The sequence below is a fragment of the Manihot esculenta genome, chromosome 13 (assembly GCF_001659605.2).
Source record: "Manihot esculenta cultivar AM560-2 chromosome 13, M.esculenta_v8, whole genome shotgun sequence".
NCBI classification, from domain to species: domain Eukaryota; kingdom Viridiplantae; phylum Streptophyta; class Magnoliopsida; order Malpighiales; family Euphorbiaceae; genus Manihot; species Manihot esculenta.
In genome coordinates, this window is record NC_035173.2 from 29,780,679 (window position 1) to 29,841,626 (window position 60,948).

The following is a 60,948-nucleotide window of genomic DNA, read 5'->3' on the forward strand; positions in this document are numbered from 1 at the left end:
ACATGCACATTTATTTTTAACTATCTATTAATCACATAAGTTTTAAGCATTTTAATGTAATACAACAATTGTCTAAAATAAGTTATGAACTGTTACTATAAAAAAATCTGATAACAAAGATCTGATTAGATAATATGCAGTCCTACCTATGGAAAAAAAGACAATGACATTGTAATTCTCGATTTTTTGCTGAAACTCGCATTCTCTTCAGCATGGCAAGACTTCACGAAAAGTTACTATTAGAGAATATAATCCAGCAAATTACCATTATACTTATAATCGCGAAATTGCATATTCACTAATCGGTGCCAGTCGAATTTTCAAGAGATTTAATAATCGATTCCACCTTCTTACAATATAAAAATTAATAAACATAGAGATCAAGATACGCATTATGACATAACTATTCTTGAGTTCAAAATATTTCATTATACTTGCAATTTTCTTCAGTTTTCTGATTTGAGTATCGAAGTGGTTGTCATAGGTACTAATCACCTCACTTTATTTTTCATGCAGATTGATAAATAGCAACACAACTTTATTTCAGCCGCATCACATCTTATTCAATATAAGAGTATATTAAGAATGATAAGATGATTTAATATTTTATAATTAAATTTATTATGTATATATATATATATATATATATATATATATATATCATTTATCATGGGTATAATATTACTGCTCGATATTAGTACTAGACCACTGTGATTTTTTATAAATAATTAAAAAATAAATTAATTTAATTCGAATGATTTTTGAATTCGATTCATAATCTCATGCACCACAAACTAGAACATTATATAATTAAGCCTCACTCTCTCATAAAAAAAAAAAAATTGTTATTGGGTGCATGGTACAACAAACAAAAGAGGTAGATAGAGTTATATGAAAATAGTTATTCTTTTTATGTAAAAAAGAAAATATTAATTAGTTATTTTTATAAAAAAAAAATCTAATTAGTTATACTTATAGGTAAATTATACTTTAATATTTGAGTTTAAACATAATTAACAGATTAATCATTTTATTTTTAAAATTAAATACTTAAATCCCTAATCACTTTGTTTAAATTAGAAATTTCTCTATTTATTTTTTACCGTTAAAAATGTAAAAATATCTTTATTACTCTTTTTAAATGGATAAACTACACTTGAATTCTTAAAATTTAATATAATTAATAGATTGTTTCTTATAATTTTAAAATCGTACATTTAAATTTATCTATAATTAGTCTATCCTCACCTATTATAATTTAAAGATTTTTATCATTCATTTTTTATTTGAAAAAATGCTTAAATCCTTATTAACTTTTATTTATAATATTTCACTTAACTAATTTTTAACCCTTTTTGTTAGATAAATTTTTATTTATTAAAATATTTCAATACTTATAACTAAAAAATTTTCAAAAAATACTTACAACTTCAGCTATTTATAAGGTATCAAGTAATCTTTTAAGTATGCTGTAAACTTTTATAAAGAATATTTTAAGAAAAAATTATACTTTCAGAAAAAGTTTATCTATCTACTAACTTTAAACTAATGTTTATAATAGATGGAAAAATTATAATTTTAAACAGATTAAATATAAAGGGATTTGAGGATTTAGTTTTAAAAATATAAAAACTGATCCATTAATTATACTAAAACTTAGGGATGAAAGTTTAGTTTACACAAAATAAAATTCTTCACCTATATTGAAAAGAATTCAAGTGTTCATGACGAAATTTTAGGTATTTGAAATATTTATTTTCTATTTGAACGGTTGACTAACTAAATTATAGAATAACATTCAATTTAGACGGATTAATTATATAAAAATTTAAGTATTTAATTTTAAAAATATTGATATCGATCCATTAATTACGTTAAAATTCAAAAATTAAAATATAATTTAAATATTTACATAATTTTTATTATCTTGTTGTACTACAACATAAGCAACCCAAGTAACACAATTGCCGCATCTAATAAAATTATATAATAAGAACCGTTATATCATGTGAGATTGTTTATATGGTATAATTTTTGAAATAACAAGAAAACTTTATTAATTTATAGAGAACAAAGAAACAATGTGAGGAGGAGGGATATCAATCCAAACTCCTTGACCTGACTCAGAATGAGCCGATATTGCTAGAATATGGGCGACATTATTCGCAGATCTATGAACAAAAACACACTTTGCTTCCTTATAACTAAATAGAAACAGTTTACAATCTTGAACTAAAAGGACAAAAGACGATAAATCATCCAATAAAGCACAATTAACTGACATCACAAGTATCTGAGCATCCAAATAATAAGTTATTTTTTTAAAAAAGATAACAAGTGATATTTTTTAAATAAATGAGAAGTGACATATGGAGCTATTAATTATATAATTTAAATTATTGTTACTAATATTTATTCATAATAAATATTTTAAAATTATTAATAAAAGTACATTTAAGAATTTTTGTTTTCAAATTTTTATGCTCATGATGAATCATATATAAAATTTGATGTAAATATTTAATTTAAAAAGTGTTAGATATGTGGGTTGAGTAAATAGACAAATTAACCATTAACCTATTAAATTATTATCATATAAATAAATAAAACATTAATGAAAATTTTGAATAGTAATTATATTAATAAAAGAATTTAATAGTATTTAAAGAGAGAATAAAATTAAAATATAAAAAATAATTATAATTAAAATATTAAATTAAAAAAGTTTAAATGTAAATTACCCTGCAAAAAACCTCTCGTTCAAATCAGTAGGGATCTAAGAGTTCAGTAGTACCATAAAGAAGGATTTGCTTTCACCACAAAGAACAATGGGTTATGAAGTTTGTAATAAGATTCCTGTTTTGGCATCTTGTGAGTTGAATAAGAATGCGTTGCCTTGAAGAACATTCCTCCCGATTTTGTGCTGAAGCTATCATAATTGAAGGAAATGGACTTCGCCTGGAGCCTGGAGCCTGGAGGAGTAGTAATAGCAATGAAAAGGGCGATATGATGAGGAAGAAGAAGCATTTCTTGAGCTTGAAGATATGACGGGAGCTTAAGCTAGAGCGAGCCATGAATGAAATGAAACTCACAGGGAAGAAGATATTCTGGGTTTTTTCATTATAAATTTAAGCCTCTTAATGAATTTTTTTTTTTTAAATATCTTTCACACTTTTTTGGCCTTTAAAATCCTTGAAAAAATTAATTAATAGAAAATATTTTTATGGTTGAAAAGAAAATTTATTTTATTTTAAAAAAATAACTTATTTTTTTAAATAAAAAATTGAAGATATAAAAATTTGAATTTTAAATCTTCTAAATAAGTAATATATTTTTATTCATTGAACACTAATACATTTTATTCATTGAATTAAGTCAGAACAATTTTATTAATATTTCTATATATAAATTTATTATTTTTTAAATTAAAATTAAATAATAAAAAATATTTTTTTAAAAAAATATTTTTTTATAAAAAAATAATTTTTTAAAAAAATATTTTTTATAAAAATATTTTCTGCATATAAATTATTTTTCAAAAACAAACTAAAAAGCAAGTTTTGTTTATTTACAAAAAATAATTTATATTGAAAAATATTTTTATAAAAAATATATTACATAAAATTGTTTTCTATAAAATAACCTTTTCATTATTTAATTTTAATTTAAAAAATAAAATATATTAACAAATTTATATATAAAAATCTTAATAAAAATCTCACAATATAAAAATCGATTTTTTTTAAAAAATTTTTTTAAAATGACTTAAATTTTTTTTAATAACAAAAATAATTTTTATTGATTAAATTTTTTAAATCATCTAAATAATAAAAATATAAAAAAAAATTTCAATAAATATTTTCCACCAAATAACCGGAGGTCAAATATATATATATTTTTAAATTAAATAGTCATATAAACTTTTAAATTTTTCTTAGTCTTAAATAACTTACAGATAAGCTTTTTAAATTTTAAATTTTTCTTAATCGAAACATTTATTTTTAAACCAAATAAAATAACTTGACAGATAAGCTTTTCTAACTTTTGAAAATAGATCAAATCGGCCTCTTACTTCTGATTTTATTTATTTTTTTTGTTTTACAATTTTTTTTGTCAACTTCTAAAAATGATCGTTGATAAACTGAGATCCAGTGAAATCACCAGATATTAACACCCGATCTGTGGTTTGATTTGATAGGCAAATCAACGAACTACGATTGGTTCGGTAAGAATGAATGCCTTTGAAATTTTATATGGATTTCTCCATACTTAATCTCAAGGAAGGGGCCTTACAAAATATGGAAAAATGATCAGAAGTCTATCGAATATGTCCTATGGAGACTCTCCGACATTCAAGTCAAATCTAGAACTTTTAGAAAGATGGAAGGAGAAATAAAAATAGAGTAGTGATAAGAAAGACAAGTTTTGGAGAAAAGAGAGAAGAGGTGCCCGAGAATGTGAGTAACTAGAATATGAGTGTCCCTCTTTTGGATTAGATTAGTGATATATATACCTCTAATCGTTCAGATACTCCTTGTGTCATGTCCCATCGGACTAGATGGGGATGCTCTCTTGCAGGTGTGTCAAGCTGCTCATTAATGATGGGCGATCGGATAATAAATACGGAGTCTGCTAGTTCATACCCTGTATATTGTATGCGCCACGTCAATTTATTTTACCGCACGCACATTTATGATCCCAGTGATGTACTGAGGAGACGACTAGTGCGTGAGAGGTTGGCATCCTACCCTAGTCTCATTAGGTCGTACTCGGTTCACCTAGTCTGTATCGAGATGAGATCCCCTCGGTTACTAAGGGTAGTACAGTCCATATTTAATTCTCATTTGTAGTACGAGCTTGGAAGAGATCTGCCCGTCCGTTCTGAGTTTTGGTAAAGTCAGGGATGCTGGTGGTTTAATTTTCCTAGGTCGGACTTTTTATTGCCCAGTCGGAATAGATGAAAAGATTCACACATATCTTCTAAATCTCATGTACACGTGTCGTGATCTTAAAGGGTCCTGTTATTTATATGTTATCAATAGTTGTCATCTTATGTCGCCCTCTCACATTCACAATAATATCAGTGATGGTAAAGAAGCGATAACACTGACTCTAAATCTACGTAATTCACCCAATCCTCAAGAAAGATTAGCAATAATGATCAAAACTAAAATCTAAATAATATATTATAGAATATGTGATAACATATAAAAAATAGAGCTCGTTAAGACCAAGACACGTGTACACGAAATTTGAAAGGGACATGCAAACCTTTCCATCCAGTCCGACCGGATAGCAGAAAGCTCAACTTATAAAATGCGAATATCAGACCACTAGCATTCCTGACTTTACTAATGCTCGGAATGAACAGGCCGACCACTTTAAAACCCATATCACAAATAGAAATTAAACATGGAGACTACCAACCTCAGTAAAGGCCAAACAGGGCGAGCACAATTTGATACAATTTGGAGATAAGTACAAACCTTGACCGACCTCTTCAAAGCCCAGATTGGATGGGCAAATCTCTTCAAAGCTCGTACTACAATAAGGCAATTGAACACAGGCACAACTGACCTTAGTGACTGGAAGGAACCTGCCTTTATATAGGTCGAGTGAGCTGGGCATGACCTGATAAGACTAGGGTAAGGTACCGACCTCCAATACGGTGGCCGGCCCCTCTAGCCCCTTCCGAAGTCTTTAATGCACATGCTATGCATTTGGCTAACGTGACATACATGATAGACATAGTATGGGCTAAACCTACTCTGTATTTATGAGCTGCCTGATACACTTACCAAAGGGTGTCATGTCCAATCTAATGGGACTTGGTGCTAGAGGTCATCAAAATGATCAGGGTATATGTACCCCAGAACCAACCCAAAATAGGGGGTGAATCTCTCTCTGAATCTCTCACTCTCTCTCACACATTCACAGAAGAACTCTCAGAATACATGCCATGTAATACCCGGCTAGACTCCGGCATCGGAATTCCTATCGTCCGGCGGAATCTCGAATGTCGAAACTCTCTAGAAGGGTAAGAATATGTTTTTCTAAAATGTTCTTACATGTTTTCAAGGTTTTAAGTATGAAAGAAATTGAGTTTTGAAAGAAAAACACCATGGAGGAAAATCCAGGTTCAGCAGCCGAACCTCATGTTCAGCCGCCGAACTTGGTGGAGTTTTGGAGTCACCTTTGGCTTCTGAAGGTGGTCTGGCCAGCCACCCATAAAAGGCCCCATGTCCAAAAATGGGCGAGTTTTCTCCTCCATTTTCGGGCAGAGGTGAATTCATACCCTTCCATGGTTGGTTTTGAGGTTTTCCTTTAATCCTTTCAAGTTTTTAACAAGTTTTATCTTGGTTTTGAAGATTTTAAGTTCAAAATCGAAGTTGAAAAGCTTGGAGACCCCAGAGCTCAAATCCTCTCAATCTCCAAGTTTGGGTCACGCCTTCTCTCGATCTTCAAGAGGTAAGCGTCGATCCTCATCGTCTTTGATGTTTTAAACAAGTTTTATGAAGGTTTATGGGGTAGAAATGCATGTTTAAGCTAGTTGTAAAAAAAATGTTAGGGTTTATGTAGATTTGAGGATAAATGTATGTAATGTGATGTTATGTTGTTGTTTGTTGGGGTTTAGGCTAGTTTTATGCCCCTATATGCTTGAGAATGAGTTTATGCATGTTGTAGAATAGCTAAATGTATGTTTGGAAGGTTTAGGGAGGCATTTGTGCATGTGAGGGCTGAGTTCTGCCATTTCTAGAAGAACTTAGGTTCGGCAGTCGAAGGCATGTTCGGTCGTCGAACCTGCCTGTGGTGGCATGTTTGGCCGCCTAAGCTTGCACCCGAAAGTTTGGACTTTCGGCTCTGGAGGGCAGTTTCGGCCACCGAAGGTGCCGCCAAACATGCATGAGTTTCGGATCTAGAAGGAACCTTTGGCTGCTGAAGGTGCCACTGAAGGTGCATGGCTTTCGGCTCTGGAGAGACTTTCGGCCGCCGAACCTGCCGCCGAAAGTGTCCTATTCAGCCTTCCTTTGCATGTTTTCTATGAATATTTTGTGATGTTTTAGGGGGTTTTTGGGGAGATGTTTAGAGTTATGTTAGTGTATGTTTGGTCCCTCATTTGAGTCCACTTGTGTAGGTTTGGACCCGAGGAACCGAGGACCCCAGCAGTGAGGTAGCTGCTTTAGAGTCAGTTAAGAGTTAGCCAGAGGTGAGTAGAACTAACTAATCTCTTATTTCAAGAAATTAAATGTTTTAAGCATGATTCATGCATCATGATATATAATAGGTTGATTGCATTAGAACTCACGAATATGACACATTGCATTATTCATTGTGGGTGTGGATGGACAACAGGACGACTCACTAGCCCTCCAGATTTTTATTGTATGTAACAGAATTCCTGAGGAGCCCCACCGAGGGCCGGGCACAGAGCTTATTGTATGTAACAGAAGTCCTGAGGAGCTCCTTCGAGGGCCGGGCATAGAGTGGAGGGAATTTTGGGTCAGTCCATCCGTGATGTGAATTAATTGTGTTGTGACGCATTCCATGAAGCATGTTTTATATAATGTTTTATTGTTCTGCTCACTGGACTTTTTAGCTCACTCCCTCCCTTAACCCCCAGGCTTGCTGGTCAGAGTCGGATCAGGAAGTGAGCAAGGGTAAAGAGGTAGTTAATGTAATAGTTTAGGGTGGACATGATTTGTAAATGTTATAAAGTGTAATGTAATGTAAAGATATGAGTATAGTATTGTGCTTGGCCCTATGGTCTGTTGTAATCCCTTTTATACATGATCTGTTTTTATTAAGGTTTTAATGATATTGATGTTGAACCAAGCTCGTCTTAAGAGATGTTGACCCAACTAGAGCATTTGATGATGGCTCTAGTATGGGGTTTATATGTTACGGGTATTCTGTATGTGAGACAGGCTTGGTATATGGAAAAGTTTAAATTTTTTTATGTAAATGTTTGATCATGTATGGGATTTTATCAGGTATACAGGTTGCAGGTTAGGCTTGCTACGGATCCCGGCGACCTTAAGTCGATCTGGATTCTAGCGCCGGTAGCGGTCCGGTTTCTGGGTCGTTACAGAGTGGTATCAGAGCCCTAGGTTCACATGATCGGACCTAGAGAGTGTCGGGCTCATAGAGGTCATAGAAGGGCAAGCACACTAGGAAAAATCATGTCCACTAGGATAGGATGTAGAGTCCTGTCTAAATGATGATGTGAAATGCCATGATTTTATACATGCGCATTAATGACATGCTATGTATGTGTGGGTTCATGTGTTTCCACATGAACCATATGATGCTAATGTTTATGTGTATATGTTGTGTTTTAGAAAACAGAATGAGAGGCACTCGTCGATCTGCACGATTGACTGGAGTACCACCAGAGAATGAAGGCATGGATGCCCGTCCCCCTGCATTGCCAAGGGCAATGTCTTGTAGATCAGGAAGAGAAAGAACATCAAGGGACCCTAGAAGGTCTTTTGATGTAAGCAGCAGGAGAGGAACAGATTAAGGTAGGAGGTCTTCAGATGTGAGGGAAGCTATGGAAGAGGATCAGAGAAGGGATGGGGATCTGGATGTAAGCATGTTTGAGGAGGGTACAGGGGAGTCACAGGGAGGCGCTCAGGCCTCGGGGTTTGGTTATCCACCCCAATATCCATCCTTTCCACAGGGCCCAGGGTATCCGATGGGGGGTACATCGGATTACTCCGGTTTTAACCCATACCCTTCCTACATGCCTTATCCACCCTTTTACCCACTATACCCACAGTACCCAATGTATCCACCCTCACCTTTCTATCCAAATACAGTAAACCCTACCTTAGAAAATGCTGCACGTCCTCCTCCACCCACAGAACCAGTAGCCCCAGAAATCCAAACACCTAAGCCTAGCTCATCTGGGGGGAGTAAGGTAAAAATGACAAACTACCTAAAGCTAGATGCTCTCAAGTATGAATCAGGTGATGATCCGTTTGAGTACCTTAGAACGGTCAAAATGATAACAGATGAGTTAGGGGCGAATGATAGTAGAGCCATTAAGATGGCACGGTTCACACTGAAGTGTAAGAAGGCAAAAGAATGGTTCAAGAACTATATGGACCTGAGGGTAGATAGTCTATCCTGGGAGGAATTTGCAAATGAATTTACAGGATGGGCTTTCCCTGATAGCTCCAGTGAGTTGAAGATGATTGAATTTGAGCAGTTGAGGCAGACAAAGGAGATGAGTGTGGATGAATATACAGACAAGTTTTTGGAGCTGTTGCCGTTTGTGGGGCAAGCCTACGATACAGATCAGAAGAAAGCAAAGAGGTATACCATGAGGCTCCACTCTAGGTACTCCTCTTTGATCCTTGCAGCAGAAAGGGAGAGCTTCCATTCCATTATTGATGCAGCACGAAAAATGGAGGCTAGTGCCATTATTGATGGGTCATTTAAGCAGACAGGGGCACAGTCTTCGGGTTCCAAAACCCCAAGCAGAGAAAAGCTAGATCCCTCTTCTATGAGTGCAGCAGCTTCAGGCAGTAAAAAGTGGGACAGAGGCTCTAAGAAGCTGAAGAAGAATAAGTTCTGGAACCGGTTGAAGTCCGGTCTGGGTTTAGGTGGTGGCTCGAGCTCAGGTGCAGAGGGTTCAGAGTGCATGAGGTGTGGGAAGCCGCACAAGGGAGTTTGTCGGTTTGGGACATTAGCATGCTACAGATGTGGTCAGGAGGGACACATAGCACGGGAGTGTCCTAGAGTAGCGGTTATGGCGCAGTCCCAGCAGACAGCTTCTGGCAGTGTGGCCCAACCAGTAGCTCCAGCCATGACTCAGGGCAATGGCAGAGGCAGAGGGAGAGGGGTAGCCTCTTCCTCAGTAGGTTCCCGGGGTGAAGGTCCATCAGCTCCAGCTCGGATCTTCACTATGACACAGCAGGAGGCAATCACGTCAAACACCGTGGTGTCAGGTAATCTCATCATTGGTTGTTCAGATGTGTATGCATTAATGAACCCTGGTGCATCTCACTCGTTTGTTGCTCCGAGAGCTGTAGAGAGGTTGGGTTTGTTAGTCTCTGGGTTAGAGTGTCCCCTCTGAGTCAGTGGACCCAAGTGTGATCCATCAGTGGCAGAGTCAGTCTGCCGGTATAGTCCTGTGTTTGTTGAGGATAGATGCCTTCCAGCCGACCTTGTGGTTCTAGACTTGACAGATTTTGACGTCATTCTGGGGATGGATTGGCTGTCTACACATGGTGCTACCTTGGACTGCAGAGACAAGGTAGTCAGGTTCAGAGGTCAGGATGGGTCAGAGGTCGTCTTTAAAGGAGACAGGAGGGGTACGCCTAGACGTCTGATCTCAGCCCTACAGGCTCGTAGGTTGCTCAGGAAGGGTTGTCAGGGGTTTCTAGCTCATGTAAGAGAGTTAGATAGTCAGGTCAGGGAGCCCGCCTCGGTGCCCGTGGTTAGAGAGTTTCAGGATGTCTTCCCAGACGAGCTTTCAGGACTACCACCTGCTAGGGAGATAGAGTTTGAGATAGAATTGATGCCTGGAACCAGACCAATCTCTATCCCTCCCTACAGGATGGCGCCAGCAGAGTTGAAGGAGCTAAAGGAGCAGTTGCAAGAGCTGGTAGACAAGGGTTTCATCCGACCAAGTACCTCACCTTGGGGTGCTCCAGTGCTGTTTGTGAGAAAGAAGGATGGATCCCTCAGACTTTGTATCGACTACAGACAGTTGAACAAAGTCACTACCAAGAACAAGTACCCTCTACCTAGGATCGACGATCTATTCAACCAGCTAGCAGGAGCAGGTTATTTCTCCAAGATAGATCTGAGGTCCGGGTATCACCAGTTAAGAATAAGAGAAGAAGATGTGCCGAAGACGGCGTTCAGGACCATATATGGGCACTATGAGTTCCTAGTAATGCCGTTCGGGCTAACCAATGCCCCTGCAACATTCATGGACCTCATGAACAGAGTTTTCAGTCAGTATCTGAATCACTTTGTTATTGTCTTCATCAATGATATCTTAGTGTATTCCAGAAACGCAGAGGAGCATGCCCATCATCTGAGGACAGTTTTGCAGACCTTGAGGGAACATGGCTTGTATGCCAAGTTCTCCAAATGTGAATTCTGGTTGAGGAGCATTTCATTCTTGGGGCATGTAGTGTCAGAACAGGGGATTGAAGTGGACCCCAAGAAGGTGGAAGCGGTAGCTAACTGGCCTAGACCCACTACAGTGACAGAGATCAAAAGCTTCTTGGGTTTGGCAGGATACTACAGGAGGTTCGTACAGGACTTCTCAAAAATCGCCGCTCCTATGACCAGAGTAACTGAGAAGAATCAGAGGTTTGTGTGGTCTGATCAATGTGAAGAAAGCTTCAAAGAGCTGAAGAAAAGGTTGACGTTAGCACCGGTGTTAGCTCTGCCTACCAGTAATGAAGACTTCACAGTGTTCTGTGATGCGTCCCGTGTGGGACTGGGTTGTGTGTTAATGCAGAATGAGAGGGTGATTGCTTATGCTTCTAGACAGCTGAAGAAGCATGAGTTGAATTATCCTACACATGACTTAGAGATGGCAGCAGTGATCTTTGCACTCAAGATGTGAAGGCATTACCTCTATGGGGTAAAATGTGAGATCTTCACTGATCATAAAAGTTTGCAATACATCTTGAGTCAGAGAGAGTTGAACCTGAGGCAGAGAAGATGGGTAGAACTGCTTAGTGACTATGATTGCAAGATCCAGTACCATCCGGGTAAGGCAAATGTTGTGGCAGATGCCCTTAGCCGAAAATCACTTGGCAGTCTATCCCATATTACAGCAGAGAGAAGACCGGTGGTGAGAGAGTTTTACAAGCTCATTGATGAAGGGTTGCAGTTAGAGTTGTTTGGTACAGGTGCTTTGATAGCTCAGATGAAAGTGACGCCTGTGTTTCTGGAGCAGGTGGCCTAGAAACAGCATGAGGACCCAAAGTTAGTGAAAATTGCCAGGACTGTTCAGTCAGGCAAGAATGATGAGTTCATATTTGACAGCAAAGGGATCCTCCGCTATGGAAACAGGTTGTGTGTACCAGATGACGTGGGTCTGAAGGGAGACATTATGAGGGAAGCTCATAATGCCAGATACAGCATTCACCCTGGAGCCACCAAAATGTACCAGGATCTAAAAAGAGTCTATTGGTGGCTAGCTATAAAAAGAGAGGTGGCACAGTTCATGTCCGCCTGCGAGGTATGTCAAAGGGTGAAGCTGGAACATCAGAAGCCGGCTGGAATGCTTAACCCACTGCCGATTCTAGAATGGAAATGGGAGAATATAGCTATGGATTTCGTGGTGGGGTTACCGGCAACGTCCAACAGACTAGACTCCATATGGTTGGTTGTGGACAGACTGACCAAATCTGCTCACTTCATCCCTGTCAGGAGCAACTATTCTATGGACAAATTGGCACAAGTATATGTGGAAGAGGTAGTAAGGTTGCATGGGGCTCCAGTATCAATAGTGTTAGATAGGGGACCCCAGTTCACCTCCAGGTTTTGGCGGAGTCTGCAGAATGCTATGGGTACCAGGCTAGACTTCAGCACTGCTTTCCATCCTCAAACGGACGGACAGTCAGAGAGGACCATCCAGACAGTAGAGGCTATGCTCAGAATGCGTGTGCTAGATTTTGGCGGTTCTTGGAGGCAGCATCTACCTTTGGTGGACTTTGCCTACAATAACAGCTATCATGCTAGCATTGGGATGGCTCCATATGAAACTTTATATGGAAGGAAGTGCAGGTCACCTGTTTGCTAGAAAGAAGTGGGAGAGCGGGTTTTAGCAGGCCCACAATTGGTTGAGATCACCAGCAGGGTGGTACCTATTATCAGAGAAAGAATCAGAACTGCTGTTAGTCGGCAGAAGAGCTATGCAGATGTCCGCAGAAGACATGTAGAGTTTCAGAAGGGAGATATGGTGTTGCTCAAGGTGTCTCCTATGAAAGGGGTGGTTTGTTTTGGGAAGAAAGGTAAGCTAGCTCCACGGTACATCGGACCCTTTGAGATCTTGCAAAAGATCGGGAATGTATCGTACAAGTTGGACTTACCTACTTCCATGGAGAGAATCCATCCGGTTTTCCATGTTTCCATGTTACGGAAGTTCGTGTCAGATCCGAGTAAGGTTCTTAGTGAACCAGATGTAGAGATCCTAGGAGATCTCACCTATGTTGAACAGCCAGTGCGGATCCTAGACACGCAGATCAGAAAGCTAAGGAACAAGGAAATCTCGATGGCGAAAGTCCTTTGAAACCATCATAATATAGAAGAATGTACCTGGGAGACACGGGAGTCTATTGTAACGCCCCGAAAATCCGGACCGCTACCGGCGCTAGGATCCGGGTCGACTTAAGGCCGCCGGGACCCGTAGCAAGCCTGACATATAACCTGTAAACCTGTATAATCCCATACATGATCAACAACATGCATAAAAATTTAAAACTTTTCTTCATACATACTCTCATCAACTAACTCAACCTGTGCATACTCTGAACATATACATAACATAGTCCCTCTGTGGGATCTCATCAAGCCTCAAAGGCAAAACATCCTGTGTTGAGTTAGTTTACATAAACATCATAACATAAGATCATGTATATACAAAAGGGATTAACAATATATTATGGTCAAGCACAACTCTATCCTCAATGACCTCATTACATAACATCCTGAATATTCTTACATTTCATCATAATACAATTGTCATGTCCACACACTAACTATTACATACATATGACTTTTTTTCTTCTTGCCTTCTCTATCTATCCCGTACCTGCAAACCTGGGGTTAGGGGAGAGGGGTGAGCTAGATGCCCAGTGAGTAGAACTGTAAAAAGAATATTTAAAACATGCTATCATGAAATGCGTCACTGCACAAACAATTCACACCACGGATGGACTGATTCAAAAATCCCTCAACTCCATGCCCGGCCCTATTATGGGCACCACAGGACTTCGTATTGCCCGGCCCTATTATGGGCACCACAGGACTTCGTACTCGGAGTTATTGCCCGGCCCTATTATGGGCACCACAGGTCTTCGTATTGCCCGGCCCTATTATGGGCACCACAGGTCTTCGTATATAGAAGGCTAATGAATCATCCTAATGTCCATCCACTATCATCTATCACAATCAATACAATGCGGCATAGTCGTGAATTCTAATGCAACAACCTATAATATGATCATGATGCATGAAGCATGATAAAAGCATTTCATTTCTTAATTTAAAAGGTTAAGTTTAGTTCCACTCACCTCTGGCAGACTCTGACAACTCTGTAGCAGCTGGCTCACTGCTGGGGTCCTTGGTTCCTCGGGTCCGAACCTACACAGGTGGACTCCAATGAGGGACCAAACATACATAAACATAACTCTAATACATTCCCCAAAAACCCCCTAAAACATCCTGAAAATATCACATAGAGACATGCATGAAGTGGCTGAACAGGGCACTTTCGGCGGCACATTCGGCGGCCGAAAGTCCCAGACAGAGACGAAACTCAGGCAGGTTCGGCGGCACCTTCGGCGGCCGAAAGTCCCAGACAGAGACGAAAGTCTCTTTTTGGGGGCACCTTCGGCAGCCGAATGCTGCCTCCACAAGAGGGGTTCGGCGGCCGAAACTTCTTTCGGCAGCCGAACCTGGTTTCTGCCAAACGGGCAGAAACTTGGTTCACATGAACCTCCTGCCTCCCAAATCCACAAATCAAGCATATACTCTAACCAAATCATGCATACAAGTTCCTAGGGGCCTCAAACATGCACATACCCCATCTACAACACTTCAAACATACTTAAAACATGCCACATTGTTCATAAATCACATAAAACCTAACATTTGCTTAAAAACTCATACAACCCTATACATGCCATTCTACCCCATAAAATCACTTAAAACTTACTTAAAACACATAAGGAGCTTAAGATCGGCTCTTACCTCTTGAAGATCGAGGGTTGAGGAGATCTAAGCTTGGAGATGGGAGAAGTTCCAACTTTTGGTCTCCAAGCTCCAAAACTCGTTCTAAGCTCAAAGATCTTCAAAACCAAAGTTATAAACTTGTAAAGATCATGGAAAAAGGAAGGAAAAACTCAAGTTTGGAAAAGGATGGCGGAATGCTCACCTTGGCCGAAATGGGGAGAAAAAGCTCGCCCATTTTCGGCTAAGGGACCCTTTTATAGGTGGCTGGCCAGGCCACGTTCGGGGGCCGAATGTGCCTCCGCATCCATGCAAATGTTCGGCGGCCGAACTTGAGGTTCGGCGGCCGAACCTTGACTTCCCTCACTCATGCTTTCGGGGGCCTAACGTGCCTCCAAAACGCATGCATGTTCGGCGGCCGAATTTCACTTTCGGCGGCCGAACGTGGGTTTTCCTCCAAAGACTTTTCATGCAAAACTCATTTAGTTTCATACTTTAAAACCATTAAAAACATGAAAACATTTTATGAAAGCATGGTTCTACCCTTCTAGAGATCTCCGACATCCGAGATTCCACCGGACGGTAGGAATTCCGATACCGGAGTCTAGCCGGGTATCACATTCTCCCCCCCTTAAGAACATTCGTCCCCGAATGTTCCTCACTAGCACACATAGCATGGCAAAGAACATAACACACATACAAGGCACATAAACACATAGGGATCTAACCTTAAAAGAGATGAGGGTACTGCTGGAGCATAGACTCCCGTGTCTCCCAAGTGCATTCCTCTAAATTGTGGTGGTTCCACAGGACTTTCACCATCGGGATTTCCTTGTTTCTTAACTTTCTGATCTGGGTGTCTATGATCCGTACTGGCTGTTCAACATAGGTGAGATCCTCTTGGACCTCCACATCAGGCTCACTAAGAACCTTGCTCGGATCTGACACAAACTTCCTCAACATTGAAACATGGAAAACCGGATGGATTCTTTCCATCGAAGCAGGTAAATCCAGCTTGTACGACACATTCCCAATCTTTTGTAAGATTTCAAAGGGTCCGATGTATCGTGGGGCTAGTTTACCTTTCTTCCAGAAGCGAACCACTCCCTTCATTGGAGACACCTTAAGCAATACCAGATCCCCCTCCTGAAACTCTAGTTGTCTTCTGCGGACGTCTGCATAGCTCTTTTGTCTGCTTGCAGCAGTCTTGATTCTTTCTCTGATTATGGGTACCACCCTGCTGGTGATCTCTACTAACTCAGGCCCTGCCAAGGCCTTTTCTCCAACTTCCTCCCAGCAAACAGGTGATCTGCACTTCCTTCCATATAAAGCTTCATATGGAGCCATCCCGATGCTAGCATGATGGCTGTTGTTGTAGGCAAACTCCACCAAAGGTAGATGCTGCCTCCAAGAACCGCCAAAGTCCAGCACACACATTCTCAACATATCTTCTATGGTCTGGATGGTCCTCTCTGACTGTCCGTCTGTCTGTGGATGGAAGGCAGTGCTAAAATCCAATCTAGTACCCATGGCATTCTGCAGACTCCGCCAAAACCTGGAGGTGAACTGGGGCCCTCTATCTGACACGATGGAAACAGGAACCCCATGCAGTCTGACTATCTCATCAACGTACACCTGCGCCAACTTGTCCACAGAATAGCCACTCCTGACAGGGATGAAGTGAGCAGATTTGGTGAGTCTGTCCACAATCACCCATATGGAGTTCAATCTGTTGGACGTCGCCGGTAACCCCACTACGAAGTCCATAGCTATATTCTCCCATTTCCACTCTGGAATGGGTAGCGGGTTAAGCATTCCAGCCGGCTTCTGATGTTCCAGCTTCACCCTCTGACATACTTCGCAGGCTGACACAAACTGTGCCACTTCTCTCTTCATAGCTGGCCACCAATAAACTTTCTTCAGATCTTGATACATCTTGGTGGCTCCGGGGTGAACGCTGTATTTTGCATTATGAGCCTCTCTCATAATGTCTCCTTTTAGCCCAATGTCATCTGGTACACATAGTCTGCTCCCAAAGCGGAGGATTCCCTTACTGTCGAATCTGTACTCACTATCATTGCCTGACTGAACAGTCCTGGCAATTTTCACTAACTCCGGGTCCTCATGCTGTTTCTGAGCCACCTGCTCCAGAAACGCGGGTGCTACTCTCATCTGGGCCACTAAGGCACCTGTACTAGACAACTCCAACTGTAGACCTTCCTCAATAAGCTTGTAGAACTCTTTCACCACTGGTCTCCTCTCTGCCGTGATGTGGGATAGACTGCCTAGTGACTTCCGGCTTAGGGCGTCTGCCACAACATTCGCCTTACCCGGATGATACTGAATCTTGCAATCATAGTCACTCAGCAGCTCCACCCACCTCCTCTGCCTCAGATTCAGATCCCTCTGACTCAAGATGTACTGCAGGCTCTTATGATCTGTGAAGATCTCACATTTTACCCCATAGAGGTAGTGCCTCCACATCTTGAGTGCAAAGATTACTGCTGCCATCTCAAGGTCATGTGTGGGGTAATTCAACTCATGCTTCTTTAGCTGCCTAGAAGCATAAGCAATCACCTTCTCATTCTGCATAAGCACACAACCCAGTCCCACACGGGACGCATCACAAAAGACTGTAAAGTCCTCTCCACTAGATGGCAGAGCTAAAACTGGTGCTGAAGTCAACCTCTTCTTGAGCTCTTCAAAACTCTCCTCGCACTGGTCGGTCCACAGAAATTTCTGATTCTTCCTGGTTAGTCTGGTTAGAGGAGCTGCTATCTTTGAGAAGTCCTGAACGAACCTCCTGTAGTAACCTGCCAAACCCAAGAAACTCCTGATCTCTGTCACTGAAGTGGGTCTAGGCCAGTTAGCCACAGTTTCTGTCTTCTTGGGATCTACCTCTATACCATTCTCTGACACTACATGCCCCAAGAACGAAATGCTCCTCAGCCAGAACTCACATTTAGAGAACTTGGCATACAAGCCATGTTCCCTCAAAGTCTGTAAGACCAACCGCAGATGATGGGCATGCTCCTCTGCATTCCTGGAATACACTAAGATATCATCTATGAAGACAATAACAAAGTGATCCAGGTACTGGCTAAATACTCTGTTCATGAGATCCATGAATGCTGCAGGGGCGTTAGTTAACCCGAACGGCATTACAAGGAACTCAAAATGCCCATATCTGGTCCTGAAAGCCGTCTTTGGCACATCCTCATCTCTGATCCTTAGCTGATGGTACCCCGATCTTAGATCTATTTTGGAGAAACAACCCGCTCCGGCTAGCTGGTCGAATAGATCATCGATCCTAGGCAAAGGGTACCTATTCTTGGTAGTGACTTTGTTCAACTGCCTGTAGTCGATACAAAGCCTAAGGGATCCATCCTTCTTCCTCACAAACAAGACCGGAGCACCCCAAGGTGAGGTACTCTGTCGGATGAAACCCTTTTCTACCAGCTCTTGCAATTGCTCTTTCAACTCCTTCAACTCGGCTGGAGCCATCCTGTAGGGAGGGATAGAGATCGGTCTAGTTCCAGGCACCAACTCTATCTCGAACTCTATCTCCCTAGCAGGTGGTAAACCTGGAAGCTCATCCGGAAAAACATCCTGAAATTCTCTGACAACTGGCACCGAGGCCGGCTCCCTGACCTGACTGTCTAGCTCTCTCACATGAGCTAAGTACCCCTGACATCCCTTCCTAAGCAACCTACGAGCCTGAAGAGCTGATATCAGACCTCTAGGTGTGCCCCTCTTGTCTCCTCTGAAGACGACCTCTGACCCGTTCTGATCTCTGAACCTGACTACCTTGTCCCTGCAGTCCAAGGTAGCACCATGGGTAGATAGCCAATCCATCCCTAGAATGACGTCAAAGTCTGTCAAATCTAGAACCACAAGGTCGGCGGAGAGGCATCTTCCCTCAACAAAAACTGGACTGTACTGACAGACTGACACTGCCACTGACGGGTCACACTTGGGTCCACTGACCCATAGGGGACACTCTAACCCAGAGACTATCAGACCCAACCTCTCAACGGCTCTCGGAGCAATAAATGAATGAGATGCACCTGGGTCCATTAATGCATACACATCAGAAAACCCAATGACGAGATTACCTGACACCACGGTGTTGGATGTGTTAGCCTCCTGCTGAGTCATGGTGAAGATCCTGGCTGGAGCTGATGGACCTTCACCTCGGGAACCAGAAGAAGAGGCTGCCCCTCTCCCTCTACCTCTGCCACTGCCCTGAGTTGTGGCGGGAACTGCTGGCTGTGCCACACTACCAGAAGCTGTCTGCTGGGGCTGGCCCATAAAAGGCGCTCTAGGACAATCCCGAGCTATGTGTCCCTCCTGTCCACATCTGAAACATGCATTAGTCCCAACTCGACACACTCCCCTGTGTGGTCTTCCACATCTCTGGCATTCTGTACCATCTGAGCCTGAGCTCGAGCCACCGCCAAATCCCAGACCGGATTTCAACTTGTTCCAAAACTTATTCTTCTTCGGCTTCTTGATGGTGCTATCCCACCTCTTCTTACCTGAGCTCTGAGAAGAGAAACCTGGTCCTCCTCTACTTGGGGTCTTAACCCCTGAAGACTGGGTCACTGACTGCTTCACTGACCCCTCAACTATAGCACTTGCCTCCATTCTTCGGGCCATATCCACCACAGTGTGGAAACTTTCTCTCTCAGCTGACTGAACCAACGAGGAGTACCTGGAATGCAGCTTCATAACATATTTCTTGGCTTTCTTCGTATCTGAATCTAGAGCTTGCCCTGAAAAAGGCAATAGCTCCAAGAATTTATCCGTGAACTCCTCTACACTCATGTGCTCTGACTGCCTCAGTTGCTCAAACTCAATCATTTTCAGTTCTCTAGAACTGTCTGGAAAAGCCCATCCAGCGAACTCATTCGCAAATTCTTCCCATGTTATACCGTCTAGCCTCGGGTCCACATAACACTTGAACCATTCCCGTGCCTTCTTGCACTTTAAAGTGAACCCTGCCATCTGAATGGCCCTGCTGTCACTTGCCCCTAGCTCATCAGTTATTGTCTTCACTACTCTCAGATACTCAAAGGGGTCATCCCCTGACTTGTATTTGGGAGCATCTAGCTTGAGGTAATCTGTCATCTTTACCTTGCTCCTATCGACTGAGCTAGGTCTAGGAGGTTGAGTAACTGGGGCTGCTGGTTCTGTAGGTGGTGGAGGTGGAGGTGCAGCATTCCCCGAGGTGGGGTTTGCCGGGTTTGGATAGAAGGGTGAGGGTGGATAAGCTGGGTACTGTGTATAGGGTGGATAGAAAGGTGGATAGGGCATGTAGGTAGGGTAGGGGTTAAAGCTGGAGTAATCCGATGTACCTCCCATCGGATACCCTGAACCCTGTGGGAAGGGTGGATAATGGGGTGGAAAACCATATCCCGAGGCCTGAACGCCTCCCTGAGACTCCCCTGTCCCTTCTTCCTGCATACTCACATCCAGGTTCCCATCCCTCCTCTGATCCTCTTCCATAACCTCCCTCACATCTGAAGAACTTCCTCCTCTATCAGTCCCCCTTCTGCTAGCATCAAAAGACCTTCTAGGGTCCCTTGACACTCTTTCTCTGTTGGCTCTACAAGACATTGCCCTAGGCAATGTAGGAGGACGGGCGCTCGTGCCCTCATCCTCAGGTGGCACTCCAGTCAATCGTGCAGATCGACGAGTTCCTCTCATCCTGTTTTCTGAAAAACAGTACACAGCAAGCAAGCATTAGCATCATATGGTTCATGTGGGCACACATGAACCCTCATCACATAAACATATCATAGCATATCATAGTATCAATGCACATGTATATAATCATGGCATTTCACATCATCATGTAAGACAGGACTCCACATCCTATCCTAGTGGACATGACCTTTCCTATTGTGCTTGACCTTCTATAACCTCTATGAGCCCGACACTCTAGGTCCGACCATATGAACCTAGGGCTCTGATACCACTCTATAACGCCCCGAAAATCCGGACCGCTACCGGCGCTAGGATCCGGGTCGACTTAAGGCCGCCGGGACCCGTAGCAAGCCTAACATATAACCTGTAAACCTGTATAATCCCATACATGATCAACAACATGCATAAAAATTTAAAACTTTTCTTCATACATACTCTCATCAACTAACTCAACCTGTGCATACTCTGAACATATACATAACATAGTCCCTCTGTGGGATCTCATCAAGCCTCAAAGGCAAAACATCCTGTGTTGAGTTAGTTTACATAAACATCATAACATAAGATCATGTATATACAAAAGGGATTAACAATATATTATGGTCAAGCACAACTCTATCCTCAATGACCTCATTACATAACATCCTGAATATTCTTACATTTCATCATAATACAATTGTCATGTCCACACACTAACTATTACATACATATGACTTTTTTTCTTCTTGCCTTCTCTATCTATCCCGTACCTGCAAACCTGGGGTTAGGGGAGAGGGGTGAGCTAGATGCCCAGTGAGTAGAACTGTAAAAAGAATATTTAAAACATGCTATCATGAAATGCGTCACTGCACAAACAATTCACACCACGGATGGACTGATTCAAAAATCCCTCAACTCCATGCCCGGCCCTATTATGGGCACCACAGGACTTCGTATTGCCCGGCCCTATTATGGGCACCACAGGACTTCGTACTCGGAGTTATTGCCCGGCCCTATTATGGGCACCACAGGTCTTCGTATTGCCCGACCCTATTATGGGCACCACAGGTCTTCGTATATAGAAGGCTAATGAATCATCCTAATGTCCACCCACTATCATCTATCACAATCAATACAATGCGGCATAGTCGTGAATTCTAATGCAACAACCTATAATATGATCATGATGCATGAAGCATGATAAAAGCATTTCATTTCTTAATTTAAAAGGTTAAGTTTAGTTCCACTCACCTCTGGCAGACTCTGACAACTCTGTAGCAGCTGGCTCACTGCTGGGGTCCTTGGTTCCTCGGGTCCGAACCTACACAGGTGGACTCCAATGAGGGACCAAACATACATAAACATAACTCTAATACATTCCCCAAAAACCCCCTAAAACATCCTGAAAATATCACATAGAGACATGCATGAAGTGGCTGAACAGGGCACTTTCGGCGGCACCTTCGGCGGCCGAAAGTCCCAGACAGAGACGAAACTCAGGCAGGTTCGGCGGCACCTTCGGCGGCCGAAAGTCCCAGACAGAGACGAAAGTCTCTTTTCGGGGGCACCTTCGGCAGCCGAATGCTGCCTCCACAAGAGGGGTTCGGCGGCCGAAACTTCTTTCGGCAGCCGAACCTGGTTTCTGCCAAACGGGCAGAAACTTGGTTCACATGAACCTCCTGCCTCCCAAATCCACAAATCAAGCATATACTCTAACCAAATCATGCATACAAGTTTCTAGGGGCCTCAAACATGCACATACCCCATCTACAACACTTCAAACATACTTAAAACATGCCACATTGTTCATAAATCACATAAAACCTAACATTTGCTTAAAAACTCATACAACCCTATACATGCCATTCTACCCCATAAAATCACTTAAAACTTACTTAAAACACATAAGGAGCTTAAGATCGGCTCTTACCTCTTGAAGATCGAGGGTTGAGGAGATCTAAACTTGGAGATGGGAGAAGTTCCAACTTTTGGTCTCCAAGCTCCAAAACTCGTTCTAAGCTCAAAGATCTTCAAAACCAAAGTTATAAACTTGTAAAGATCATGGAAAAAGGAAGGAAAAACTCAAGTTTGGGAAAGGATGGCGGAATGCTCACCTTGGTTGAAATGGGGAGAAAAAGCTCGCCCATTTTCGGCTAAGGGACCCTTTTATAGGTGGCTGGCCAGGCCACGTTCGGGGGCCGAATGTGCCTCCGCATCCATGCAAATGTTCGGCGGCCGAACTTGAGGTTCGGTGGCCGAACCTTGACTTCCCTCACTCATGCTTTCGGGGGCCTAACGTGCCTCCAAAACGCATGCATGTTCGGCGGCCGAATTTCACTTTCGGCGGCCGAACCTGGGTTTTCCTCCAAAGACTTTTCATGCAAAACTCATTTAGTTTCATACTTTAAAACCATTAAAAACATGAAAACATTTTATGAAAGCATGGTTCTACCCTTCTAGAGATCTCCGACATCCGAGATTCCACCGGACGGTAGGAATTCTGATACCGGAGTCTAGCCGGGTATCACATCTATGCTCCAGTAATACCCCTATCTCTTTTAAGGTATGTGTTTTAGGTTTATGTGCTTCTTGACGCTATATGTTATGTATATGCTTGTTTGTTGAACATTTGGGGACGAATGTTCTTAAAGGGGGAAGAATGTAATACCCGGCTAGACTCCGACATCAAAATTCCTACCGTCCGGCGGAATCTCGGATGTCGGAACTCTCTAGAAGGGTAAGAATATGTTTTTCTAAAATGTTCTTACATGTTTTCAAGGTTTTAAGTATGAAATAAATTGAGTTTTGAAAGAAAAACACCATGGAGGAAAATCCAGGTTCGGCCGCCGAACTTGGTGGAGTTTTGGAGTCACCTTTGGCTTCCGAAGGTGGTCTGGCCAGCCACCTATAAAAGGCCCCATGTTCAAAAATGGGCGAGTTTTCTCTTCCATTTACGGGCAAAGGTGAATTCATGCCCTTCCATGGTTGGTTTTGAGGTTTTCCTTTAATCCTTTCAAGTTTTTAACAAGTTTTATCTTGGTTTTGAAGATTTTAAGTTCAAAATCGAAGTTGAAAAGCTTGGAGACCCCAGAGCTCAAATCCTCTCAATCTCCAAGTTTGGGTCACGCCTTCTCTCGATCTTCAAGAGGTAAGCGTCGATCCTCATAGTCTTTGATGTTTTAAACAAGTTTTATGAAGGTTTATGGGGTAGAAATGCATGTTTAAGCTAGTTGTAAAAAAATATTAGGGTTTATGTAGATTTAAGGATAAATGTATGTAATGTGATGTTATGTTGTTGTTTGTTGGGGTTTAGGCTAGTTTTATGCCCCTATATGCTTGAGAATGAGTTTATGCATGTTGTAGAATAGCTAAATGTATGTTTGGAAGGTTTAGGGAGGCATTTGTGCATGTGAGGGCTGAGTTCTACCATTTCTGGAAGAACTCATGTTCGGCAGCCGAAGGCATGTTCGGCCGCCGAACCTGCCTGTGGTGGCATGTTTGGCCGCCTAAGCTTGCCCCCGAAAGTTTGGACTTTCGGCTCTGGAGGGCAGTTTCAGCCACCGAAGGTGCCGCCGAACATGCATGAGTTTCGGATCTAGAAGGAACCTTCGGCCACGGAAGGTGCCGCAGAAGGTGCATGGCTTTCGGCTCTGGAGGGACTTTCAGCCGCCGAACCTGCCGCCGAAAGTGCATTGTTCAGCCTTCCTTTGCATGTTTTCTATGAATGTTTTGTGATATTTTAGGCGGTTTTTGGGGAGATGTTTAGAGTTATGCTAGTGTATGTTTGGTCCCTCATTTGAGTCCACCTGTGTAGGTTCGGACCCGAGGAACCGAGGACCCCAGCAGTGAGGCAACTGCTTCAGAGTCAGTTCAGAGTCAACCAGAGGTGAGTAGAACTAACTAATCTCTTATTTCAAGAAATTAAATGTTTTAAGCATGATTCATGCATCATGATATATAATAGGTTGATTGTATTAGAACTCACGAATATGACGCATTGCATTATTCATTGTGGGTGTTGATGGACAACAGGATGATTCACTAGCCCTCCAGATTTTGATTGTATGTAATAGAAGTCCTGAGGAGCCCCACCGAGGGCCGGACATAGAGCTTATTGTATGTAACAGAAGTCTTGAGGAGCTCCTTCGAGGGCCGGGCATAGAGTGGAGGGAATTTTGGGTCAGTCTATCCGTGATGTGAATTAATTGTGTTGTGACGCATTCCATGAAGCATGTTTTATATAATGTTTTATTGTTCTGCTCACTGGACTTTTTAGCTCACCCCCTCCCTTAACCCCCAGGCTTGCAGGTCAGAGTCGGATCAGGAAGTGAGCAAGGGTAAAGAGGTAGTTAATGTAATAGTTTAGGGTGGACATGATTTGTAAATGTTATAAAGTGTAATGTAATGTAAAGATATGAGTATAGTATTGTGTTTGGCCCTATGGTCTGTTGTAATCCCTTTTATACATGATCTGTTTTTATTAAGGTTTTAATGATATTGATGTTGAACCAAGCTCGTCTTAAGAGATGTTGACCCAACTAGAGCATTTGATGAGGGCTCTAGTATGGGGTTTATATGTTACGGGTATTATGTATGTGAGACAGACTTGGTATATGGAAAAGTTTAAATTTTTTTATGTAAATGTTTGATCATGTATGGGATTTTATCAGGTATACAGGTTGCAAGTTAGGCTTGCTACGGGTCCCGGCGATCTTAAGTCGATCTAGATCCTAGCGCCGGTAGCGGTCCGGTTTTCGGGTCGTTACATACCATCTGGAAATTCCTTTTGAATGCTCCTTTATCATTTATCTTCTGTTTGTATTAACGCATCTCTAAAAATGATTCTTGATCTAACTTGAGCGTCAGATGGTCTCCACCGGGGGCATATCCGGTAGGCTCCTGACCGTCTTATATTTTGCAGGTCCCCTCCTCTAGATCGAGTATGGAGGGACCGGTATGAAATCTCTAAACCATCCATCTCTTATCAAACCAATCACGGATCAACAATTGACACATAGAATCAAGACACTATCTAGGTGTTCGCATCTGGCCACCCCGCCGGATCTCAGTTCATCAACTGGCACTGTCTGTGGGAACGAAAGAGACTATCTTATTGTCGAAATTTCCAAACAAAACCCGTTAAGATTCACATGGCCAACCAAGAAACTATAACAACTAGCAATAAGAAAGACCGGAGGGAAGAGAGATGGTGGAAAGATCCCGAGAATCACCAGCGACATCTAAAAGCTACACAGTGAAAGTCAGATAGAGGAAGATGCTGATGCAAGATTAAAGTGCAACATAAGGATGATCCATCAATCGTGGAAGAATGGTGACGTGCGCGGGTTAACTAAGCTGCATGGTTACTTCTTTAACTCAATGTATTTTTGTTATCATAACTAGTTACAAAATTTAAAATCTTACACGAAAAACTTATATATATGAGCTCGAACATGATAGTATACTAAAGAAGCTTAAAAGCTCAATGATTAATATTAGTATGAATTCACTGAGAAAATGATTATCTGGTTAAGCATACTGCTATGTGATTTGAAAACTGTAAAATGATTCACATATGATAAACATTATTTATTGGATTCTTTAAATTGCCAATAAGGCCATGAGCCTGAATCTTGAAATCGTCAGTAAGGCCATGAGCTTGAATCCCGAAATGCTAATAAGGCCGCAAGTTTAAATCTTGAAATCGCCAGTAAGGTCACGAGTGTGAATCTTGAAATCGCTAGTAAGGCCACGAGCTTGAATCCCAGAATCACCAGTAAGGCCACAATCCTGAATCTCGGAATCACCAGTAAGGCCATGAGCCTAAATTCCTAAAATCACCAGTAAGGCCATAAGTTTGAATCCCAAAATTACTAGTAAGGCTACGAGCCTGAATCCTTAGATAAAAAATCAATAAGAGCAAGGCAAACACAAGCTGGCCACATATTTATAAATAAAAAACTTTTCGAAAGGAGAAAGCCTTCAACCCTCCCCGAAATAAGCAAGATCACCAATCAAGTCGGACTCAACTTCAAAGATGTTCTTTGAACCATCAGCAATCAAGACAGTCAGACCTGCTACAATATCACCTTCCAAATGAGGATCTGTATGGGCATTTGCAGCCTCAAGAATAGGTGGACTGTTATCGACCTGACTAGTATCTTGATCAAACTCGTTGGCAAATAGGCCAATGCCCCTTGAGGAGTAGGAGAATGAGCTTCAGGGAAAGCACGGTCATCAAGACCATATTGCACCTCCTCACTCACCGTCGAAATCATACTCTACAGCATGGAGAATACTCAACGGAATAGCAGAAGACTCTCGAGCTTTTCAAAGGCCATCATTAAAGCCTATTGCATAAAAATGAGTAGACTGCTCAAAAACTTTTCCGTACGAAGCTCTTGCAGCTTATTCAAGTCTATATAGTGTCTTTTTCAACTTGCAAACATGTTGAGTGTAATACCCGGCTCGAGTCTAGCCTCGGAATTCCTGTAGTTTGGTGGAATCTCGGGTGTCGGAACCCTCAAGAAGGGTAAGACATATGTTTTCTTATGTATTTTGACTTGTTTTAAGGTTTTAAGTATAAAGGAAAATGAGTTTTTGAAAGAAAAGAGCCAAGGGAGAAAATGGCAAGTTCGGCCGCCGAAGGTGACTTTCGGCCGCCGAACCTTGCATGGTTTCGGATTCACATTTGGCCGCCGAAGGTGGTCTGGCCAGCCACCTATAAAAGGGCGCCAAGTCGGTGGAAGGATGATATTTTGCTTCCATCTTTAGCCAGAGGTGAGTCCAACACCCTCCCTAGTTGACTTTCATGATCTTGCTCAAATCTTGTAAGGTTTTGAAGCGTTTTCATGTGTTTTTGAAGGTTTTGAGAGTTTTGAGCAAAAGAACCAAGTTTTGAAGTTTGGAGAGTTGTGAGGAGATTTCTCCATATTTCCACGTTAGGATCACTTGATCTCTTGTGTGGAAGAGGTAAGTCAAGATCCAGAACCTCTTTTACTGATTTTTGACGGTTTTAGGGGAGTTGTATGGATAGTATGCATGAATAGGGTTTTGGTTGAGGTTTTGCATGATTTTGTGTTTACGCATGTTTAAGTATTGTTTGATATGTTTCTTGGGGTTATAAGTGAGTTTTAGGCCCTTTTTTATATATGTTTTATGGTATGTGCTAGTTGGGAGTAGTTGATATGCATGTTGGGTAAGTTTGGGGGAAAGGTTTGCATGAAACAGAGCAGGGTTCTGCCCAGCAGGCAAAACCAGGTTCGGCCGTCGAAGGAAGGTTCGGCCGCCGAACCCCTTGTGGAGGCAGTTTCGGCTGCCAAAGCTTGCCCCCGAAAGCTAGGCTTTCGGTTTAGAAAGGGACTTTCGGCTGCCGAAAGAGGGAGTTCGGCCGCTGAAAGTGTGTGAGTTTCGTCTCTGGACGAGACTTTCGGCTGCCGAAGGTGCCGCCGAACATGCATGAGTTTCGTCTCTGGAGGGGAGTTTCGGCCGCCGAACCTGCCGCCGAAAGTGCCCTGTCCAGCTTTCTTTTGCATGTTTTATGTGATTGTTCTAGGATGCTTTAGAGGGTTTTTGGGGAGTTTCTTAGAGATGTTCTTGAGTTAGTTTGGTCCCTCATTTCAGTCCACCTGTGTAGGAACGGACCAGAGGAACCAAGGAGGTCAGCAGTGAGCACTGCTTCAGAACCTGCAGAGTCAGTACAGAGTCAGCCAGAGGTGAGTGGAACTGAACTAAATATTTTTAAGATGAGCACTCAAACATTTTTAGCATGTTCATGCATCATTTATGCCATGTTGATAGTATTGCATTAGTGAGCACGAAGATGTTGCATTAATTAGTGCATGTACAGATCGGGCGTAGCTTGGATTCATTAGCCCCCTAAATGAAGACCTGAGGAGCCCTGAACGGGCCGGGCACATGGTACCATAGGGTGCTGAATGAAGACCTAAGGAGCTCCTTCGCCGGCCGGGCAATGTGGGGGAATTTTGAATTAGTCCGTCTGAGATTATGTGATTTACTTGTGTTATGATGCATTCCATGAGATCATGTTTTATAACATATTTTATATGTACTACTCACTGGGCTAGTATAGCTCACCCTCTCCCTCAACCCCAGTCTTGCAGGTACAGAGTCCAGAGAGGTCAGCAGGGTACAGATAAAGAGAAGAGTTATGTAATAGCTAGTGTGGACATGTAATTGGACAGATAGTGTATGTTGTATAGATGATGCTTGACCTTATGAGTTGTAATCCCTTTTGTATATACATGGACTGTTATGAAAATGATTTTAGTGTTTATGTTTGTATGAAAAACCAGGCTTAACATGATATGAGAGGACCCGCCTAGAGCACAGATGAGAGCTCTAGCAGAGGTGTTATAGTACAGAGGTAGTGTATGCACAAGTTAAGCCTTGGAACATAGAAAAGTTTTAATGTTTACACAAAATGTATGACCATGTATGGGATATCACAGGTACACAGAGTTCACAGTAGGCTTACTACGGGTCCCGGCGGCCTTAAGCCGATTTGGATCCTAGTGTCGGTAGCAGTTCGGTTTCGGGCTGTTACAGATTGGTATTAGAGCCCTAGGTTCATATGGTCGGACCTATAGAGAGAGAGTCGGGCTTATAGAGGTCATAGTTGGTCAAGCACCATAGGAAAGCATGTCCACTAGGATAGGATGTCAGTCCTGTCTATCTGGTGTGTGAATTGCCATGAGTTATACATGTGCTGTATATGTTGCTAATGTGCTATGTGATGTGTGTTGTGATTCCAGAGAGTGAAGATGCGAGGCACTCGTCGATCCGCGAGATTGACTGGAGTCCCACCAGGAAGTGAGGGTACAGCTGCTTGTCCTCCTGCATTGCCAAGGGCAAGATCTCACAGGTCAAGCAGGGAAGGAACGTCACGAGACCCTAGAAGGTCTTCTGATGAGAGCAGAAGAGGAATAAAGAGAGGGGGAAGATCAGAGGAAGAAAGAGAGGCTATGGATGTTGGTTAGAGCAGAGATGAAAGTATGGGTATAGGAAGGTCTGAAGAAGGGATGGGAGAGTCCCAAGGAGGCGCACAGGCCTCGGGGTTTAGCTATCCACCCTTTCCACAGGGCCCGGGGTATCCGATGGGAGGTACGTCAGATTTCTCCAGCTTTGCCCCATATCCACCTTATATGCCCTATATGCCTTATCCTTCTTTTTACCCACCATATCACATGTATCCACCCCCACCTTCTCATGCAATTCCAGCACAACCTGAACCAAGAGAACTAGTACCTCCACCACCACCAGAACCTGTTGCTCCTGTTGTTGAAGCACAGCAGCCTAGTTCATCAGGGGGACATAAGGTGAAGATGACCGAGAACTTAAAGTTGGATGCTCCTAAATTCAATACAGGAGATGATCCCTTTGAGTACCTGAGTGCAGTGAGAATGATAACCAGTGAATTGGGAGCTGATGAGAGCAGGGCCATTGAGATGGCAGGGTTCACATTAAAGTGCAAGAAAGCAAAAGAATGGTTCAAGAACTATGTGGAGCCCATAATAGATAGCATGACATAGGAAGAGTTCGCCAATGAGTTTGCAGGGTGGGCTTTTCCTGACAGTGCCAGGGAGATGAAGGTTGTCGAGTTCGAACAGCTAAGACAGACAGAGGAGATGAGCGTTGATGAGTATACAGATAAGTTCCTGGCATTGTTACCATACGTAGGGCAGGCGTATGATACGGATCAGAAGAAGGCAAGGAGATATGCTACAAGGCTTCACCCCAGGTATTTCTCCTTGATCCTTCCAGCAGAAAAAGAGAGTTTCCACTCCATTGTGGATGCAGCCAGAAAAATGGAGGCAAGTGCCATCATACAGGGACCAGAAAAGCAGCAGGTGGCACAATCTTCGGGTTCTAAGACCCCCAGTGCAGCGGTTTCTGGCAGCAAAAAGGGAGAGAAGTTTAAATCTAAGAGAGGCAAGTTCTGGAGCAGGATTAAGTCAGGACTGGGAATGGGAAGTGGTTCCAGCTCTAGCATAGGTAGTTCCGTATGTCAGAAGTGTGGGAAACCACATCGAGGAGTTTGTCTGATGGGATCTACAGCCTGCTATAGATATGGGCGAGAGGGACATATTGCAAGAGAATGCCCCCAGGCGACCTTTATGGCACCCTCCCAGCAGATGACCTCAGGCAGTGTAGCACAGCCAGTAGCTTCAGCCGTACCACAGAGCAGTGGCAGAGGTAGAGGACGAGGGTCAGCCTCTTCATCAGGGATGGGTTCCCGAGGTGCAGGTCCGTCAGCTCCAGCACGGATTTTCACCATGACTCAACAGGAGGCAGACACATCGAACACAGTGGTGTCAGGTAATCTCATCATTGGGTGTTCAGAGGTGTATGCTTTGATGGACCCCAGTGCTTCTCACTCTTTCATTGCTTCTAGAGCCGCAGAGAGGTTGGGTTTGATAGTCTCCGAGTTAGAGTGTCCTCTTTGGGTCAGTGGACCTAGATGTGACCCATCATTGGCAGAGTCAGTCTGTCAAGTCAGTCCAGTGTGTATAGAGGGTAGATACCTTCCAGCTGACCTTATGGTTCTAGAGTTGGCAGATTTTGATGTCATTCTAAGGATGGATTGGTTATCTACATATAATGCTACTTTGAACTACAGAGACAAAGTAGTCAGTGTCAGAGACCAGGATGGGTCAGAGTGTGTCTTCAGAGGAGACAGGAGAGGGACACCTAAGGGTTTGATATCAGCCCTCCAGGCTCGTAGGTTGTTGAGGAAGGGTTGTCAGGGGTTCCTAGCTCATGTGAGAGAGCTAGACATGCAGGTTAGGGAACCATCCTCAGTACCAGTTGTTAGAGAGTTCCCAGATGTGTTTCCTGAAGAGCTTCCAGGACTACCACTTGTGAGGGAAATAGAGTTTGAGATAGAGTTAATGCCTGGTACGCGACCGATCTCTATTCCTCCCTACAGGATGGCACCAGCTGAGCTGAGAGAGTTGAAAGAGCAGTTACAGGATTTGGTAGACAAGGGTTTCATCCGACCGAGTACCTCACCTTGGGGTGCTCCAGTACTGTTTGTCAGGAAGAAGGATGGACCTCTTAGACTTTGTGTCGATTATCGACAGTTGAACAAGGTCACTACCAAGAATAAATATCCTCTACCCAGGATCGATGATCTATTTGACCAGCTGTCAGGAGCAGGTTATTTCTCGAAGATAGATCTAAGATCCGGATACCATCAGTTGAGAATCAGGGAAGAGGATGTACCTAAGACAGCTTTCAGGACCAAATATGGGCATTATGAGTTCCTAGTAATGCCGTTTGGGTTAACTAACGCCCCTGCAGCATTCATGGATCTCATGAACAGAGTTTTCAGCGAGTACCTGGATCGCTTTGTAATTGTCTTTATAGATGATATCTTAGTGTACTCTAGGGATGCAGAGGAGCATGCCCAGCATCTGAGGATAGTCTTGCAGACTTTGAGGGAGCATGGCTTGTATACCAAGTTCTCTAAGTGCGAGTTCTAGCTGAGGAGCATTTCTTTCTTGGGGCATGTTGTATCAAATGAAGGGATAGCAGTGGACCCCAAGAAGGTAGAGGCAGTAGCCAACTGGCCTACACCCATGACAGTCACAGAGATCAAGAGTTTTCTGGGTTTGGCAGGCTACTATCGGAGGTTTGTTCAGAACTTCTCGAAGATTGCTGCTCCGATGACCAGATTAACCAGAAAGAACCAGAAGCTTGTATGGTCAGAAGAGTGTGAAGAGAGTTTTGAAGAGTTGAAGAGACGGTTGACTTCAGCACCGGTGTTAGCTCTGCCGATCAGTGATGAAGACTTCACAGTGTTCTGTGATGCATCCCGAGTGGGATTAGGTTGTGTGTTAATGCAGAATGACAGAGTGATAGCTTATGTTTCTAGACAGCTGAAGAGGCACGAGCTGAACTACCCGACACACGATCTTGAGATGGCAGCTGTTATCTTTGCACTGAAGATGTGGAGGCATTACCTCTATGAGGTAAAGTGTGAGATCTACACAGATCATAAGAGCCTGCAGCACATCTTGAGTCAGAGAGAGTTAAACTTGAGGCAGAGACGGTGGGTAGAATTGCTCAGTGATTATGATTGCAAGATCCAGTATCATCCGGGTAAAGCGAATGTGGTAGCTGATGCCTTAAGTTGGAAGTCACTTGGCAGTTTATCCCACATTTCAGTAGAGAGAAGACCGGTGGTGAAGGACTTTTACAGACTCATGGATGAAGGGCTACAGTTAGAGTTAGCTGGTACAGGTGCTTTGATTGCACAGCTGAGAGTGACACCAGTGTTTCTAGAGCAAGTGGCTCTGAAACAGCACGAAGACCCTGAGTTAGTGAAGATTGCCAGGACTGTTCAGTCTGGTAACAGTGCAGAGTTCATATTTGACAGTGAGGGGATTCTTCGTCACGGTAAGAGATTATGTGTACCAGATGATAGCAGTTTGAAGGAAGACATTATGAGGGAAGCTCATAATGCGAGGTATAGCGTTCTCCCTGGAGCCACCAAGATGTATCAAGACCTGAGAAGGGTGTATTGGTGGCCAGCGATGAAGAGGGAAGTGGCACAGTTTGTGTCAGCCTGCGAGACATGTCAAAGGGTGAAGCTAGAGCACCAGAAGCCGGCTGGAATGCTTAACCCACTGCCGATTCCAGAGTGGAAATGGGAGAACATAGCTATGGATTTTGTAGTGGGCTTACCGGCGACGTCCAATAGGCTAGGCTCCATATGGGTGATTGTGGATAGACTGACTAAATCTGCTCACTTCATTCCAGTCAGGAGTAACTATGCTGTGGACAAGCTAGCGCAGGTGTATGTAGATGAAATAGTGAGGCTTCATGGAGTTCCTGTGTCCATTGTATCAGATAGAGGACCTCAGTTCACCTCTAGGTTTTGGCGGAGTCTGCAAGCTGCTATGGGCACGAGGTTGGATTTCAGCACTGCTTTCCATCCACAGACAGACGGTCAGTCAGAAAGGACCATCTAGACCATAGAAGATATATTGAGAATGTGTGTGTTAGACTTTGGCGGTTCTTGGAGGCAGCATCTACCTCTGGTGGAGTTTGCCTACAATAACAGCCATCATGCTAGCATAGGGATGGCCCCTTATGAAGCTCTGTATGGGAGGAAGTGCAGAACACCTGTTTGCTGGGAAGAGGTAGGAGAGAAGGCTCTTGCAGGGCCAGAGTTAGTTGAGATTACCAGTCAGTTAGTGCCTATCATCAGAGAGAGGATCAGAACAGCTGTAAGCAGACAGAAAAGTTATGCAGATATCCGTAGGAAGCAGTTAGAGTTTCAGGAGGGGGATATGGTTTTGCTAAAGGTGTCTCCAATGAAGGGCGTGGTTCGCTTTGGGAAAAAAGGATAAGCTAGCTCCACGATACATTGGTCCCTTTGAGATTCTGCAGAGGATCGGGAATGTGTCGTACAAGCTGGATTTACCTGCATCGATGGAAAGAATCCATCCGGTTTTTCATGTTTCTATGGTACGGAAATTTGTGTCAGATCCGGGCCAGGTTCTTAGTGAGCTTGATGTCGAGATCCTAGGAGATCTCACATATGTAGAACAGCCAGTGAGGATCCTTGACACCCAGATCAGAAAGTTGAGAAACAAGGAAATTTCGATGGTAAAAGTCCTGTGGAACCACCATAACCTAGAAGAGTGCACCTGGGAGACAAGGGAGTCTATGCTCCAGCAATACCCATATCTGTTTTGAGGTTAGTTTTCCCCTTTTATGTGTATTTATGTGCTTATGTTTGAGGAATATTCGGGGACGAATGTTCTTAAGGGGGGGAGAATGTAATACCCGGCTCGAGTCTGGCCTCGGAATTCCTATAGTCTGGTGGAATCTCGGGTGTCGGAACCCTCGAGAAGGGTAAGACATATGTTTTCTTATGTATTTTGACTTGTTTTAAGGTTTTAAGTATAAAGGAAAATGATTTTTTGAAAGAAAAGAGCCAAGGGAGAAAATGGCAAGTTCGGCCGCCGAAGGTGACTTTCGGCCGCCGAACCTTGCATGGTTTCGGATTCACGTTTGGCCGCCGAAGGTGGTCTGGCCAGCCACCTATAAAAGGGCGCCAAGTCGGTGGAAGGATGATATTTTGCTTCCATCTTCAGCCAGAGGTGAGTCCAACACCCTCCCTAGTTGACTTTCATGATCTTGCTCAAATCTTGTAAGGTTTTGAAGCGTTTTCATGTGTTTTTGAAGGTTTTGAGAGTTTTGAGCAAAAGAACCAAGTTTTGAAGTTTGGAGAGTTGTGAGGAGATTTCTCCATATTTCCACGTTAGGATCACTTGATCTCTTGTGTGGAAGAGGTAAGTCAAGATCCAGAACCTCTTTTACTGATTTTTGACGGTTTTAGGGGAGTTGTATGGATAGTATGCATGAATAGGGTTTTGGTTGAGGTTTTGCATGATTTTGTGTTTACGCATGTTTAAGTATTGTTTGATATGTTTCTTGGGGTTATAAGTGAGTTTTAGGCCCTTTTTTATACATGTTTTATGGTATGTGCTAGTTGGGAGTAGTTGATATGCATGTTGGGTAAGTTTGGGGGAAAGGTTTGCATGAAACAGAGCAGGGTTCTGCCCAGCGGGCAAAACTAGGTTTGGCCGCCGAACCCCTTGTGGAGGCAGTTTCGGCTACCAAAGCTTGCCCCCGAAAGCTAGGCTTTCGGTTTAGAAAGGGACTTTCGCCCGCCGAAAGAGGGAGTTCGGCCGCCGAAAGTGTGTGAGTTTCGTCTCTGGACGAGACTTTCGGCTGCCGAAGGTGCCGCCGAACATGCATGAGTTTCGTCTCTGGAGGGGAGTTTCGGCCGCCGAACCTGCCGCCGAAAGTGCCCTGTCCAGTTTTCTTTTGCATGTTTTATGTGATTGTTCTAGGATGCTTTAGAGGGTTTTTGGGGAGTTTCTTAGAGACGTTCTTGAGTTAGTTTGGTCCCTCATTTCAGTCCACCTGTGTAGGAACGGACTAGAGGAACCAAGGAGGTCAGCAGTGAGCACTGCTTCAGAACCTGCAGAGTCAGTACAGAGTCAGCCAGAGGTGAGTGGAACTGAACTAAATATTTTTAAGATGAGCACTCAAACATTTTTAGCATGTTCATGCATCATTTATGCCATGTTGATAGTATTGCATTAGTGAGCACGAAGATGTTGCATTAATTAGTGCATGTACAGATCGGGCGTAGCTTGGATTCATTAGCCCCCTAAATGAAGACCTGAGGAGCCCTGAACGGGCCGGGCACACGGTACCATAGGGTGCTGAATGAAGACCTGAGGAGCTCCTTCGCGGGCCGGGCAATGTGGGGGAATTTTGAATTAGTCTGTCTGAGATTATGTGATTTACTTGTGTTATGATGCATTCCATGAGATCATGTTTTATAACATGTTTTATATGTACTACTCACTGGGCTAGTATAGCTCACCCTCTCCCTCAACCCCAATCTTGCAGGTACAGAGTCCAGAGAGGTCAGCAGGGTACAGATAAAGAGAAGAGTTATGTAATAGCTAGTGTGGACATGTAATTGGACAGATAGTGTATGTTGTATAGATGATGCTTGACCTTATGAGTTGTAATCCCTTTTGTATATACATGGACTGTTATGAAAATGATTTTAGTGTTTATATTTGTATGAAAAACCAGGCTTAACATGATATGAGAGGACCCGCCTAGAGCACAGATGAGAGCTCTAGCAGAGGTGTTATAGTACAGAGGTAGTGTATGCACAAGTTAAGCCTTGGAGCAGAGAAAAGTTTTAATGTTTACAGAAAATGTATGACCATGTATGGGATATCACAGGTACACAGAGTTCACAGTAGGCTTACTACGGGTCCCGGCGGCCTTAAGCCGATCTGGATCCTAGTGCCGGTAGCAGTTCGGTTTCGGGCTGTTACATTGAGGGTAGAGCTTATTCTCGAACACTTCTAATTGCTCCATGTAAACTTCATGATCCAACTCTCCATTCAAAAATGTATTCTTCACGTGCATTTGTCGTAGATTCCATGACTTAGATGTTGCAAATGCTAGTAAAACATGAACAACCACAATCTTGGCCATTGGACTATATGTCTCATCACAGTCTAGCCTATATTGCTGTGAAAATATCCAAGTTACCAATCGAGCTTTGTATCTTTCAATTGATCCATCTAATCGATTCTTGATCTTATAGACTCATTTGCATGATATGGGCTTTATGCTCCTTTGATTTGGAACTAGATTCCATGTTTGATTTGCTTCTAAAGCTTTAACTTCTTTCATTATGTCTTGCACCCATTTAGCTTTTTAGAATGCCTCTTCATAGAATTTTAGTTCTTTTTTGTCTTCCAAGTGCAATATTAGCATATTTGGGATTTAGCTTCCTCTGCCTGACCGATCTTCTTAATTGTAGTGGTAAGGACTCTATTGTTGGTTGATTCTCTAACATGCTTGTTGATTAGTTCTCTTTTCCTGTTCTCTGGTAAACACCTACCTATCATGGTTTCTCTTATGATATTGATTGTGGAGCAGCTGCAACATTTTGTTGCAATTCTTCTTATGGTTCTTTGAACCTTTTTTACAGTCTATCCTCTATCTCCTTGGATTAAGATAGTACCAAATAACCTAGAGTCCACTAGGATAATATCTTATCAAATACAATATCGTATGAAACATAACATTTGTCATTATTAGGATGACAACATCTCTAACATTTTCTATTTTCATCTTATCCTACAAAGATACATATGATTTTCTTCTTATTAAATTTACTTAAAAAATGACCAGGTATGAAGATATAACAAATACATCCAAATACTTTAAAGTGATTTATAATGGATCTCATTTTTCTCAGCTTCTTAAATAGAGATATAAATTCCAATTTTGATTGTGGAAGTTTGTTAATTATATGAGCTGTTGTTCTCATGCATTTTGCCCAAAATTGGCTTATAATATTTTTAGCACGTAGGTTGCTTCAACATGCCTTTGCAAGGTGTTTGTTTTTCTTTTCAGTAATGCCATTCTATTGTGGTGTGTTGGACAAGTCAATTATCATCAAATCTTGCATTGTTGAAGATAACTGGAGAACTCATTAGAAATGTATTCAGCCCATATCTGTACGAAGGCATTAGATGTTCTTCCCAACTTCACTTTCTACCATCGTCTTGAATTTTTTTAAATTTTGCTAGAGTTTCAGATTTTTCTTTCATAAAGTAATTCTACATAGTTAGAATAATCATCAATAAATGTAATTATATATTGCATACTATTTACTGATGATTGTTTATACTTTTCCAAATATGTCTGAGTGAATAAATTCTAACTGTTCTTTAACTTTGAAAGTTGAATCTTTATATGGTAGTTAATGTGCCTTTCCATATTGACATCTTGCACACACCATGTCAATACAAACATTAAGATTTAGTGGTCCTCTGAGTGAAGATTTGTTCATCATTAACTTTAGCTATGGTAGTTAAAATGTCCAAGTTGTGCATGCCACAAGTCTCTAATTGTAACGACCCGGAAACCGAACAGCTACCGGCACTAGGATCCAGATCGGCTTAAGGCCGCCGAGACCCGTAGCAAGCCAAACATTCATCCTGTAAACCTGTTTAATCCCATACATGATCAACACATAAAAATTTTGAACTTTTCTTTTCATTCAATCACCAAACTCAACCTGTGCATGCACTATTCATATACATAATCATCAACCCCACACTGGAGTCCTCAACAAAGCTCCAATGGGGTAACATAACATATAGTGAGTTTGGCTTACTTAAAACATCATTAAACCATTACATTTGAAAGATCATGTAAACAAAGGGATTAACATACAAACTAGGGTCAAGCACATCTATTATCCTCAATAACATCATTACATTACATAACTAATTAATATTATTCATTACATTTTAATATTTATCATGTCCACCACTAGCTATTACATGACCATGACTTTACTCTTCTTGACCTCCTGGTCTATCCTGTACCTGCAAACCTGGGGTTAAGGGAGTAGGGTGAGCTACTAGAGCCCAGTGAGCAGAATAATAAAACATTTAAATCATATGCTATAATGGAATGGATCACATCACAGACAAGTCACATCAAGGATGATTTTATCACCAATAGTCCTCAACATACCCAATAGTGCCAGGGGCATAGAATGGGCCTCGACCTGGTCTTTCTCTTAGCATAACATACATAACATAATATTCCTATAATGCCAGGGGCGTAGAATGGGCCTCGACCTGGTCTTTCTCTTAACATAGTGCCAGGGGCGTAGAATAGGCCTCGACATGGACTTCCATACCATACCATATCATATCACATCATATCATACGAGGACTAAAGGATCATCCAACACCCATCCACATCATCATCATATTATGCAATGCAACATACTCGTGAATTCTAATGCAAGCACCCTAGTATATCTCATGGCATTCATGATGCGTGAATCATGCTAAGAACTGATTTATTTACTTTAAAGCATAAAGAGTTATTCCACTCACCTTAGGCTAGCTCTGACAAGACTCTGAGGCAGCTGACTCACTGCTGGGGTCCTCGGTTCCTCGGGTCTGAACCTACACAGGCGGACTCAAATGAGGGACCAAACATACATGAACATGACTCTAAAATACTCCCCAAAAACCCCCTAAAACACCTTAAAACAATCACATAAATCATGCAAAAGAAGGCTGAACATGGCACTTTCGACGGCAGGTTCGGCAGCCGAAAGGCCCTCCAGAGCCGAAAGTCATGCACCTTCGGCGGCACTTTCGACGGCCGAAGGTTCCCTCCAGAGACGAAACTCATGCACCTTCGGCGGCACCTTCGGCTGCCGAAACTCCCTTCCAGAGCCGAAAGTCCACTTTCGGGGGCAGGGTTCGGCAGCCAAAAGTTGGCCTCCACAGGTAGGTTCGGCGGCCGAAAGTCCCTTCGGCTGCCGAACCTGAGTTCTTCCAAAGGGCAGAACTCAGCCTTTTTCATGCACCAATGCCTCCCAACTCATTCCATCATGTATTTACCTAGTCTACAACATGCAAACTCAAGCCAACAAGCACATAGGGGTCTCAAACTAACTTAAACCCCAACCAAAACACATCAAACAACCCACATTGCTCATAAACATAACATAAACCCATAAACCCAATAATAACCTAAACATGCATTTCTACCCCATAGATCTTCATAAGACTTGTTTAAAATATACAAGGAAGGTTGGATCTAAGCTTACCTCTTGAAGATCGAGAGAAAAGACGATCCTAGCTTGGAGATGGGGAGAAACCAACTCTTTAGTCTCCAAGCTTCAAAACTTGCACTTTTGCTCAAATATCTTCAAACCAAGTGAAAACTCATAAGAAAATCATGCAGATTCGAAGGAAGAGGCTCAAAATCGATGAGGGACGGCGGAGGACTCACCTTGGCCGAAAAAGGAGAAAAAGCTCACCCGTTCGGACATGGGGACCCTTTTATAGGTGGCTGGCCAGGCCACTTTCGGGGGCCTAACGTGCCTCCGCATGCATGCCATGTTCGGCGGCCAAACCTGGACTTCCCTCACTTATGCCTTCGGGGGCCTAAAGCACTCCTGAAATGCATGCATGTTCGGCAGCCGAACTTGAGGTTCGGCGGCCGAACCTGGGTCTTCCTCCAAGGCTATTTTCATACAAAACTCATTTCCTTTCTTGCTTAAAACCGTAAAATACATTAAAACATTTTATGAAAACATGGTTTTACCCTTCTAGAGGTTTCCGACATCCGAGATTCCACCGGACGGTAGGAATTCCGATACCGGAGTCTAGCCGGGTATTACACCAATCTTACTGCTTCTTGTTTTGTCAACATAGCCCTCCTCATAAAGCATCACATATATTGAATATGTTTTTATTTATTCTATTGATGACGCATCCATAATTTAAACTTATTGATGCATCTTGACATTTTTCAGACTAAAAATCACAAATTTGCTAGAATCTATCAACTGTGAGACTAACAATAGATTTTTCTTCATGCTCGATACTTTGTAGACATCCTCTAGCTACACTTGTCTTTTATTATGATAGGAGCCAATTACCGTGTTACCAACATGGATAATTGGTAATTTTACATTATTTACAATTGTTATAACTCGCCTATCTCTGTGCGAAATATTGTGAAATTTGTTTTTATCTCCTATCATATAATTGGAATTCCAAAACTAATCCTTTTAATATTCTACTTTATGAGAATTAATAGCACTGTAGGTTTGCTCTTCTTCCTTATTACTATCAAGAGACTGGATACTTTAATAGTTTCTAAACTGGGATATTCTTCTTGTATTATTTCTACACTTACAAAAAATGTCTTGAGATCCCATTCTAGTTTCATTTTGATGGCTGCTGCTAACCGTTGTTGCATTTTTCCCAAAGCTGGTTATTCTTGCATTGCTCTCAATGGGCTTTTTCTTAAACCAATAATCTTTGGTATAATGTCTCTTTTTGCTCTAGTTGAAACATTCATCAGTTTTTCATCTAAAATATTTAGACTGTTGATTATTTAGAAATTGCCTTGTTGAGCTCCCCTTGATTGGAAATTTTCTTGTGTTTGCTTTCCTGTCTAACCATGATATTAATTTCTCTTTCTATTAGTGAAGAGTGCCACCTCTTTTGTACTTGATGAGACTTTAACCATTTATTTTGCTAGAGTTTCTTGACTTACCAGCGAATTCTCCAATTCTTCAACTGAAGGTTGTGTTGGCCAACCTTGAATTACAACAATAATCCTCTATACTGAGGTCGTAAGCCATAGATGATGATTCACTTCATTCCATCATTGCTGGTTGTAGATGCCTCATCCAACTCATAAATTTCTCTATAAATAGGTTTTTACTTTTGTAAAGTATTGACTAATTGTCATATCACATTGTGCAATAGACATTAGTTCACCTTCTAGCAATTGTAGTCTTGCATCATTCTTCTTTACAAATCAAGAAGCAAGTAAGTCCTAAGCTTCTTTTGGTTTGATAATTTATCTGATGTATTCCATTATTTCATCTTCTATTGTCATCTTGATAGAAAACACAATCTTCCCTATTTTAATCTTCCATCTCTTTAAAAGATCATCATCATATTGTTGTTCGTATCTATCTCAACAATGGTCTCTCAAAAGTCTTGATCTTGCAAGTAGGACTTCATGCATGTCTTGTAATTATTTTTGTTGAGCTTTTTTATGCTCCTGATATTATTTGCTTTTGCCATCTTATCTTGGTTTTAGTAGCCTCATAATTTATCAAGAAAGTATAGTTGCAAACTAACAGACTTCACAATTTCAAACTGTGTAAAAGCAATATCTCTACCACCACTTAAATCAAATAATAGGCTAAGAAAAAATATTTTCTGATGTGAAAGTTCAATATAAGCTGTAACCATAAAATATACTAAAAAAATTCTTAATTCTAATACTTAATTTTACTAAAAATCACGCTCTGATACTAATAGGAACTTGAGAAGAAGGGAAAACACTACTTATAGAAACTTGAGAAGAAGGGAAAACAGGAACACAATTAAAAACTATATTCACTAGAAAATATTAATTTCATTAAAAATTGAAGTTTTACAATAAAAAAATATCACTTAAATATAAATATTCCTACTACACTCGCCCACACCTCACTTCTACTCTGCTTTTTTTTTTTTCTCTCTTTGCTTTTTTTTTTTTTCTCTTACTTGCCTTGCTTGCTTTCCTCAAGACTTAATGGTACTCTGCTTTTTTTTTTCTCTCTTTGCTTTTTTTTTTTTTTCTCTTACTTGCCTTGCTTGCTTTCCTCAAGACTTAATGGTTATTGCGTTCCACTTCGAGCCTATTTATTGACAAGAAGTGTGCCCATCTTCAAAGCTCTTATTTTGCTCCATTTCTTAATGGGTGTTGTATTCCACTTCAACCTTACTTATTAAAGAAGTTTGCCTATTTTCAAGACTCATTCATGAACCTTTTAATGAAGCTTACATACGTTTCATTTAATTTTCTGCCATCTTTGCTGAGGTTTACTTTTCCTTTTTCAAAATCATTATATGCATTGCATGTAGGCTTAAATAAAATTAATTCAGAATGAATTTTGAGATTTCATATATTTTACCATTTTATTAATAATATATTTTTGTAGTATTTATGAAATTTTCATTAAAAAATATAAAATAAAAAAAATTCAATTTATATAAATATTTTTAAATATTAAAATAAATGAATAAAACTAAACAAAAAAAGGGAAATGCCCTAGTATTTAATGCATCGCGTTTTGACCTAATCCGAGAATGCAGAGGAAAGAGCCATCCGTCGTAAACCTCAAATTATTTCAAAGTCAATTGTCCGTAACATCTTGTCCCCTTCACATGTTGGTTGGAGCTATCTATTACTTTTTGTTTGTTTTCTGGGTTTCCTCTAGGTAGGCACCAGCGTGGACGAATCAACCAAAATTGAAACAGTCAAATTCTTTAAATGTAAAAACTAAATTATACTGAGAGAATCAACTCAAATTAAATTGATATGATTTAATTTAATTTAATTTAAATATTAATTTTAGATTAATTTTATGTGATTTCTTAATTTTTTTTTTATTTTATAAATTTTATTATAATGTTAATTAAATAATTATTAATTTAAAATTAAAATAAAGCACTAGATTTAATTTAATTTAATTTAGCCTAATTTTTTTATTAAAATTGAGAGCAAATCAATTAAATTAAAATTTAAAATCGAATTGAATTATTTTTATTTTTAAAAATCATATTAAAATTTGAAAATTATTTCAACCCGATTAAATTTTTTAATTTGGATCAAATAATACTCACCCGAATTTTTTAATTTAGTATTCCTTAACTATTTAAGTAGTTATTACCTACTCAAATAAAAATTAATAAAAAATTATAAAAAGTAATTTTTCTTAATTCTTGGACTTTTAAATGCTAATATGCTATTAACTACTTGATAGGGATTAGTAAAAAAGTATAAAAAGTAATTTTTCTTAATATTTTAACTTTTAAATGCTAATATTTTTATGTCAAAATATAAATATTACCTTTGAAGTTGTTACCAAATAATACCAATATATTAGAAAAAACACTTTTGATGGTAATAATAATAATTGTTATAATAAAAATAATCAAATTTATTAAAATCTCAAAATAATAGATGTATAATATTAAAATAACCCATCCTATTAAAATTTGGATTTTGAATCTTTAAATAAGAAATTCTAATCAAACACTAATTAAAAATTGTAAATAAAATAAAAAATAATAAACTTAATGAAATAATAAAAACTTTGAAAGTCTCTTAAGCTTTCTATACTATAATGACTGCTTTCCTATAACCCTTAGTCCATTTCAGTGTCAGCTTGCGTTGATTTCCCATATTCCAAATGGCTTACGGTCTACTTCTCTTATTGAAAAGTTCTCCATTAAAAGAAAGAAATTCTCAGTCTTTTCAAAAAGTTCAAAAATAATATCCAAATAGATATAATTTTAACACTTGTTGAAATTTCAGATTACCTAGCTGCTTTACTCTCAACCAAAGAAGGTCAAATTTATCTTTTTAATAGACTGACATGCAAATGAAAAATGAGCCAGTGGCTAAAGGAATCTGAACAGAAGATTAGTCCACCTAGTCAACAATTCTCTCCTTAGCAACAAGTAGGATTTGAACCTATAACTTTTAACTTTGTTAACAATCCTCAACTTAACCTAATTACTTTCAATTCCTTTTCTTGACCTAATTTACTCTCAATCTTTACATTTGACAACTTCAGTCACTACAACTTTAATTCTTTATAGCATAGTAGTCAAGCTTATGATTCGAAGAGATTTGAGTAGGATACTGAATCATAACCAACAAAACTTCTGTCTAGGTGTTTATTACATTACAACAAGTGCATATACAGAGTCCCTATTGCCACTCAAACTCAACTTAATCATTTTTTTATCATGGGATTGGAGGATTCCCAGATATTTCCACATTATGCCCAAATTATGAACTTCTGAGTTGCCTTTTTACAAGAGTTCCTCTCTTGCAGTGATTTGTATGGCTTTTGATAATCTGATCCTTTTCTTGCTCACTTCATTTGAACATAAGAGCTTCTTTTGGCTTCCCCAATAGAGATAACACTGTGGCAGTGATATGGTTTGAGGAGAGCCCTGCTTCTTGAATTTGATCCTCAGGTGATCCATGGTCAATGTATCTGTCAGGAAGAACCATTGCTCTCAACTGCAATAGGCTTTTAAAACGTTAGAATCAGAATTGAGAAAAAAAAAAAAAAAGCTGGAAATTTCCTGCAGAAATGAAAATCACCTTTAGCTTTCCATCCAGAATACCACTTAAACACAGGAAGTGGGCTACATGGGAAGAGAAACCTCCTACGGAACCTTCCTCTACTGTAATTAGGAACTCATGCTGCTTAGCCAATAGCCTGATCATTTCTGTGTCCAAAGGTTTGCAAAATCTCGCATCAGCTACCGTCACAGAGATGCCTCGAGTTCTGAGCATGCTTGCTGCTTCTACACATTGTTGAACTATAGAACCATATCCCAAAATGGCAACTCTGTTGCCTTCCATCAGTATTCTCCCTTTTCCAATCTATTCAGTAATTGAAAATGAAACATTTTAGTTGTATATTCTCTGTTCTGGTGTTTGTAAATTTTTCTGAGTTGATTGCTAATGCTAACCTCAAGTGGGGTTCCTTTAATATTGGCAGGAAGAGCTGCTCCAATTCCGTTGCCTCTTGGGAACCTGAAGCAGCTAGGTCTGTCATCTATGGCTGCAGCAGTGGCAACCATGTGTATCAGCTCAGCTTCATCAGATGGAGCCATGACCACCATGTTGGGCAAGCAAGACATGTACGTGATATCAAATGCTCCACAATGGGTTGGTCCATCTGCACCGACCAAACCAGCTCGATCCATGGCAAAGCGGACCGGTATTTTTTGAAGGTCCACATCATGTACCACCTATGTTACCCAGACAAGAAGTTACTGTAAATTGCGGCAAGGCTTTCTTAATTAATCTTCCATTGACTCACCTGATCATAACCTCGTTGCAGGAACGATGAGTAGATTGCACAGAATGGCTTGATTCCTTCAGTGGCTAAACCAGCTGCAAATGTAACAGCATGCTGTTCTGCAATGCCGACATCGAAGCAGCGATCTGGGAACCTCTTCTGGAAATAATTGAGGCCAGTCCCACCACCCATTGCAGCATGAATGGCTACAATCTTGTTGTCTGTCTCAGCTTCTCTGATCAGAGCTTCAGCAAAGTACTGTGTATACGAGAGCGTCGGAGATTTTGTCTTCAATTGCTTCCCAGTCGGAACATCAAACTTGACGACACCTGAGAGTATGAAAGATTAAGGATCTTGTCAGGAACTCATAATAATACAATTATCGGACAGGGACAAGAATAAGGATCTTGTCAGGAAATCATAATAATACAATTATCGGACAGGGACAAGAATAAGGATCTTGTCTCACCATGCATTTTATCAGCTGCTGCCTCAGCTGGGGGATAACCTTTCCCCTTCTCTGTAACAATGTGAATCAGAACTGGTCCTGGAGCAGGCATTGCTTTTACTTTTCTAAATATGGTCACTAGATCTTCAACGTTGTGCCCATCAACTGGTCCGATATAATATAACCCTAACTCCTCAAAGAGAGTTGACCCAGAAGCACTAATCAATCCTCTTGCATACTCATCTACCTTGGCTGCAACTTGATGCGTTTGCCCACCAATTTGCTTTGTGATGCTCTTCTTCACCCAAAACCAAAGTCAGATATCTTCGAAATCAGATGCGAGAACCAGATCATGAAGACAAAAAAAAAAAAAAGACAAAAAATGAAAACTTGAAACTTACTTTTGCAGCTTCACGAAGTTTACGGAAATGGGTGCTTGCCTGGAGCTTGGTTAAAGCACCGCTAAGTGCTCCAACTGGAGTTGCAGGGCCATCGAGAGTAGCAGTTGGTAAAGATACTTGCTTGTTGTCATTCAATATAACAATTAGATTAGCATCGAGGAATCCTACGTTGTTCATGGCTTCATATGCTTGTCCTGCTGTCATGGCTCCATCTCCGATTACTGAAATGACGTTGTTTTTCTTACCCAACAGGTCTCTTGCAACTGCCATTCCTGTATAATTTAAAACAAAACACTAACATAACATACTCTTAACTGGATTCATGGGAAAAATTCTTAATTACAGTTTTGAATAACACATACCAAGACCAGCAGAGATGCTTGTGGAACTGTGTCCAGCGCCGAAGGCATCATAAACGCTCTCATCTCTTTTAGGAAATCCTGCAAGCCCTGAAGTTTTCCTCATGGTGTGCATCCTAGATCTTCTTCCTGTTAGAATTTTATGTGGGTATGTCTGCAAAAAATTCAGAGCCTCTTCAGGACACAACTCTAGACATTTAAACTAACCATCTGCTTTTTTTTTTTTTTTCTGGTGTTTGGTAGGCAGAGTATCCGATCGACCTGATGACCAACATCCCAGATGATTTTATCGTCAGGAGAGTTGAACACATGATGCAGAGCTACAGTTAGCTCGACAACTCCTAGGCTTGAACTCAAATGCCCTCCTGTCTTTGATACACTGTATACAATATCTGCTCTAAGCTCTGCTGCTAGTTGTTCAAGATCCTGAAAATTGTCGATATAACACCAAAATAAGTAGGCCATTCAAAAAGATTACACGTTAAAAACAAACAGAATTTACAGAACAATAACGCCAACCAAAAAACAAAAAAAAGAACGCAGTTCTCTTAAACAGATGCAGAAGATCGCCATCAACTCTGCTTTTTTTCCCCTACCTGTTTGGATAGGTTCTTCATGTGAACTGGGTAATTGATTGTATCCAGCAATGGCGTCGCTGGTTTCTCCCCTGAGAAATCAATTCTCCAGCCATCTTTTTCTTTCTTTATCGTCATTTTCCTTTTCTCATCTGGGTGACCGGCAGATGCTCGTAAACAGAACTGTAAACAAATGAATAACCCATCTTTCAATTACCCGTAAACAAGATTACATCCACAAACAACAAAGTCTAAAGAATCAACAAGAAATGAATACGGTTAACAGGAACAACATTATTGTTATTACATACATACCTGTTTTCTGCCACAGAGGTTTGATCTTGGAGCTTTCAAGAATGGAGAGAGAGATTGATTCGCTATAAAGGAAGAACTAGAAACCGCCATGGCTGTTAAAATTTATTTAGTGGGATAAACAAGAAAGCAGAGAGAGAGAGAGATATAGATATTGTGTAAGGAAGAGGGGCTGAAGACGATTAACAAGAACCAAGTTTATATAGCAGGCAGAGGGGGAAAAAATTGCTAAACAATCCCTCTATTTTTTAAAGAAATATATTAATCAACTTTTATTTTTTTAAATTATTAATTATTTAAATTCTCTATCTGTTTCAATTGTTAATAATGTGCAAGACAAGTAAATATTTATTATTATTTCTAGCTTTTTCTTTTTTTACAATGGTTACTGTAATTTTTAAGATTCTTAAAAGAACAACCACCAGAGAAAGAGATCTGAGAGATTCTATCTCTGTTCCTGAACAATGTGCTTGAACAGCTTTAGATATTATTATTTCTAGCTAGTTCCCACATAACTTAGCACTTCATCAAAAAAAATAAAGCTTGTGATGTCAAGATTGAGAACCGGTCAAATAATTTTTTAATTTTTAATAACTAGAATATAGCCGTCTATAAATTCTATCCATATTGATATGGAATCTGCAAATTTCTCCATCAAATAATTATTATGTGCATATAAAATATTAAAATTAAGTATTTATAGATTTAATTTGATCGTAAGTCTATTTAAATAAATAATATCATAAAAATTATTTAAACTGTGAATATTTTATTTTTATTTTTAAATATAAAAAAATATGTAAAAATAATAAATGTGACACTCACCAATGATTATGGTAATCATTCCACTAAAGGTTATATGTTTATATCATATATTTAATTTATAATTCATATTTAATAAATTAATTAATTAATGAGAAAAAATATTTTATTTTAAAATGATATTTCTCGTAATTAAGCTAAAAAAAATAATGCTAACAGATTTTTTTACCATATATATATATATATGAGAAATTAAGACTGCAAAAAGAAAATAAATCCTAAGAAGTAATTGAGAAGATGAAAAAGCTTTGAAAAAAGAGGAAAAGGTAAAGCTGAGTGCCTCGTGGCCATTTAAAGAAAATTTTGTAGAGAAAAGAGATAAATGAAGTAGAAAAGGAAGAAGAAATGAATTTTTGAAAATAAATAAATAAATAAAATCTTTTTCATAAGAAGCCCAAAAGCCTAGATTATATTGCAAAATTGAGATCGGGTCCCAGATAAATTACCATAATTGCCTAAATCTTAAAATTAATGGCCTAATAAAAAACTTAAATATGCAAGCCTTCAAAAATAAATAAATAAAAATAAAAGTTACACAAGGACTAAAATGAAAATAAGTTGCTTGATATACGGATCTCTTCTCAATTCCCTTCAAGGGAAGAATCTCCATCATCTAATCCGTACAAAATAAATTAATTTCCTTTTTTTTTCGTCTATTTTTATCTGTTTTTATTAAAAATTGATTATCCAAAATTATTTATCTCTTTGAGAAATTAATAATATTATTTTATTTTTTTCTTATCCAAACACAATAATCACTTTTACAATTTTATAAAACCCATCTCATAATTTATCTTTTTTCTTTCTTTTAATTATTCATTCTTTCTATTGATATGATTAATATTTAAAAAAAATATTGATATTGAAGTAATTAAGTGAAATAAAAAGTAATTTTATCAAATTAATTAAAAGTTATTTTGCTATGATTTGAATAATTTAATTAATTTTTTAATCACCATAAAAAAAATTAAATGGTGATGTTTTGAGATTTAGAAAAAGAGATTTATAGTGATCGTGTAAATTTGGATGAGAAAAAGATGTTTTTTCCCTTTTATTTCTTTTTTGGTTCGTTAGTGACGTCTAATCGCTTTTCTACTACAGTGTTGCATGTTTTTGTCAATTAGGTCCGTACGTATAGATGTGTCAGAGCCACTCTCCACACCAAAATTCCCCCAGCGCGCATGCGAGCAGAGCTGCGAGGTGACTTGGCTAGCTATTCTCCTTCATGTCATATTACTGGGCTAGGCTTTCTTCAGATGAGTTGCATGTGAGGTATCCCCGGCCTGACTCTCCTGACTAGGCTGAGATGCGCGTCATGGGACTGGTTCTTCTTGAGAAGGGTCTGATAGGTCTTGGGTCTTGGATCTGTATTCTTCTTTTAGGTCTAGTCTCGTCTCCAGGTGAAAAAAGTCCAGTGGTAATCAAAGTGAATATCAGAACAGACTGAAGAAGTAATATTTTAGACGCATAAAGTAAACGTATAAAGAGAAAATAATATTTTAGACGCATAAAAATTAGTAATACGTTAACATCTACGAAAATTAAAAGGAATTATTAGAGTTGGATTTAATTAATACATGTTTAGTTTAAGAAACTATCAAATTGATAGTTGATTTATATCTTCAAAGGTAAAGGAATATTAATAAATAAATAAAAAACTAATTAAGCTATATTTCCCGAATAATCTAATTTGCCTAAATGGCTGCTTATAAGTCACTTTTTATTAATAATTTATTTATTAGTTTAATATTATTTTCTCTAATTAATACACATTTAAATATAAAATATTTTTAATATATATTATTATTATTATTTTTCTATTCTCAAATCCTGGAGTTATCATGATCTCACCTGCCATTTTTACTTGGCTGCAAATCTGTTTTTAACATATATGTTTTTTTTTTTTTCCTCAGCAAATTAACATTTGAATTACATGATTGCATATTATAGTAAAGATTCCTTATAACAAAAAACGTACATTTGATGATTGATATTGTTGTCAAGGCAAAACAAAATTTATTGAAAAAAAATATTTGAAATGCGAGAGTAAATATTAAGAGGAGCCATAAATGAAACTTTAATATTCTACAATACAGTAGAAGACGAATTATAAAAAGCATTATAAATGATGGCAGAATCAGTTTTACTGCAATAAATTGAAAGTTTGTCTCATATGCTATTTTGATTATTGCAATAAATTGAAAGCTTGTCTCATATGCTATTTTGATTATTGCCAACACAACATGTGCATCTCCTCTCTCAATAGAAAAACACTATACTCGCATAGCAACATGATGCACAATTTTGCCCTAACTACCTTTAGTTACTACAATAATAACAACAGTGAAAAGTCGATCCAACCAAGTTACATTACTATTTAGCTTAATATATCCCAAAAGGGAAGGAAACGTCTAAAAGAGGAGACCTAGTACCCTCCTCTGAGTTGCTATTCGCTGACTACCCTCCTCTGAGCTGCTATTCGCCGACTGACTAAACATGATGGGCTCTTGGGGATTTCTTTTGGAGCAGGAGGCGTCTTAGAAGCAGTCAGTGCTTTGGGCGGGACTGACATCCTGGAGGCCGTAGAACAAGAATCTCCTGACACTGACACCAAAACCAAAGAGGGTATGAGGGTACGAGTAGAGAGACGAGCTGACATTGCGGGAGTTGTAGCTTGGAAAACCTCTCATAGCACATCAACAATAGACTTATTGGCCTTAAAAGCGGCCAAAGTCTCCTTCATGCTCTCCTTGGATAGGGTGAAATTCTTGGGGAGCCAAATAGTATTCATTGGCACGTCAGAAGCTAAAAAGAAAAGATCAGTTCAATTAGATCTCGAATTAACAAGAGAAGTAATAGCTTAAGGCGTTGTAAGGATGTGTTCATCCCTCTGGAGTAATAAGGTGATTGCCGTGTGCTAGAGCATTGGAGTGATAAGGTGTATTTTTGTAAATATGTTTTACTTTGAATGTGTCTAAGTGGTTATGATTCTGCGAGTGATGAGTTTGATTGCCTAAGTTAGTTCAGTTATTTTCTCTTGTTTATTTGCTACTATGGTTGTTTTTCTACTTATTTAAAGCTGTGTAATTTAGCTCATTGATATACTGAGCTACATTCAATTATAATAAAATACATTTCTTTATAATTTCCTTTTGGTATCAGAGCCAGAAAGAGCAAAAATATCGCTCTTTTTTTCTTTTCTTTCTGTCCACTCACCATGGCTTCTTCTACCTTGAATGTAGCGAATTTCGTTACACTAAAGCTGAAACAAACCAATTACCAACTTTGGAGAGAACAGGTGTTGAGTTTAGCTGAGAGTCAAGAATTATCCGATCATTTAGTGGCGGAATTTCCAGCAGATCAGAAATTCACTCCTCCTCCAACACCAATTCCAGAAAATTATCAACCACAGCAGTCAAATGAATTTAAGATATGGCAAAAGTCCGACCGATTGCTTCGAGGGTGGATCTACGGAACCCTTAGCGAAGAATCTCTGGGACTTGTCATTGGGCTAGAAACAGTGTGTGCTGTTTGGAGTGCATTAAAAGAGGCCTATGCACAAGATTCACAAGAAAGGGTATTTACCCTACGCCAACAGCTAACTTATTTTCGAAAAGATGAAAATAAAACAATCACAGAGCACTTACGCTTGTTTAAGGAGATTTGTGATATTCTGGCTGCAATCGGGAAGAAAGTTCCAGACGATGAAAAGATCTTCTGTCTTCTCACAAGTTTAGGTCCGCAATATGAGACCTTCACCACTACCATGCTCAAACCACCACGGCCAAGTTACAACGAGCTGGTTTCCCAATTAAAAAATCTGGATCAGAGGCGAAGTTGGTTCTCCAATCAGTCGGATTTTGCGCTTGACCAGATCGCGCATGTTGCCTTTTATGGTAATCAACAGAAACAAGCCAATTCCAGTTCGAATCGACGCAACAATTTCGATTCTCATGGACGGGGGTTTCAGGCCCAACAAACTCGAGGACAGGGTCAGAACAGAGGATCATACTCCTCTCAACGTCGCCCTCCACCACCTGGTCAGCGAAGAATGACTCCCGCTGAACGGGAACTTTATAAGGATGAAATTTGCCAATACTGTGGCAAAAAGGGGCATATAGCCAAAATCTGCTGGTGGATATCTAAAGCACAACGTGAAGATCCTCCACAAGCCCTTGCAGCTCTCACGCTTAACAATGGAGTCGTGGAAACGGACTGGGTAGCTGATTCGGGCGCGTTTGATCACATGACAGGTAACAAACTTCTTCTAAAAAATATTGATAAGTATGATGGACCTGATTCGATTACGATAGGGGATGGTACCTTCCTGCCAATTGATGGTGTAGGTACAGCCTGTTTAAACCAAAAATATAATTTGCCTGTCTCTAATGTGTTATCTGTTCCTGATTTAAAACAGAACTTGTTATCCATTAGCCAACTGACTGATGAATATCCTGTAAACTGTGAATTCTCTAACGTGTCTGTTAATGTAAAGGATCGAGAAACGGGACAGGTGCTCTTAACAGGACCAAGGAGGCGTAATTTGTATACGTTGTCTGGAGTACCTACAGCTTATTTCTCGAATCGGTTTAGGACTGGTACCGTTGAGATTTGGCATCAACGATTAGGACACCCACAAGCTTCTGCAGTTTCAGTTTTATTTAATAAAAATCTAGTTGATGTAAAAGGTTCATTGCAATCTAAGTTTTTGTGTGATAGTTGCCAATTAGGCAAATTGAGTAAGTTTCCTTTTAATTCTTCAGAACATACTAGTTCATCTAGTTTTGATAAGATTCATTGTGATCTATGGGGACCAGCCCCTGTAATTTCTTTTTCTAAGTTTAAGTTTTATGTATGTTTTGTTGATGACTTTTCAAAATATTCTTGGATAGTTCCTTTAAAGAAGAAATCTGATTTCTTTGTTACTTATTTAGCATTTGAACAATTTATATTTCGACAATTTGGGAAGCGAATTAAAGTTTTTCATTCCGATGGAGGAGGTGAGTTTGTTAATAATGCTTTGTCTTCTCATTTTCTTGCACATGGCATAAAACATCACATTTCATGTCCATATACTCCTGAACAAATAGGTGCCGTTGAACGGCGACATCGAGTAATACGTGAACTAGGTTTAACTATGATGTACCATAGCCATATGCCGTTATGTATGTGGGTAGAGGCTTTTCAGACTGCTGTCTTTCTTTTGAATAGGTTACCTACTACTGTGTTGGGCAATGAGACACCATTTTATATGCTACATGGATTCCATTTTGATTATAGTTCATTACGGGTCTTTGGTTCGAAGTGCTTTCCATACATTTGGAATTCTAGAAGTCATAACTTTGATCCAAAATCTTGCTTATGTGTTTTTGTTGGTTACAGTGAAAAACACAAAGGTTATAAATGCTTTAACCCTAGAACTAAAAAATTTATCATAAGCCGTCATGTAAGTTTTGATGAGGCAGTTTTTCCTTTCAAGTCGTCATCTTTTGATAAATCCTTTGCTCTTAAAATTATGAATTCTTGGCTACCTGATTGTTCTGGTTTAAATACCCAAACTAATGTAACTGATTCTTCTCTTAGTTTACAGGAATGTGCACCATTTATTTCAGCTGTTGATGTAGCAGGTATTTTGCCGTGTGAAGAAGAGTCTGATGTGCTGCCCCCGCCAGCAGCAGGCACACAGTCAGCAGTAGTGTTACAGTCACTAGCTGCTCAACAAACAGCCACTGCTGTGTCTGCTGGACAGCCCTTGCAAACGGACCAAACTGCTGTTGTACCAGCAGCAGCTCAGGAAGCTGGTTCATCTACAACATCTCAACACCAATTAACAGACCACGTTCTGTCTTATACTTCAGATGTACTAGCCGATCAGTTTTCTGCAATTGGGGTATTTGCAGAACAACCAGAAGCCGAGTTGATTCAAGACCAGGAACCAGAGGAGCTTCCTGTTGCCGCTCCGTTGCTCCATGATCAACCCATCACGGATCAGCACATGATTGAATCTAGTGCACAACAGAAGCAGTCTTTAGAGGTTCTACACATAGGTGATTCGGTTAGTGCAGGAGCAGGTAATTCTTCTTTAGCTGAAATTAATGTACCTGAGGAGCATGTTGAGGTTATAGCACCTAATCATTCTATGATTACTCGTTCAAAATCAGGTATTGTTAAACCCAATCCACGATATGCTTTGAATGTTACTATGTCTTCTATTATTCCGCCTGAACCAAAAAATGTTAAACATGCTCTTGCTCATAATGGTTGGAAAAATACTATGCTTGATGAATTTAATGCCTTGACTAGAAATAAGACTTGGACCTTGGTTCCCCGTACATCTGATTTGCATGTTCTAGGGTGTAAATGGGTGTATAAAGCTAAGTTGAAACCAGATGACACTTTAGATAGGTTAAAGGCCCGTCTTGTTGCTAAAGGGTTTCATCAACTAGACGGTGTAGATTACACTGAAACGTTTTCACCTGTTATTAAACCGGGCACAATTCGTTTGGTTTTAACTGTTGCGTTGGTCAGGCATTGGCCTATTCGTCAGTTAGATGTAAAAAATGCTTTCTTGCATGGATTTATTTCTGAGAATATTTATATGGAACAGCCACCAGGAATGATTGATTCTAATAATCCTTCCTATGTTTGTAAGCTCCAACGAGCTCTTTATGGATTGAAACAGGCGTCGCGTGCCTGGTTTGATAGACTGAGTGTTTTTTTTACTGCAATATGGGTTTTATTGTAGTCTTGCAGATCCTTCTCTATTTGTTTTCCATTCGGCAGCTGGTACTTTAATTCTTCTAATTTATGTTGACGATATGCTTCTTACAGGCTCTTCCAGTACTCTTGTTCAGTCATTTTTGCAGGTTTTAAATTCAGAATTTTCTATGAAAGATCTTGGTCCTTTACATCACTTCTTGGGCATTCAGGTTCAATCCACAACCACTGGACTTCATTTATCCCATACTCATTATGCCTATTCCATTTTGGAGCGTGCTCAAATGCTAGAATGCCAGCCTATGCCCACGCCATTGGTCCAAAAATCGGTGTCTACATCCGTTGACACACCTGTTGATGATCCAAGTTATTTTCGTGTGCTTGTAGGGTCATTGCAGTATCTCACGCTTACCCGTCCAGACCTTTCGTTTAGTGTTAATTATGTTTCCCAATTTATGCACTCTCCTCACATGTCCCACCTCAAATATGTTCGCCGTATTTTACGTTATTTAAAAGGCACTCTTAACTTAGGTCTTTCTCTTACAGCAGATACGTCACTTGCTCTTTCTGCTTTTTCTGATGCAGACTGGGTCGGCTGTCAGATGACAAGACGTTCCACAACTGGTTACTGCACTTTTCTAGGGTCTAATATTGTTTCTTGGTGTGCCAAGAAACAAACTACTGTTGCTCGTTCCAGCACCGAGGCAGAGTATCGAGCTATGGCTCATGCCGCCGCAGAGCTAACTTGGTTAGAATATCTGTTGGATGATTTACGAGTTCCTCAACGTAATCCACCTATACTTTATGGTGATAACTTAAGTGCTTTATATTTGACTGTTAATCCGGTTCTTCATGCCCGTAGCAAACACATAGCTTTGGACTATCATTATGTGAGAGAACGAGTTGCTCAAGGGGTCTTAATCACTAAGCACATTCCGTCCACTTTCCAACTGGCTGACATATTTACTAAGTCAATGACTAAAGCTCGCCTGGCTCAATTTCGACACAAACTTTGTCTTCAGCCCCGACAAAGTTTGAGGGGGGATAATAGCTTAAGGAGTTATAAGGATGTGTTCATCCCTCTGGAGTAATAAGGTGATTGACGTGTGCTAGAGCATTGGAGTGATAAGGTGTATTTTTGTAAATATGTTTTACTTTGAATGTGTCTAAGTGGTTATGATTCTGCGAGTGATGAGTTTGATTGCCTAAGTTAGTTCAGTTATTTTCTCCTGTTTATTTGCTACTATGGTTGTTTTTCTACTTATTTAAAGCTGTGTAATTTAGCTCATTGATATACTGAGCTACATTCAATTATAATAAAATACATTTCTTTATAATTTCCTTTAGAAGAACATAAAGGGAAAAAAATCAAAAGGTACCAGTTTCCTAGCAATCTCGTAGGTTGGACATGTATATATACTTTTCGACGTCATATTTCTTCCTTACAGAGGTCAATCGAAAAAGACAAATTTCATATATTAAGGTTAACCTTGAGAACTCAATACAGTCCTGAGGAATCTCCCCTCAAGAGAGGTTAATATCCCAGTTAATCCCCGAACTCTCCTTCAGCTCAATGACAACAATATGTTCTATCCAATCCTTATATTCTGTAAATATTGACAATCCAAGAACCAAACTAGATAAAACTTGTGGTTAAACCTAACCAAACTGAAGAAGGTACAAAATAATTCAAGAGAATGGGCAAAACCCCGATATAAACAAATAAATTCAAAATAATACATAAATAAGATAGAGTCAGGAGATATAATTCGATGGTTCACTTTACTGTTAAAAATAAATAATTATAATATATTTAAAATAATTAAAAATAATATATTTATTATAAAATATTTATAATTATTAATATAAAATAAAATATATCTGTTGTTAAAATTATTCTCAATTGTATATTTAAAATATTATATTTATTATTCTATCTCAACTGTTACATTTTAATTTTTAAAAATTAATTAAAATTATACTAAAAAATAAATGTAAATCAATTAAAATACGAAATAATAAAAACATTGAAATTTTTTTAGTTATTTAATATTTTTATAAAAAAATTAATATTAATAATATATGTGATATATATCAACTAAATTATTAGATAGATTATTAAAATTTATAAATTAACTAAAATTATATCATATAAAAATTGAATTAATTAAACTAAAATTAAAATACAAACACGCAACGAATGTTATTAAATTATAATTTTATATTCTAATACTAAATTTCTTTATTTCCCTAAACATTGATGTTTTTAGCGATAAGTATATGGAGTAATTAACTAAAGTAATTGAGAAGCATTCTCAAATTAAATTCAAGCACTCGTGTAAATAAATATGAGTCACAACTAAAATTTAAAGAAAAAGCCAAGTGCAATTATAAAATTATAAAAAAATAATATTAATTATTTTTTTTTTATAATTATAATTACGATTGATGATCTGAGATCCAGAGAATAGGGTTTTACAATGGATTCTGTAAAACTGAAAAAGCTTAGACTTAGAGGAGAGTATTTCTCCTTTTATATGTTTCCTTTTGTCTGCTAGTGACGTGTTAACAGAACGTGTATCATTGGACCACCTGTCCCTGCTGCGTTGATACGGGCGTACGAGGGAATCAGATCTCTGTCTCATGCATAACGGTCTCTGATTCTCCCTGGGCGCGCATGCGAATGGTCCCACAAGGCGAAGGGACTGAACTCCTTCTTAGTTCTGGACTGGGCCGGAGGATGAGGTTAAGACTAGGTCCAGAGAGAATCTGTCCATCGGGCCAGGAGAACTAGACCGGCCTATTTGAAGAATCAGATTGGAGCCCAGTCTTTAAAGTGAATGGACTGGCCCTGACTCTTGGAGGAGGCTTAGTAGCCTTCAGGCTGTGAGCTGCTCTAGCGGGCCTGGCCCTAGACGGGGTGAAAAAATCCAGCGATCATCAACGATAAAACTATTTTTATATTAATAGTCACAAATTAATTAGTTGACTATAATTAAATCTAAATTGCAGGTAGTGAAAATTCTATGACAGAGCTGAAAATTATTTAAATTATAGGATTGTATTAATACTCTGTAAAAATAATTTTATTTATTAATTTTATTAAAGAGGAAGACTCTTTGAATTTTATAACGGGTAGGATTTGAAATGGTTGTATATTTTCACTATACGGCAGTTTCAAAGAAAATATATAGAAAGTTTCACATGCCAAATTTAAGAAAAATTTAGCTTGTTATATATATAGATTTTTTGGTTATGATGTTTATTTTTTTAAAACATTCACTTTATAAAAAAATTAAATTAATAAAAATTTAAGAAAATATATAATATTTTGTAAGTTTACTTAAACTTTAAAATTTATTTTTTTTAATAATTTGAACTTCACAAAATTTTATGTTCTATCTTAATTTTTACATAAAATTATATTTATTTTCAATAAAACAATCATTTTACAGAAACATATACTAATTAACTTATAAAAAACAACACTATTAGAATTTAAATAATAATATCTTAACATTGAGTATAAAATTATTATTTTAATACTACTAAAATATCAATTTAAAATTATTATTGAAAATTTAAATTTTATTATATATAATAATTATATTTAAATAAATGAATTTTTTTATATTTTATAAAATATAATTTTAATAGTTTTTATTATTCATTGTGAAAAAATAAGTAAACTATTATTATATACTACGATAGAAAAGACAAATATAGTAATGATATGAAAAAATTATTAATTAATTTATCAACTTTAAAAAACGCATCAAAATATTTTTAAAGTTTTAAAAAAATTTATTAGTTAATTTTTTAATTAATTTTAAATCTTTTACGATTTAATATTTATAATATAAAAAAATTTATTAATTAATCTTTTAATTTCGTAAAATATATACTAATTAGTTTATTAAAGGGCACTTTAAATATTTTTAAAATATTTAATAATTAAAATTAATGAATGATTAATTAATAATTTTTTAAAATCTTAATAATATTTAATCTATTTTTTAAAATCGAGAGATTAATTAATAAGTTTCTTTATATCACATAAATTAAATAGTAATTTTTTTAAAAAATATTTATTAAAAATTTTTAAATTTTGGCCAAATTTGTGTATTTTATTTCATCGATTTATAAAAAATTGTTTCAAAGATTAAATTACTTAAAAGATTAAATTAATAAAACATAGTTTTGTATATAAAAAAATGACAAATTCGCAATTTTTTATAAATAATACTAATAAAATATTATTTTTAATTAATGATAATGTTGTTGTATTTTATACTATTAAAATAAAATGATACAGTTCAGTATTATTAATGTAATATAATTAATCAGCTATTACAAGTAAATGTTTGATGATTTCTGGTGAAAAATTCTAATTTGTTTTCTCTTTTTTCATATTTAAATTTTTATTTAGAAAATTTGAAAAAGAAAAAATATTTGAAAAAACAGAGACCAAAGGTTTTTAATTTGAGAAATTAAGATAATACTCTTTGAATTAAAAACAAAATTAAAAAATTTGTTTTGTCATGCGAAAAATTAAAGTTTTGAATTAAATCATAATACAAATGTTTGAATTTTTTTATATCAATATGCTTATTTTCCATAAAATGATCATTCCATGTGAAAATAATGAAAAAAACATGTATCATGCCATGTTAATATGAACAAAATTTTCAACTTTGATTTTAAAATTCAATAAAATCATCAAAATATTTGAAAATTTAGCCTATAATATAAAAAAATTAAATATTTGAATTAAATTGCTAAAACTTTTTAATGCTAATAATATAAAAAATTTAGCCTTTTCTCATATATGTAAATTAAATTATGTAAACTAAATTTTATTGTTTCTTGTCGTCGTTTGTTCTCCTGTTGCTTTTATTTTAATTTTACCTGTATTTTTCATAGATTCGGGCAAGATCGATGCTGACTCCATGGTTGTCCCTCACTGTGAGAGTGCGGCTGTGAATGTTTTGGATTTGTTTTTTTCTTTCTTGTGCTTTGATTTTCCCTTGAGTTGCCTTTGTAATATTGCTCCCGAGAACTTCTTTGCTTTGGTTTTAATGCATGCATGTCGGATGTTGTGCTTTTGATATCCATTGGTTGTCGTCGCTGTGGTGAGTCAATTGCCATTGTGACGGTTGGTCTGGCTCTGCTTCTTTGTTGATGCGGTACGACTGGACATGTGTGCGTTGGGTTTATATGGAACACTTTGGTTGTGGTTTAGGTTACGGGTTTTAGATTGGACTTTTGATTTCGTTGTGCGCCTTTGGATCTTCGGTCGATTGGATTGTCCTTATGGGTTTAGGGTGGGTTGGATGGATTTTTGGATCGTTTCTTGCGTTAGCATCTGGTTTAAACTCTTCTTCATTTGTAAATTGCCTTCTTGGTAGGACTGTAATACAGCTAAACCAAACCGAATTTTAATAAATTCAGATTCTATTAAAAAATAAATTTAAAAATTCGAATTCAAATTCGAGTTTGACTCTAACTTTATTTATAAGTTCGACTCGAACTTAATTTATAAGTTCGAATTCAATTTATAAAATAAATGTTAAATTCGAGTTCGGTTAGCGCTCGATTCGTAATAATTTCATTTATCACGTTAATGATTCAACTTAAATTCCACTAAAAAAATTCGAATTTGAATTTATTTAAACTCAAATTTGAATTCTAT

The 60,948-nt window shown here is 39.1% G+C and overlaps 1 protein-coding gene across 2 annotated transcripts; it reads right to left on the reverse strand.

Moving 5' to 3' along the window:
* Nucleotides 1–44,420: 44,420 nt before the first annotated feature.
* On the reverse strand, nt 44,421–47,880 carry LOC110629680 (probable 1-deoxy-D-xylulose-5-phosphate synthase 2, chloroplastic). Of its 2 annotated transcripts, none has more exons than XM_021776767.2 (10): nt 47,721–47,880; nt 47,427–47,588; nt 47,092–47,256; nt 46,834–46,984; nt 46,472–46,743; nt 46,092–46,365; nt 45,644–45,951; nt 45,291–45,572; nt 44,917–45,201; nt 44,421–44,832 (listed from the first exon to the last, which is right to left on the reverse strand). In XM_021776767.2, exons 1-10 carry the CDS (start codon nt 47,808–47,810, stop codon nt 44,686–44,688), a joined length of 2,136 nt encoding a protein of 711 aa, XP_021632459.1. In that variant the 5' UTR covers nt 47,811–47,880; the 3' UTR covers nt 44,421–44,685. The 2 variants fall into 2 exon arrangements, with proteins under 2 accessions (XP_021632459.1, XP_021632458.1); XM_021776766.2 differs by having other exon boundaries at nt 46,092–46,368.
* Nucleotides 47,881–60,948: the final 13,068 nt, after the last annotated feature.

Bases quoted from the DNA above. Each gene is read 5' to 3' on its own strand.
- LOC110629680 (XM_021776766.2), bottom strand. From the start codon at position 47,810: ATGGCGGTTTCTAGTTCTTCCTTTATAGCGAATCAATCTCTCTCTCCA. The intron at 47,257-47,426 runs GTAGGGGAAAAA...GACAATTTTCAG, and splicing joins TGAAGAACCTATCCAAACAG to GATCTTGAACAACTAGCAGC. The intron at 46,744-46,833 runs GTATGTGTTATT...TAAATTATACAG, and splicing joins AAGCATCTCTGCTGGTCTTG to GAATGGCAGTTGCAAGAGAC.